The sequence below is a fragment of the Ornithorhynchus anatinus genome, chromosome 12, assembly GCF_004115215.2.
Source record: "Ornithorhynchus anatinus isolate Pmale09 chromosome 12, mOrnAna1.pri.v4, whole genome shotgun sequence".
In the NCBI taxonomy this organism is placed as follows: Eukaryota; Metazoa; Chordata; class Mammalia; order Monotremata; family Ornithorhynchidae; genus Ornithorhynchus; species Ornithorhynchus anatinus.
In genome coordinates, this window is record NC_041739.1 from 16,019,624 (window position 1) to 16,091,712 (window position 72,089).

A 72,089-nucleotide genomic window follows, 5' to 3' on the forward strand; every position below is an offset into this window, starting at 1 on the left:
CTACTGAATTTAAGAAAATATTTGAATGGGCCAAAGCTAAGCTTTTTAAAATCTCAGAACCACAGACAGATCTCTCCCAAAAAGATACTTCAATGAAGTATCAGCATTAAAAGTGGAGAATCCTTGGAATTCTTAACTAAGAGTAGTCAGCAATCTAATACACTGGGATTTAAGGGAGGTGTTTAAATAGCATTATCTATTTTGTTAGCTAAAACATCTGTATTCCACCTCAAATAAACTAAGAATTTAGAGAATCTGCGATGAAAGTTGCTCAGTTCCACAGCCACAAAGCAAAGTAAAACAGCTTACGTATTTACATTACCAACTAGTGGGTACTTCATTATTGCTTAGCATTGACTTTAGGCAACAGCTCTAAGTGGTAGCTTAGTGTCTAGGATCTAATGGCCCGGATTAAGCAGAATTAAGTGCTTTGTCCAGTCAAACCAGAAATCAGTGATCAGAGAGTCCTGTGGTTAATCAATTATTCATTCAATAGTATTTGCTGAATGCTTACTGTGTGCTGGGTACTGTATTAAGCATTCCGAAGAGCACAATAGAGAAGCATTATGGCCAAGTGGCAAGAGCATAAGCTTGGGAGTCAGAGGTCGTGGGTTCTAATCCCGCCTCCTTCTCTCGTCTACTGTGTGACCTTGAGCAAGTCACTTAACTTCTCTGGGCCTCAGTTACCTCATCTGTAAAATGGGGACAGAGACTCTGAGCCCCACATGGGACAACCTGATTACCTTGTATCTACCCCAGCACTTAGAACAGTGCTTGGCACATAGTAAGCATTTAACAAATACCATCATTATTATTATTATCATTATTACAAAGGAGCTTAAAATCTAGCGGAGACATTTACAGTCAGGAGGTTAACCTTAAATCTATACCACATCTTACCCTTATTTAGGAGGACTTTCTTCTTCTGAAGGATGGCTCTTGAATAACCCTCATAACCCATCAATCTACAGTGCTTACTCTGTGCAGAGCCCTGCACTAAGCACTTGGGAGAGTACAATAGAATTAGTAGACACAATCCCTTCAAGGATCTTAGAATTGAGCAGATTGCTCAACACGCTTCAATTGTTATCAGAGGCATTGCTCTGTATTCTTGTGCTCTATCACCTTGAAACGAGGGGAGTCCCCTTCAATACTAATTTGCTCTTTTCCTGTTTGGTGAGTCAAGGAGGCTCAAACAAGAGATTCTCTCACATCCTCTCTGCCAATGTACACCCATAGACAATTTACCTGTTGCTCCACAATCTCACCCATAAAATGAGAATCTGAATCCTTTTATGAATCGGCTTGAAGAAACAGAAAATGGAGAAGCACTGTGACCTAGTGTATAGAACTGGGATAGAACTGGGAGTCTGGGAGTCAGAAGGACCTGGGTTCTAATCACAGCTCTGCCACATGTCTGCCGTGTGACTGTGGGTATGTCATTTAACTTCTCTGAGCCTCAGCTGACTCATCTGTGAAATGGGAATTAAGACTGTGAATCTGATGTGGGCATAGACTGTGTCAAAACACGAATTTGCTTGCATCCACCCCAGAGCTTAATACAGTTCTTGGCACATAGTAAGCATTTAAATACCACAATTATTATTATCATTATTAAAAAGCATTTCTTAATGTGATCTTCCAGTTTCCTCACATCTGGATATATTTGCTTTAATTACTATGATTGAAGTACATGATGACAGGCAGATCCCCCTGATTGGGAAATAAAGCTCCTGAGAAGATGTAATAGCAGCAAAGATCGCTTGAACACTGTGGCCAAGTTCAAGTAGTTTTATCCTTGTTACAAGATGGAAAATGATGGCTGATGGGCACCCTACTAACAAAGCTTGTTACTCCAAGGAAAAAATATATGATTCTGTGATTCCCAAGTTAAAAGTGATAGTTGGAGTGACAATTTTACCTCCCCTTCTGGATAAAGAGCTTTGCTACAAAATGTAACAAGGAAAAGAAATAGAGGCAATTCTAAAAGGCTGAGGGAAAAAGTGTTATGCTTCCAGGTTTTCATTTCCACATATTTAGAACCAAAGTGACTTATCAATCTTCCAAACCACAAGAGCCAATCTAGCAAAGGTAAAGCTCTTATTTTTATGGCTAGGATGAGACATCTTAAGGAAAACAAAACTCCAGTACTTGCTGAGGTGAAAATTCATATTTCCTAGGCTTTTAAATCTAGTTATTTACAGAGAAGATATTGTGTTCATTTATTTTTCATAATGCATGAAAAATGTATACAACAGCATAAAAAACACATTTTCTTCTTTCATCTTAATTAGCCTCCTGATTGCCTACCCAGTGGAAGATTTTCTCCCTAGATGGGGCATGTTGAATTTTCTGCACACTAACAGGGTCTGCTTCCCAACCCATCCATGCTGTACTTAGAATTCAACAGTAAAAGAGGTCTATATCTCCTGTGGGGAGAACTAAGATCTGAGGGGAAAGTGGAGTACCCCCAATCAAGTTATGAAGGAAGATAAGGAGGTTCAATAAATTGATTGATTGATTGATTGATTGATTGATTGATAACCATGTCAGAAACCATAGGCTAACCCAGGCCTCTTTCTAAATTTCACTGCCAGAAGAAGTGGTCTGGGGGAATTAATATCTCGAGTTTTGTCTCCTTTTCCAGTTTTCCTTTATCTCCATCCTATCCTCAGCTTCCTCTTTGCCATTCACTTCCTCTTTCAGTTCTTATATTTTCCTATTTCTATTTCTGGTTCTCAAAAATAAGAAGAGGCAGGAAATGAGGAATAAAAATCAGGAAGCCATAGGTAACAGCTCTGCCCATTATCCCTTGGCCAGGAAGTTATTGATGTAAGCCCTATCTTAACATGAGTCACCGTGACTATTGACTCTACTGATTGGGAGAACTGATTCTATGTTCACTGATGGTATAGTGGTTACAACCACATGACACCTTATTTCCCAGATTCACTTGGTGGGTCTGAGATCAGGTACCAGACAAGCTAGTAATTAAATGAACAATGCCATTTCATAATGAGGTTTCATTAATAATAATAATAATAATAATGTTGGTATTTGTTAAGCACTTACTATGTGCAGAGCACTGTTCTAAGCACTGGGGTAAACACAGGGGAATCAGGGTGTCCCACGTGGGGCTCACAGTCTTAATCCCCATTTTACAGATGAGGTAACTGAGGCCCAGAGAAGTTAAGTGACTTGCCCACAGTCACACAGCTGACAAGTGGCAGAGCTGGGATTCGAACCCATGACCTCTGACTCCAAAGCCCGGGCTCTTTCCACTGAGCCACGCTGCTTCTCTTTAGCAGCCATGTTGGATCCACCAGGCCACCACGCATATAGAATGCCATTTCTTTCAAAGAGTTCATTGCATGTTGTAAGAGAAATGTTTCCTGGTCATTATTAGTTCTTTGCAGCCAGAATGCCTGCATATGCCAAGCAAACAGAAGACGACTTCACATAATGGCATAGTGTACATATCTGTAATTTATTCATTTATATTAACGTTTGTCTCCTCCAGACTGTGAGCTCCTCGTGGGTAGGAAACGTGCCTACCAACTCTGTTGCATTCTAGTCTACCAAGTGCTTAGTCAGTTCTCTGCACAGTAAGTGCTCAATAAATATCATTGATTAATTGACTGATTAATGGCAGAGCTGTTCAGAATAGAAGAAATGTTATTAAGGTACTTTCAGCAACCAGATTGCTAGAACTACCTTGCCAGTCCAAAGTAACTATGTTAAAGCTCTAAAAAACACTGGCATCTTGTGGCAATTTAAAGCTACAACACCACAAACCAACCACCTGCCAAGCAATTTAACTGTTAAGCTTTTTTCCACTGTCTGAATCTATCTCTGGAAAGTCTTTTAGTTTTTTTATTTTTGTTCCATTCCTTAATGACAAGGTCGACTAATTTAAAGATTGCATGACCTGTTTGGATCCTCAGTTATCCTTAATTGAAGAAAGAAATGCAGCAGAAAAGGGTGCTTCATCTGTTACAGTCGGTCTTCTCTGCTACATCCCAGACGGGAAGGAAAGGAAACAGCAAAACATTTCCTGTGTGATCCTGCCATTCGCATACCAGTAATTCTTCTTTATAGGTAACAGAAATGCTGTGCTTTCAGTATTGGGTAGTTTGGCTTTCTGTCAGAGACAAACAATCTATACCACCTCATTGATTCACCCAACCAATTAATCCATTGATTTTACCTCATCTATAAAAACAACCAAAAAGCCCATCATAATATTTTTAGTCTAGAGTGAAAACAAGCCATGAATAAAAATTGTTACCCTCTGATAAGTATCCCTTTTTTATTATAAAATGAATGAGACCTAGAGATTTTCACAGTCCCCAGATGGTGTTCCTGTCAGAATATCATATGTTGGAGTCAGTCAGTCGATATGTCTTTACGGAATGCTCACAGAGAGTGGGTCTGAAAACACAATGGAAAATTGTTGGAAGGGGAAATTCACCATCCCATTGTGAGGGTTTAAATTCTCTGGGCATTTGTCTCCAAATCCAAAGGTCAGCCTTTCTCCCAACTGCATTGGTTTGCTTTTATATTCCAGGCAGAAAGCCCTGAGTTTCCACCACTCCCACTGGGAAAGAAGGCAGGGTTGTCAGAGATTTCCATGAGATTTGTGATTTAAAGCAGCCAAAGATGAACACTGGGAGGAAGGAAATGGGACAACGATGTGGGTTTGAACCCATCTCGAAGGCATTACTAATACCTGTGATATTTGTTGAGTGATCCTCTATGAGCTAAGCACTGTATTAAGTGCTGGAGCAAATAGAAGATAACCAGTTGGGAAGAAAAAAATGAGCAGGAAGTTCAAGAAGTCAAGAAATGAGTTTGTTTTCCTTCTCTCTGCAGCAATTAACAGGGTTAGGTGGTGTATGTGCAATTTTATCTCTTATTCCTCAACCTTTCCTGACATTCTGGAATTATGCCCAAAGACACAGAAATTATGCTAGGAAATAAAGAAATAAAGACATCTTCACCCTGAAACACTTACATAACAGTAATAGCTCTTATTGTAAAATGAACCATCTCCACTGCTGAGGAACCATAGTTAAGACAAAGATCATTAAAAATATGGAACCTCAAATTGTGCAGTTTGATATTTCTCAGGCTAAAGCTGTATAGCCTGTTCACCTGGGTGTTTGTAAAGTTGTCAATTTATAAAGATGTCAATTTTGTGCTGGGAGGCAGTGTGGTATGTAACTGGGATCCAGGAGGTCTGGTACTGCTCTGCCACTAGCCTACTATGTGGACAAGTCACTTAATCTCTCTGTGCCTGTTTCCTCACCTGAAAAATGGGGATATTATACCAACTTCCCCGGGGAGAGTGAGACCTTCTTACTCTCTTAGATTGAGAGTCCCAGTGCCACAGGAACGAAGTCTGATGGATTGCAATTATACCTGTCCCAGTGATTAGCACTGCGTTTGGCATGAAAGAAGTACTTAATATATAATTGTTTATGGACTGTAGGAAAAATCCACACATTATCCAAATAGTAAAGAACATAGGTGGCTTGGAGTTTCCACCCTGGCAGCTGTACTTCTGTACAATAAACAAAATACTGCAATATGAGCATCCCTCTCTGAAATCAAGTGAGGTGAAATCCAGTTCCTGCAGATTCTTAATTCTTTTCCTTTCCATTCCCCAACTTTTCCTCTACCATCTGAGGAGCTACAGTTAATCTTCTTGTGTAAGACAATTCACCCAATAAAAAAGTTCTACTAGCAGTAAAAATAATGACCAGCACAGTTACATAGTATTCAGCAACATGGAAGTATCTAAACATTGAAAGCTTTAGCTCTTTTCTGTTCTGATTTCTTGGCAGAAAAGCATCTTATTCCATCTATTTCAGCTGAATGATTTCTCTGGGAAAATATGAAGTATATCCTCTCTGTGCTTCATTAAAAGAGTACTGAAGAAGTCCAACTGTGTGGATATTAGGAGCAGAGCCTGGGTCCGAATCATCTGGGACCTACCTGCACTTATCAGCTTTAAAACAGTAACAAAGTATGAAACCTCAGCAAGCCCTTTAGTACCTTGAATTACATTAGACCTAAGGTAAAGGATGCTATCACTTTCCCTATACCATAGAGAAGATAATAAGGATGGAGAAATGAAATAATCAGTCCCAGATCAGAATCTGAGAAGTTTCTTCTACCTTAATCTCATCTATCTCAGCACTGACTTCTCTCCCATGCCCTGCTAGGCCAGATATGGGTTAAGGCCTAGGCCTGCATGTGCAGAATGTTTCCTCCTTTCCTTCCCTAGCCCACAAGGAGGGATGCATTGATAAGCACTGGGTTCCCCTCTAAACTGTAAGGTCTTTGTGGGCAGGGAACATGCGTACTAACTCTGTTATACTGTACTCTTCTAAACCTTAAGTACAGTGTTCTCTGCAAACTGTAAGAGCTCAATAAGTACCACTGATCGATTGCTTGACCCCCAGAAGGAAAAAACTGAAATGTTGGCCAGGAGCCAAAGGTGAATTGATCATTGATCCACTTCCCTACTCCACCATGGCAGTCATACTAATAATAATAATAATGGCATTTAAGTGCTTACTATATGCCAAGCACTGTTCTTCGTACTAAGGGAGACACAAAGTAATCAGGTTATCTCACGTAGGGCTCACAGTTTTAATCCCCATTTTACAGATGAGTTAACTGAGGCACAGAAAAGTTAAGTGACCTGCCCAAGGTCACACAGCAGACAAATGGCCGAGTTGGGATTAAAACACAGCTCTCTGACCCCCAAGTCTGTGCTCTTTTCACTAAGCCACACTGTTTCCCAATCATGAATTTTGTCCCCTATTCTTTATCCCCTACCAGCCTTTGGAACTGGGTAAAGTTCTTGATGCAATAGCAGCAGCTATGGCTATAACTAGCAGAGTACTCAGGGGAGCCTGGTACATAAGACTCTAAGAGCATCAGCAAAAGGTAAGTGAAAACAGAGACCATATGCAAGCAACATCTCTAACTCACACTGATAAATTATCTGAAGCTTGGGTCTGGGACTACATCATCTGATGGAGCCCCTCCTGTGATTTACAAGGCTGGTGACATCTTGAAGGTCTTCTGTGAGAGCAAGAGGAGTACCACCATGAATAATTGGCACATGCTATCACTCCCACCACTGAAACCCTGTTAGTGCTTGTGTTAACCCCGCCCTTCCAGCTCCTCAGAGTTTCCACCTCTGCTAGCCAAAGACAAAGACTGTACTGCTTTCTGATGATGTGAATGTTGAGCCCTGGCACAAGTGGGTACTTGTTTATATTACTGAAATTCTTTTTCCCATATCTTTTAGCACGAGTGAATACCAACCCTGGTCTCTCCTGCATCTGGGTAGCCCTCTCCATCTCTCTTTCTCTCTTTGCCTCTTTTTCTGTCCCTTTTGGCTTCTGTGCAGCACCACTCAGCCTTTGTGAAAACCTCCTGTTCAATCATCAATAGCTCTGAAAACAAACCATATTCCACAGGCTTCCCTAGTTTAACTTATAACTGCGGTCTAAGATATATAAAAAATATATAAATAAAACTGCCTGATTTCTTGGTGATGTTTTAGCCCAATGTTATTTTTCTCACCCTCACCCAACCACAAAGATGTGGTCTCCTTGACCCTAACCTGAATGCTGGTTCTAACAGAGTCTGAAGGGAGGGAGTCTTCTGTGAACTGTAGCCACTATCCCCATACAGGTGAGCCTCTGCCATGTTGGCTCCATTTCCCAACTTCCCAGTCCCAAGTTTGGCAGCAGAGGTCTTCTCAAAAATTGCACAGTTCAGGCCTACCCAGCCTTCCCTGAGCCTCCAGCTTTACCAGACTGTCCCGAGTCATCAGCCTACTCCAACTTCATTAAGCCACCGGCCTACTCTTGTGGAAACATAGTGAAATGGATCCAGGAGGCATTGTTCAACTTGATTGTTTTTCCTCCCTGAAGGTTTAAGGTAGTAGACAAGGGCTTAATTTTGTAAGCCAAACATCATTTGCTACCCCACAGTGGAGGACACTTCAGCTCCACATCCCCTGAGGCACTATGCAGAGGCAACATTTGACCAGGAAGTCCGAATCATTAGCTGTAGTTGCGGCACTTGCTTTTAGATTAAAATCTCATAAAATGGATGCAAATCTATAAAATGGAAATCGAATTTAGATTATGAGAGGATGAGCTTAAAATTTCCTCTAAATACGACCTTTTATCAAGATTCAGTTCAGAGAAGGACTACTAAAAAGCTTAGTGGGTTGGAGCAATGAGGTTAAAGGATACACAGACAAGTTGAGTTATCTCTGGAAAATTGAAGGCTTAGAGGATATATGGTGGTGGGAGATATGAACAAGGGGAACAGAGCATTGTTATTCATCAATGCTAATATGAAGGAATCCATTGAAGCTTTTAGAGCTTGGTTCAAAATAAGCAAAAGCAAATACTTCTTCATAAACCGGGTTGCAAGCCTAGATAATTCATTTCCACAGGAAATTGTGCAGACAGCTAATACCAGTAAGATCAAGAAGATTCTTGATAAATTCATGGTTGACATCCATAATGGGTGATTAGAGGGAAAAGGTGAGGATATCAGCTGGTATATCCCTGTCAATGAAGATAAATGTCAGAGGATAACTTCCACTCTCTTTCTCCAATCATCCTTTGTGTGGGGGTGTGGAAGAAGGAATATTAAAGCTAAATTGTATACACAGTCCCTAGCAGTATGCAAAATTAGTGACCTTGCAATGGGAGAAAAAAGAAATGGGATGAGCCTAGAACAAAGAGCTAAACAACACTTAGAGGCTGCAAACTTTATAGTGAACAGCTACTTTCCATTTTAGAGGCTTATCAGCTGGCTAGAACAACAAATAACCAGCTGATTACCCTCCACTTCCCTACCTTTTCCTTAAGGAAAATAACCCTAAATGTGTTTACTAAGGATGATCTAACCTCATGAACTTTTATGACTTCTGATAAGAACATGTAGTCTTTACATAACTCAAGCTGGGGGGAAGGAAAGTAGCCACAGAGTTCAAATTCCCCAGCCAGGAAGACTAAGTCCCTAAAATTCAGGCCTCAGCAAATTCATTCAGAAGCTCAATACAACTGCACAATGCCTTCAATATCTGCAGCTCCATATATCGTTTTTCCTGTCATCTTCCAGCTAATTATTAACAATGATAACACTCTGAACTGTTTTCCAATTCATGTTTTAAAGATCTCTACCAGAGGGAGCTAAGTAGAATTGATTATTGCTACACAAATATGCACCAGATGATTATAGATCTTAATTTTGGCTTAGTCCACAAGATAACCAGGACAGAGAATGCACCAAGTCTTAATCTATTGATACAACATGAAGCAATGTATCTGTGAGAGCAGCTTCCTCAGGGGAATCTTAATGCAGATTTGTGTTGTACTCGATTCTAAATGCTAAAATGAAAAGGGTGCTTGATCAAGTTCCTCAAAGATTCAGCCACTAAGATGAGAGACACAGAGAAACCTCTAAAGAACTGCCTGATTCTAAAATCTCACAAAGCTCGACATTGTCACCAGGTTCTCTTCTCACTATATATCTCAGCTACTTATCTTGGACTGACAAATTGTGCCATTTGGATGGAGGCACTTCCATTTAATTAAAATTTCTTTTCATAAGTGAATTATTTTCCTTCTGAAACCCGAGAGCCTAATTTCAGCTTGTTAACCTCATTATGTTCATGAGATTTCTTTGGTGAAATCCTAAAGCTTCCTTCCTTAACAAAAAAGTAAAATTCCGAGCCTGACAAGCATATTGAAGACGCTTGCCTAATTAAATCTTCTATTTAAAATTAATAATACTGAGGAAAAGATAGGCTTCTGCAGGCAAGCATAAAGGGATCTCCCTGGGACCCAGTCTTCCTGATGTGCTCTAGCTAGTCCAATATTGCTTATTGGGAAAAGGTCAGGCTCGGCACTCCAGCCCCTTCACCAGAAGTCTCTGAAAATGCCACAGCCTCTGCCCACCCTAAGAGAAATCTTTCCAGCCTGTGGGAATCCAACATATATTAAAAATACAAACGAAGAAAATGAAAAAAAAATTGGTGAGAAAATGAGAATCGTTTTCTCAAGATATTTGAGCTGAGCGAGTAGTAACATGATTCCACAGCTTTGGAGTATCTGAGCCATTACCAAGTAAAATCAGACCTTTATCCAAGATGGTGGGGACCAAAACTAATCTCTCACTGAACTATGTATCCTCTAAATGCTGAGCAGACTTTGACTATCAGGGAAGCGTTGGAAGGCAAATCACAAGATGACGTTGGGCCTCCTATAAGGCAGGTGCCTATTGCAGCCGAACAGTGACTGCAATGACCTTGGCTTAGCATTCTACCCCTGCCATAATCAGCAGAGTTAAACAAGCACAGCACTTAAAACCAGAGTTGATGATTACAGGGAATTAACCAAGTACAAATTTTCTTTAAACAACAGATTTCAACAACAACAACAAACTCATGCCACACATACCCAAGGTTTACTTTGTTCACTGCTTGCTGTTGCTGTGAATCGGAAATGACTCTATGCCAATTCAAAAAAAAATCCAAGACAGTTAACTTAATATCCTTCATATCAAGCACTGTGGCCTAGAAGACAGAATTCAGGCCTGGAAGTCAGAAGGACCTGGGTTCTAATTCCAGCTTCTCCACTTCTCTGCTGTGTGATCTTGGGCAAGTCAGTTCACTTCTCTGGGCCTACATTACCTCATCTGTAAAAAGAGATTAAGACTGTGAGTCCCTTGTGGAACTGGGGCTGTGTCTGAACCAATTTGTTTGTATCCACCCCAGGACCTGGAACATAGCAAGTTCTTAACAAATACCACAATTATTATAATTATTATCATAACTTAAAAGATGTTCACTCTCCTCATCTTCAAAACCTCCAAAAGGCCTTTCTCAAATAAGCCCTCATTTCCCCTACTCCTTTTCCATTCTAGCTTGCTCTTGCACTTCACCCCACCTTCAGTGGGTAGGAATAAAGGAAGCAAGTCAAGGCAATGCAGAAGGGAGTGGAAGAAAAGGAAAAGAAGGCTTAGTCAGGGAAGGGCTCTTGGAAGTTTTTGAAGAAGGGAGAGTAGTTGTCTGTCGGATATGAAGAGAGAGGGTGTTCCAGGCCCGAAGTAGGATGTTGGAGAGAGACTGGTGATGAGATAGCTGAGATGGAGGTACAGTGAGTAGGTTGGCATTAGAGAAGTGAAGTGTGCAGGCTGGGTTGTAGTAGGAGAGTAGTGAGGTGATATAGAGGGGACTAGCTAATTGAATCCTTTAAAGCCAGTGGCAAGAAGTTTCTATTTGATGTGGAGGTGGATGGGCAAAAACTGGAGGTTCTTGAGGAGCGGGAAAACATGGACTGAATGTTTTTGTAGAAAAATGATACTGCGGCAGAGTGAAGTAAGGACTAGAGTGGGTGGTGACGAGGATGGGAGATCAGTAAGGAGGCTGGTAAAGTAATGAAGGTGAGATAGGGTATGGGCTTGGATTAACATGGAAACAGTTTGGATGGAGAGGAAAGGATGGATTTTAGTGGTTGTGGAGGTTGAACCTAAAGGATTTAGTGATAGATTGAATATATGGGTTGAATGAGAGAGAGGAGCCAAGGACTTGTGAGACAGGAAGGACAGTTACGCTGCCTATAGTGTTGAGAAAGTCAGGGGAAGGACAGGGCTTGGGTGGGAAAATAAGGAGTTTTGTTTTTGACATGTTAAGTTTGAGGTGATTGCAGGACATTCAATTAGGGATGTCTTGAAGGCAGGACGAAATGAGAGCATGCAGAGATGGAGAAAGATCAGGACTGGAGATGTAGATTCAGGAGCCATTCGCATAGAGATGGTAGTAGAAGCCATAATAATGTTGGTATTTGTTAAGCGCTTACTATGTGCCGAGCACTGTTCTAAGCGCTGGGGTAGACACAGGGGAAACAGGTTGTCCCACGTGGGGCTCACAGTCTTAATCCCCATTTTACAAATGAGGTAACTGAGGCACCGAGAAGTTAAGTGACTTGCCCAAAGTCACACAGCTGACAAGTGGCCGAGCCGGGATTTGAACCCATGACCTCTGACTCCAAAACCCGTGCTCTTTCCACTGATCCACGCCGCCATGTGAGTGAATGAGTTCTCCAAGGAAGTGGGTGTAGCTGAACTTTGAGGGACACCCACAGTTAGGAGGTGGGAGGCAGAGGAGGAGCCCACAGGAGAGATAAGAATAAAAAGATAAGAACAAATATACATAAGGCACAAAATACAAATACACAAAAGCAAAACAAAAGGCAGAAAGGTACTGCAGCTAGAGAAGCAGAAATTCAGGCTCCTCCCAGCTTAGAGTCGAGGCCCAACCACAGCCACAGTGACCAGCGGAAGCTTTGTGTAGCTTAGTGGAAAGAGCTTGGGCTTGGGAGTCAGAAATCATGGGTTCGAATCCCGGTTCTGCCACTTGTCAGCTGTGTGACTAGGCAAGTCACCTAACTTCTCTCTACCTCAGTTTCCTCATCTGTAAAATGGGGATTAAGACTGTGAGCCTCACATGGGACAACCTGATTACTCTGTACCTACTCCAGAGCATAGAAGTGTTCTGCATATAGTAAGCGCTTAACAAATACCAACATTATTATTATAGCCTTCTCAAAGTTTCTGGTTGCTTCTCTCATCCTGCCAGGGTTTTGCAAGGCAGGTTGAGATGGAAGTTCCAGGAGGAGCCTAGGAGAACAGGCAGGTGAAGGGAGGATGGAAAGATGACTGCGATCCACTGTCTTCTACATCACATAAAAGGCACTCATTTGAAACAAAAAAAATCTGCTAGGATGGCATCACAGAGGGTTTGTCCACACTGATTGACAGGTTATGTCATGCACACAGTATGCCAATCGGCTGTGGCCTGGCACCTCCAAAGTACAACAAAACCAGATTTCTTATTCAGATTCCCAGTGCAGACCAGCTCCACGTGAAGACTGACCTGCAACAGTAAAATGAGGTGAAGACATGTGATCTCTCCATTGATTTGGTGTGTATGACAACCCATCCTCTCTATTCATGGAGGGAGGATGAGGGCATGGGAACCAATTGGGAGGAGAGAGAGAAAAAACGAAGAAAGGGTCAGGCTCTCTGTGGGTTTAAACTCTTAAAACTCTAGAGCACAACCCAGATGTACAGCTGAAATATATCCTATCAGTAGATATTAAAAATAAAATGAAATGTCTTCCAGAAAATAGCATGATCTAGTGGGCTGAACAGGAGTTGGAGACAGGGTTTAGAGGTCTAATTCTGACATCTCATTACTTAAAGTGTAGATGTCCCCATTTTCTCTGGAAAATGAGCGTGACTGTCTTTGTACAGAAAATGAGCTTGAACAATCTGACCTATCTCTAATCTTCCTCTTGACATATATTAGAGACAATGACGGGTCAAATGGTTCAAACAAAAGGAAAGTTGTGTATTTTCAAAATTCTACTCTCAGCCCTGCCATAGAATACAGAATACTGGACCTCTGTATATCAAATGGAAAGAAATCATATTATTGAAGCCAAACTCTTGTGGGAAGATCAAGTCCTGTAGCATTTTCAGTTATTGAAAAAGCAGTGACTTTATGCATATTAATGAAATTGTGAGTGCCTCCGCTTCTGCTACAATTGTATCCACAGAGGGACAGTGGAGTAGTTTTGGGGGTTTTTTTCCTCCTGTTTAAGGCTGATCTTTCTTATTTTAGTCATTAGAAAGATCCTAATAGGAAGTTTAATGAATGACAAAAGGCTTTCCAAGCTTTAGTACATTTAGTTAATAACCCAATTGCTCAGAGCATTCATTTGTCTGAAGTGACCTGGATGCAGTGGAAGCTAACACATTTTTCATTTGACAATTATCAATCAGTGACTCTATTTTTATTCTATTTTCTCACTTTCTCTACACTCTTGCTTGCTACCACCTCTGTTCTACCTTGCTTTCTTTGTGACTTCCTTAATCACACTGGCCCTTCCAGCTTACCCCAAAATTCTCAGAGTAGCAAACATACCGCATTCTCATTAAATTAGTCATTTGTTCATCATATTCTAAGCATAAATGCCTTAATATTAGCCTTGAAGAAGTAGAAGCATTTGTTGTAGATGTGGCCAAGAAAGTATTTCAAGTATTGTCGCTTTGGATTATGAAGGAACAGTGTCTCATTTGGCCACTGAGGGACTGTAGGGCCTGTAGAGATTGGAAAACACTGCTCTAAACAGCATGACAACACAATTGCTGCTGTCAGATTCCTGGACTTCCTCTGTTTTCAGCATGGATAAATTTAAACCAAGTCATACAGATGGATAGTACTGGCAAAAAATATATTTTCACCTTCCTCTCACCAGTAATCAATTTGACCATGCAGTATTCTTACATCAGAAGGAGTCTGGGTTTTGTCTAAATAATAGAAAGGCAGTATTGTTTAGTGGGAGGAGCAAAGGAATCATAGTCAGGAGGCCTAGGTTCTAATCCTGGCTCCATCATTTGCCTACTATGTGATTCTGGGCAAGTTACTTATTTAATCTTGGCCTCAGTTTCTTCATCTGTGAGATGGGCATTAAAACCTGTTTCCCTCCTTCCTCAGACTGTGATCCAGTATGGTATAGAGACTGTTTATGATTGGATTATCTTGTATTTACTCAAGTGCTTGGCACAGAGGAAGGAATTAATACTTAATAATTAATGATTATTGTTATATAACCTGGAAATACTTTATATCTGACTTGAATATCTACAGGCACTATCCTTTATTATATGCATCTACATGTCTTTTCTTCAAAATCACTGAAGTAATATTGATTATAATGGCTAATATTTTAAATAACATAAAAAGTTAGGATGGAAAGAGTCAAATCTTTGTAGCAAGGAAGAAGACAGGAAAATATAATTGTGTTGGGAAGGGAAAAAAAATCAAACTAAGAAATATTGTTCTCCAGAAGAGGAAAAATATCCCCAGGACCCTAGAGAAAAGTCCTGAAGCAGACCTGTGATTTTTAATTTCCAAGCCACCGACAGCTCTTGGCAATGAGCAAAGACTCAAGGCACATTCTGATGGTTTGGAGGAAACTGACATTTTACATATCCTAGGGTTAACTAAGACGTAATTCAGGTGAACCTTATTCTTGTTTTTCTCTTATCATTTGCTTGATTTACATAATATTCCAAAAAGTGTGGAATTCTCAAATGTAAATAAATAGGAGCATCAAACCACCTCCAGCGGAGGATTTAAAAAAGTCAGAATCCACTCCTCTCTATTCTTCCCAGGACCAAATTCTTTGCCTGGTAGTATATTAATGAGCTCTCCCTGGGATCCTAATTTAAATAAATGTGTGTGCAGGTGTGTATTTCTACAAGGAGACTTCATATTTACATTTGTCTCCTGTGCAACTTGTTACCATCATGTATCTCCATATATTCATCTATAAATTGATACATACAAATGTATATATACATACAGATGAAGCAGTATGGCCTAGTGGATAGAGCATGGGCCTGGAGTCAAAGGACCTGGGTTTTAAGCCCAGCTCCGCCACCTGTCTGCTGTGTTACCTTGAGCAAGTCACAACTTCTCTGGGCCTCAGTTACCTCATCCGTAAAATGGGGATTAAGACAGCAAGCCCTATGTGGGAAAGAGACTGTGTTCAACCCAATTTATTTGTATTCGCCCCAGAACTTAATACAGTTCCTGGCACATCATAAGTGCTTAACAAATACCACAATTATCATTTTTATAATTATTATCATTATTGGTATGACTGAATAGACCATGACCACATCTATATTCATCTATTATTATCTGTCATTTGTGAAAATGATGCTACTACTGAAGGTGGGATTCTAGTCACGTGTGAATGAAAAGGCAGGGTGCTCGAACACACATTGCTTGCATTTGCAAATTGATCCTAGTGGGTTTAATGGGTTTATCCAATACAGGGTCTAGCTCTATTTTAAGCATGCCTGTTGTATACTGATCCACAAGAAGGCTTGACACTCCTTCCCCTGATTACTACTTCAGAGATAACCCATCTGAGAAGGTCAGTTGATAAAAATAATTCTTGCATGATGATTTGAAGGTCAACAGACTGTGCTCTACCAAACAAAGATGATCAGAGAATGATTCTCTTCCCCTCTTCAAAACCCTACTTAAAACTCACCTTCTCCAAGAGGCCTTCCCAGACTGAGCTCCCTTCTCCCTCTACTCCCTCTACCACCCCCACTTCACCTCTCCGCAGCTAAACCCTCTTTTCCCCCTTTCCCTCTGCTCCTCCACCTCTCCCTTCCCCTCCCCACAGCACTGTACTTGTCCGCTCAACTGTATATATTTCCATTACCCTATTTATTTTTTTAATGAATTGTACATCGCCTTGATTCTATTTAGTTGCCACTGTTTTTACGAGATGTTCTTCCCCTCGACTCTATTTATTGCCATTGTTCTTGTCTGTCCGTCTCCCCCGATTAGACTGTAAGCCCGTCAAACGGCAGGGACTGTCTCTATCTGTTGCCGACTTGTTCATCCCAAGCGCTTAGTACAGTGCTCTGCACATAGTAAGCGCTCAATAAATACTATTGAATGAATGAATGAATGAAAAGTAAAATGTCTAGAGCCACCAAAAAAAGTCATTTTTTTACCAAAAGTAACAAACATATATATATGCATATACGGACATCTTGAGTGCTAAACATACCTAGAGAGGAGAAAAATTGATGTTTTGCAACATAATCTTACCTCTGTTCTTAGAGAGGAGAAAATAGATGTTTTGTCCCATAATGTTTTTAATTGGTCTGTATAATCTCAACCTCTGTACTAAGCAGAAATAAGTCACCAGCTACAGGCTAAATTAGATAGCTTGTTTTGTTTATTATTATTTTTATAGTATTTATTAAGCATTTACTATGTGTCAAGTACTGTTCTAGGTACTGAGGTAGATACAAGTTAATCAGGTTGGAGACAGTTCCTGTCCCACATTAGGATCACAATATAAGCTAGACAATTATGAAACATATTCAAACTATTGTCCTGGTTAGTTGAAGATACATATTTAGTCATTCAGTCATAATAATTAAAAATGGTTTTATCCCCACCTTTCCCTCTAAAATTGAAATTAGACAAGTTATTGTTTACACAAATGGAAACTGGAATATAGAAGTTTGTCGGAGAAAGTAGGTCAAGCTGAAAATGCCTTTTTTCTGTGTCCCTGAATTCTGCATCTCATTAAATTGAGAGAATTCACCTGTCCGGTGTTAGCTCTAATTACAATTGATGACTAACAAATTATTATGTGCTACTACATCTTTGAAACATGGAAAGAGATGAAAAAGGATCAGTAACATTTAAAGAGAAATAAAAATAATAAGAACTGTGAAGGAAGAAAAGAAGAGAGAACAAGTGAAGGAAAGGGCCTAAAAAGCATACTGTTTGGAGAGTTTGGTTAAGATACACTTTATCACGTGGCAGGGATAAGGAATTTAGTTAATGAGTTTACTAACCACTTACTACTACTTTCCAGTAAAATATCTCTTTCACCTGACATGACCATGGTCTATGTTGCAACTTACTGCACTATATTGGAGTGCATTGAATTATTGTTCTATTCATGGTGAGTGTAGATCTGAAACTGTAAAAAAAAAAATTCCTTTCTATCTTTGAAATATATTATCAAAATGGGGTTTAATATTCATGGAATTAGGGGTAAAAATGAAGACCAATGGGTCCCCATAAAGATGAAGAAAAATTATAATTTTCAAATATCCAACTTTTTTTTGCCAAACTTATTTTTCACCCTCTTCCATGCCTAAAATTAGGAGGCATAGTCCCTGTAAAGAGTGACATTCAATTTTAAGAAGTAGCAGACCATTATATCTGGACACAGATGATGATTTCTTAAGAGCCAAACTGACAAGCCATGTCAGGGAAATGTGCTGCCTGAATAAGTCTGTTGGCTTCTAGAGAGAAGAGGCTCCCCTGTGACCTGGGACAGGTTAGCTTCTTAGAACAGGCCTGGTAAATTTCTATAATTTGCAGGATAAACAATAGGGATGTGGTGTACTAATCTATGACTCCCCTGGATAATGAATGACTTCTGGGCAACTTTTGTTTTTTTGGATTCATCCAGTTAAAACACTGGTTTACAATCCACTCTTCCCACCGCCCCCCCACCCCACCCGGCCTCCTCTGACTGGTTTTCCCAGGTAGGATTAAATCTAAGGGCAAATCAGCCTCACCAAGCCTAGGATGGATCTGACTGGTGGAGAAATCTGCCTGTTGAGTCCCCCTCCTATGTTAGAGTTTAATTCCTTGAGGTGGCAGGAGGATGAGGAATAGATGAGATGGAAGCTATGATTAAGGTGGATTGGATTTGAGGCAAATTCAAGCAGAGTCCTTAAAACTTGGACTGTGAGTCCTCTGAGAAACAGGTTCTGAGTCTAACTCTCAGCTGTGCACTCTTTCCCAGCAGTTAGTTCAGTTCTTTGCACACAGGAATTATTCAATAAATACTATTGTGGCGGATACTACTACTAAACAAAGGGAGAATCTATTAGTCACTACCTGGAGCTAAACTACCGGTTTCACAGCCGTATCCAGAAAAAAAGAGGTTTCCTTCTACCTTATAAACAAGGTACCTCATTAGCCTGGGTAGTTGAACTGAACTGCTAATGTATTTCAGTTTTGACAGCTTACAGAAAGCGAGGTAAAACTTACTAAAACCTGACCTTTGAAACATTATGCTTTAAAGGTCAGGAGTTTTCAAAATTTGTTTTAATCTATATATGTAGCTTAGTAACTATGGGAGTTATAAAGGAGATGTGGATCGAGACCTGCAGGCTGTGGGCTGAAAGGAATAGGTTTTCTTGACTGAAAATTAGTTCCTGACTTACTCAACCAAGTATAGAGAGAGTTATTCTTTTCCCCTTGCTTGGATAGGGATTAAATTTTCCCAATAAAAAGGTTGCATGGACAATTCTCACCACCTTCCGAGGATGAAAGAGACAAAATATGTAGCCGATTCTAGCATGGACATGAAATGCATGCTGGAAAGCCAGTAGGATAGGGTGAGTAGGAGGAGAGAAGACACTGCTGTGTGTACACACACTGGCATATGTGTGGACACAACCAGAAACATGAGATATGTTTCCTCATTGGTATAAACATATCCTAGCCAGTCTTGGACCATTCCCATGGGGAAAGGAGACCCTTCCTAACTGGGTCTTGAGAAGCCTCACAGACCAACAGTCCCAGAGTTTCCCGAGTTAATCAGAAACATACGAATTTCTATATTCTTCCAAGGTCCTCAGAAATAAGGCTAAGCAAATTTGCCCTCCACCCCCAGCCCAGACTGTAAGCTTGTTGTGGGCAGGAAATGTGTCTGTTATTTCTTCTCTCCAAAACACTTAGTATAGTACTCTACACAAAGTAAATGCTCAATAAATACAATCGACTGAGTGACTATGTGGCTAATGTCAGATCAGAATAGAGCATCCATTAGGTCAAGTTCCCATTCCTGAGGTAGACAAGTAGGCTCTGACCCAATTTGAGAGCTACAGAAGGCTAGATGAGTCAGGGTAAATGCACACCAGCCAAATGGCATAACACTTTTCAGGCTTTAGCCATAGTAAATGCCAGTGGACCATATAAGTCCCCTTCACCTTTCCTACCTATCATCTGCCTTCACCTCCTCTTACATTGTCATCCTTTGGTTTCATGCAATCATTTTCTCAGCTCAAAATACTAGCCTCTCCAATAAGATATACCCTTCAAACAATCCATGCAATTTTTTGACGGCTTACTAGGTGCAGAGCACTGAACCAAGTGATTGGGAGAATACAATGCAATAGAAAAGGTAAACACGGTACCTGTCCACAAAATGCTTAAATTTTGTGGGGGAGACAGACATTAAAATAAGTTACAGATGGATATAATAAGTGCTATGGGGTTGTTGGAATGGTGAATATCAAAGTGCTTAAGATGAATAGCCTAAGTTGAATAGGGGAAGTGAGGGTTTAGTCAGGGGAAACTTCTTGGAAGAGATGTGATTTTTGTAAGGCTTTGAAGATGGAGAGTGTGGTGGTCTACTGGATATGACGTGGGAGGAAGTTCCAGGATAGAGAGATGACATATGCACAGGATCAGTAGCAAGAAAGATGAAATTGAGGGACAGTGAATTGGTTGGCATTAAAGGAATTTAGTGTATAGTTTGGGCTGTGATAGGCAATCAGTGAGGCAACAAAGGAGCAGGGAGCTAATTAAGTTATTTAAAGCCAATGGTAAGGAGTTTCTGTTTGATGGGGATGAGGATTGGCAACCATTGGAAGTTTTTGAGGAGAGGGGAGATGTTGACATTTTTTAGAAAAATGATCTGGACACCTAAATGAAGTATGGACTGGAATGGTGAGAGACAGAAGGAAAGGAAGTCAGTAAAAAGGTTCATGCAGTATTCAAAGTAGTTTATGACAAGTGCTTGAATCATCATGGCAGTTTGGGGGGAAGGGGTGGATTCTAGTGATGTTAAAGTAGATCCAACAGGATTTTGAGAGACTGTATGGGTTGAATGAGAGAGATGAATCAAGGATAATGCCAAGTTATGGCCACAAGGAGGATGGTGGTATTGTCTACAGAGATGAGAAAACCATGGGGAGAACAGGGTTTGGCTTGGAAGATGAGGAGTTCTGAACATGTTAAGTTTGCGGTGTCAACAAGGACATCCAGGTAGAGACATGTCCTGAAGAGGAGAGAGGTAGGGGCTGGAGAGGTAGATTTGGGAATGGTAGTTAAAGCTGTGGGAGTGTATTAGTCTTCAAGGAAATGGGTGTAGATGGAGAATAGAGGGAAACCAAGAAATGAGCACTTGAAGTATGCCTATCTTTTCTGTATTTTCACATTTTCACAATTTCTAAAACCCAGATGCCATATGGGGTGTCGTGTTACAGCATCTTACCTCTGGTACCTACTCTGCTACATCCAAGCAATCTGGTTTTATTAAGTACTTACTGAAAGCAGAGCACTGTACTAAGTGCTTGGGAGAGTACAATATAACAGAGTTGATAGGCACATTCCCTGCTCAAAAAGAGCTTCCAGGCTACAATCGGAGGCTAATAAATTCTGAATATGAAGATATAAGTGTAGTGGAGCTAGCCTAATTGATTATGTGAAGAAAAGGAGAAATTCCATGTGCTTTCTTTTTTGTTCAAAAGTAATAAAATTCATTCCCCTAAAAGCAAGATTTTTTTTATCCACACTCCACTCTGTGTCTTTAATCTCTAAATTCCAATATAGATTTTATTTAGAAACAAACTTTTATTTTTCTAAAAAGGGTTGACTGTATCTACAGTGTTGACATACGTAATGAAATAATATAATAGTGTTCATACTAAAAGCAGACATTTTAAATTTCATCACAAACACACACACAATTCAACTTTCCCATTATCATCCTTGGCCAACAAGGTCAGTTAATATATTATAGAAAAATTCATAGAACCCTCTAGGATTCTAGGATAGAAAATATGCATTTTTACTCTTTCAATCACCCTACCTCCCTCCTCCAAAAGGTAGCCTTATAAAAGGGAATGACAATTTAAAAATTCAAAAAAAGAGTAAGTACACCATACTTCAAAGTTTTCATAACCTGATTATTTCTTTCTTGCAGAATGCATTCGGTCACAGATATATTGTTCTGTGCTTCATAGGCTTTGTTTTTCCCCTGCCCCCTCGGGATTTAAGTGTTGAATGGAGAAACAGTACAGCCTAGTGGATAGAGTATGGACCTAGGAGTCAGAAGGACCTGGATTCTAATCTCAGATCCACCACTTGCTGCTATGCACAAGTCAGTTCACTTCTCTGTTCATCAGTTACCTCATCTGCAAAATGGGGATTAAGACTGTGAGCCCCATCTGGGACTTGCACTATACTGAACCTCATTAGCTCGTAGCTACCCCTATACTTAGTACAGTGCCTGGCACAATGTAAGTGCTTAAATACTATAAAAAAATTCATCTTGTTGACCATTAAATCTCTTGGTGTGCTTAAGAATAGATTCATTTTAAAATACAGCTCCTCTTCAATCATTATCTCTTTATAGCTAAAAAGCATCCCATATGCCTCTCCAAACACCATTCATATTAGGCTGCAGAACCAAGAAATACAATACAGTGGATGGAGAAGTAGAAGAACCTTCTCAAATTTCACGAATTGGAGGGCTTATTTTTGTCTTTTAAGGAGAGAACTGCCTTCAGGTTGAAGAGGTTATTCTGATACTGAATCAATATATGTGCCCTTCTAGGCACTGCAGAATAGAATTGACACTATGAAATCACAAAACTTCATTTGCAATGCTTCCTCTTCCTTTCAGGAAATATAGATTGATGGCTAGTTTGTGTGTGGTAGAAACCTATTCCATCCATTTTAACAGTTCATATCGATTTAATTTATGTTTAATACATACATAGAATTGCTGTGTGTTTTCTATTCCATCCTCAAAATTTGAGCAAACAGAAACATTTCTTCTAAGTTCTGCATTTTGCATTTAAGTTAATAAGATTTAGAGAAAGTTGCAAGATAATCAGAGTTTTAATTAAAACCACTATTTTGATAGTGTCCAGTCCCATTAGACTTATCCCCTTAGTTTAGTTTAAATGCAGTATTAAAGACACAGTCTTTTGAATGAGAATGTGATGAAGTTCTGCAAAAGTGTTTTGTCAAGAGATGTGCCACAATAACATTCTTAACTTCTCACAAAAACATGAAAAATGCTCATCTTGAATATATAGCAAGAAAAAAAATACTGTGTTCAGATTTTACCAATTACATGCTAACATATTCATATGAATCTTGGAATATACAATGGCAGCTAGTATACCCAAAAAAATCAATTTCCCATAATATCATAATTTTATGCTGCATTCCAAATTTTCTCATTTATGGTTCTATATCTGTTTTAAAATTTTATGAGTGGCACAGGCCCCCCCAAAAAAAGTCTGAATGCAATACTGATAAAATCAGAATGAGAAGACATACTTTGCAGCCTATTCTACAGAGTCAGCATATTTTTAAATGTGACCTAGTGGAATCAACTTCAAACCTGTACAGTGCATACAAACACAAACAATGCCATCATACACAGAACATAATGTAATATTCACCCACTTATATCAAGCATGCCTAAAAGATTTAAAAGGATAAAGTTTGACTGGCCCTAACACATAAAAGCTGTGAATACCAGCAAGGAATGTAATGGAAAGTGAAGCAGATATAGCAACTCCAGAAGCTCCTGAAGGTACTGCTGTACGGATCTGAGATATTAAGCAGAAATAGTAAGCATTTAACACATACCATAATTATAAATTTTTATAATTATTCTCATAGCAAGAAGAATGTTACATCCAAAACCTAGAAGGTGACTGACTAACCATGTGCAAACTCTTCAGATCACTTTACCCATGAGAGAATTTTTCCTTTAAGGCCATTCCAAAAGCCAATTATTTAGTCATGTCTGCTTAGACTTTGATAAGAGCAGCACCCAGGACTTAATTTTGCAAGTCCTATGAATCTGCCTGTTTATGAAATTGAAAAGTATTGTGTAATTTTCTAGAATAGTCAACTCCCAGAAGACCTGTGTTAACACATGGCATGAAAAATAATTTGCTTATTCTAAGTAGGATGAATATTAACTTCATACTAGAATAAATCAAGTTTTATTCAATTATCCAAACTTGTATTTTCCAACTTTCTAAACTAGACTGGGTAAAAATAGCTGGTCATTTCAGATTGCTGGCTTTCCAAATTAAAATAGCGTGGCTCAGTGGAAAGAGCACAGGCTTGGAAGTCAGAGATCAGGGGTTCGAATCCCAGCTTTGCCACTTGTCAGCTGTGTGACTGTGGGCAAGTCACTTAACTTCTCTGTGCCTCAGTTGCCTCATCTGTAAAATGGAGATTAACTGTGAACCTCACGTGGGACAACCTGATTACTCTATATCTACCCCCAGTGCTTAGAACAGTGCTCTGCACAGAGTAAGCCCTAAAATACCAACATTATTATTAAAGTAGGTGAAGGAAAATATTGCTCCTGTATTTCTACATCTTTGTTTCTGCAGACGTGAAATATTAGTGAGATTAATGTCCACAGTTAAAATAATTATCAATTATAACAGGTAAAGTTGCTTTTATCTATTTAATCCCTCATTTGGAAATAGCTGGGGACTCATGTTACACAAGGCCTTGTGGCAGGAAGAAATGCCAGAGGGACTTGAATAAATCCTGAAATATTTCAAAACCAATTGTGCTTCTATGTCATGCCTTGTTCACCTCCCTTCCCTTCTGAGGAATCTTGAGGAAAATCTGGGAACTTCCCCTCCATAATAATAATATAGGTATTTGTTAAGCACTTACTATGTGCCGAGCACTGTACTAAGCGCCGGGGTAGACACAGGGGATCAGGTTGTCCCACGTGGGGCTCACAGTCTTAATCCCCATTTTACAGATGAGGGAACTGAGGCACAGAGAAGTTAAGTGACTTGCCCAAAGTCACACAGCTGACAAGTGGCTGAGGTGGGATTCGAACCCATGACCTCTGACTCCAAAGCCCGTGCTCTTTCCACTGAGCCACGCTGCTTCTCAATCCCTCAATCCCTCCATCCCTCCTTGGGGTGATGCTGAACCTCTTTCAGTTCATGCCTTGAGGAGCAGAGCAGAGGAACAAGCCCAGAAGCAGGGACAAGACTCAGCCTAGCCTTGGATGTGAGGTAGTCGAAGAGAGAACCATCACCACATGCCTACTGAGCTCTGTCTCACCTCAACATATGGGACTTTGTTACTGAGTGGGAGTCACTTGGTACCATAGCATTAATTCTGTAAATCACATGGCCCTGACAGAGTGCACTGTGTCCGCCCTGACAGACGAGTCCAAAATGATCTTAGCCCTTTATAAAAAGTAGTCAGATGGCCATCTTACTTCAGAAAAACCTCCAGAAAAGGATAAAAAAACAAGAGGAAATGAATTCAAAGTGACAGCTAGAGAGATTTACAGACCAGACCCAAAGTAAAAGGGAGAGGATCATCTTCTCTAATGGTGCAAATAGTTGATTGGTATTGTTCAGGCTCCCAGAGGAAAGCTGGTAGATTAATAATTTTCTATTTAAGTGAGTAAAAGCCCAGGTGGAATAATTTACCTGAACTACCATGTAGTGGAGGCTGTGTAGATCCTTACTTCAGGATCACTACTTGTTTCTAATATTACTCTAAAATAAGAATTCTAATGAATGCAAATTAATAATTCAGCTGTTTAAATTGGTAAAGATATTAGTGGAAATTTGGACGATTTATAGCAGCTCAAAAATAGTGACTATGTAGAATTATATATTCTAATTACAGTGAATTATTTGGATGACTAATATCACTATAAATACTAATATCAATGTGCAAATGAATCCAGAATTACTATTGATAATGATCGGGTCCATCTTTAGAGCTAAAACCCTAAGATCAATAATAATAATAACAATGGTATTTGTTAAGTGCTTACTATGTTCTAAGCACTGGGGGAGATACAAGGTAATCAAGTTGTCCCAAGTGGGGGTCACAGTCTTAATCTCCATTTTATAGATTAGGTAACTGAGGCACAGAGAAATTAAGTAACTTGCCCCAAGTCACACAGCTGAGAGAAGATGAGTGAGTCCTAGGTGCCAACATTGCATTTTTAACACAGAGCAACCTTGGCACAAAGCTTTGCAGAGCTGACAATATAATAATAATAATAATGATAATACTATTTGCTAAGTACTCAGTATGTGATAGGCATACTGGGATAGATACAAGAAAATCAGCTAGGGCACAGTCCTGTCCCCCATTGGGCTTTCAGTCTAAATCTAAGAAAAGGTATTGAATCCCCAATTTAAATATGGGGAAACTGAGGGCCAGAGACATTCAGGGACTCACTCATGGTCACACATCAGGTAAGTGGCAGAGGTGAGATGAGAACCCAGGTCATCTGATTCTCAGACCCCTGTTTTTGTCAGTGGGCCATGTTGTTCACTAGGCTCACCCTCCAGAGGCCCTCAAAGTCATAGCATTGAGTCAGGGATGCGAGTAGCCTCCAGCTCATCCCCAAAGACCAATGGATATTAAATAATTCTCTAGCTTGTCCCCTGAGGCCACTGGAAGGAAGGATTTATCTTACCTGTGCACACCCTTACCTGGTTTCAACTAGGGAAAAGTCCACATGGCTCCAAAGGGCAGTAGAGTGGGCTAATTCAGGCTCCCCACCAACCCAAATGCTGGGAGTCAAAGCCAATTGCATCACCCCCACAGGGCCAATTCCAGGCGGGTCACTGTCACCCCTGGAACAGAGTGGATTTAAATCTCAGTTATTCCTTACCTATTTATCGATTTGATGCCCAACAAATGAACTTCACAACAGCAGGAAGAAAACTCATAAAACATTTAAAAACAAGTATAGCGCATTCATAGTACTGCACATTTTTAATGGTTCAGAAAATAGCTACTCTAAGAACTGGATTTTTCTTATTTAAGCATGTTTTGATTTGGATGAAAAAGCATCAAGAGATAAAATACCTGCTTAAGCTCCAGGACATATGCTGAAGCTTGACAGAACATTACCATATGAATGGTTCAGGGGGAAAAACAGAAACTGTTTATTTTTTTAAAAATCAACCTGGTCTAGCACTATGTGATGCCTTAGAAATGCATAACTCCCTTTGAAATTTACTTCTTATGTTTCTATGGCTAGGTTGACAGAAAAGAAATACCAAGTTCAACACTCTCCACCTAACACTGGTCATAGTAGAAACAAAAGAGACTTGCTTTGAAGAGGTTCCTTATTTTTCTCACTTCTGAGAAAACCTAAAATGTCATTTGGGTTTAAAGACATGTAGGCACTGTGGCCAGAAAGAAATGGAGGCTCCCTAGTTTGGATGTGGGCCCCATCTTTCCACTGACTAAAAGAACTCAACATGAAGTTACCTAACAATAATAATAATGTTTGTATTTGTTAAGCACTCACTATGTGCAGAGCACTGTTCTAAGCACTGGGGTAGATACAGGGTAATCAGGTTGTCCCACGTGAGGCTCACAGTTAATCCCCATTTTTACAGATGAGGTAACTGAGGCACAGAGAAGTTAAGTGATTTGCCCACCATCACACAGCTGACAAGTGGCAGATCTGGGAGTCAAACCCATGACCCCTGACTCCGAAGCCCAGGCTCTTTCCACTGAGCCATGTTGCTTCCCCACTGAGCCACGCTGCTACCTATCCATTCCGCATTTTGAAAGGAAGCAAACTATACAGATTATTTCAGTGTCTGTCTCTTCTGCTAGACTATAAATACCTTAAGGGCAGGGATTGTGCCCGGTAAGCTCTCTACCAATTTCATTATATTGTACATTCCCAAGCACTTAGTACAGTGGTCTGCACCCAGTAAGCACTCAATAAATGTGATTGATTTAATTACCAGTACCAATTACCATTTATTACCAATAAATATTTTTTGATTGAGATTTCCCTGCCCTAATATGGGGGATTTCATTAGGTACCAGTGGTTAGTGAAACTGGAGCTAGTAAAACAAGAAGACCAATTTGATGAGATAAACCCACAGCTTAGGTCACATAGAAAAAATTGAGAAGTTTTTTGAAGGTCAAAAGTGATCCTTCTAAATCTACACCAAGTGTAGTAATAATAGAATAACAAAATAGGATTATCAATCCTTATTTACATTTGATACTCATTTGTCATACAAGTGTGAATCGCCTTAGAAAATGACAGTAATATTATCAAATTTGAGTTTACAATTAAATGAGTTAGCATTCTTACTCTCTGCTGACTCAGTTTTTGTTTTGATGCCATAATTAAGGGTAAAAAGCTAAAATTACAGTAAAATCAGAAGGCAATTGCAGAGCTCTAAGTGGGTTCTTCTCAGTCCAGATCTTATCAGTGCAATGCACTGATTGGATTTCATGAATCCAACTAATTGTCACAATTGGAGTGATACAGGTAGTACGCAAGACCTTGGGCGATTTGAAATGATAGCTGGCAGGGTGAATGGCTGCTTCAGAAAACCCCAGATTTTAAAAACTCTATATTAAGGTAGCCAGAATGCTACACCAAATATTGCTAAGGGTGGATACTCAAAAATGAGTTGGAAAAAGCATGATCAGTAAGGGAAAGCTATACATACATACACACAAACAAAAAAATTCGAAGATGATAATACTGTTATTGGGAATCTAGCCACTCGTGCTGAAAAGATCACTTGATCACTGTCACTCCCTTCCTTTAACAAAGCAGGTGGTACAAAGCGACAATTCTGCCTCCCCGACCAATCTATTCTGCCTAGGACTTGAAGCAAGCCTTGTTGGCAGGGAACGTCTACCTACTCTGTTTTACCCAAGGACTTAGTACAGTGCTCTGTGTACAGTCCTCACTCAATAAATATGATTGATTGATTGATTGGAACATTAGCCCCTCTCTCCCCTAGGTTAGGTGGGGAGCCCTAGTTTATCTGCCCACTTAGATTTAGAGGTGAGTGATTCCATGGCTCCCAGAAGAAAACTCTTACCTGCCACTTCTTGGGGATCGTGTCAAACATCTGAAGGGGTGCATATTACCAGTCACTATGAATTCAGGGGAATTAATATGGAAACACAGAAATTGGCTCTATTCCCTAAATAATACGTTTTGGTGTTGTCTTGCCTGTTGATTAAAAGGACACAGTTTCCCTATATAGCAGCATTAGGTCCATGAGAGAGGGGCAAATGATTTCCTCTTACATATAAAATCACAGATATGTTCCACGAAGGAATTTTGCCTTTAAGGAGAGATATCCTGCTATTTGAGAAATCTCTTTAAGATTGGTATCCATTAGGCCATCATAAAAGACTGCTCAAAGCTTTCCTAAGTCCTTTAAGAGAAGCAGAATGGCATAGTGGACAGAGCACAGGCCTGGGAGTCAGAAGATTATGGCTCTGCCACTTTTCTGCTATATGACTTTGAACAAGTCACTTAACTTCTCTGTGCCTCACTTACCTCATCTGTAAAATAAGGATTGACACTGTGAGCTCCACGTGAGACAGGGTCTATGTCCAACCCGATTTGATTATATCCACCCCTGTGCTTAGTACAGTGTCTGGCACAGAGTAAGAGCTTAATACCATTATTATTATATGAATTAATGTTAACTAATATTTATTAATGTATTTATTAATGTCTTTAGACCCTGTTGGGAGAACTAGGGATCCAGATGGACTCAAAGAGAAAAAAAGAAGAGGTAAAGTGAAAGAGAAAGAGTGGTTGATGGTAATAGATCTACATTCAACTCTCCTTTCCACCTCACCCCCCGACACACACACTTTCTCACAGTTATCTTCCCTCAGCAGCCTTGCCCTTAAGCAAGAGAAAGAGAGAGAAACACATATTAGCCCTCCATATTCCACCTCTGCTCAATTTAGTTCAATGCCTGATATATAATCAGCACTTAACAAATACCATAATTATTATTATCATTATTCTGGCTGTTGTGAACACGTCTGGGATCCCCTCCCCTGGTTTCTAACAGCATGAAGGGCAACTCCATGGAACACTAACCCTTCAGAGAGCAGATCTCAACCAGCAGCACAGATCTTTCACACTAGAGCTAGGTAGAAGTGAGGAAGAGATGGCTTCTTTCATCCCCTCTCTCTCTTTCTTTCTCTCTCTCCTCCTCTCTCCCCTTCTCCCTTGTTCCACTACCACAGGGTAGTCTAGTGGAAAGAACATTAGACAAGGAGACAGAAAACCTGGGTTCTAATTCCCATTTTTTACTTTCTTCTGTCTGACCTGGAGCAAGACACAACTACTCAGTGTCTAGTTTCCTTTATCTGCAAAATGGGAAGTAAATATGTTCTTTCTTCTTCAGACTGTGAGGATAATGTCTGCGTCCATCTTGATTATCTTGTATCTACCTCAAACTGTAGTAGGTTCTTAGCATGTAGTAAGCTTTCAACCAATACCATAATTATTTTTTGGCCACTACTGTAGACAAGATATTGTCTCAATAGCTCATTGTTCTGGGCCAGTTATAAATGAAGTTAACTGAAGTTAGGAACAGTTTTCTTTTAATTCATATTTAATGGTTTTAAATTCTTGAAGTTACCCATACATTTTGAGGAAAACATGTTAAAGAACTAATCTATCAATATTCAAATGAAAGCATTAACTTATCGACCAAAATGCTTTTTCCACAACTATAGTGACAGTATCTGTTTACCTTATGGAAAAGGCAGTGTGGTCTAGTGGATAAAGCATGGACCTGGGAATCACAAGGACCTAGAATGTAATCCCAGCTCCACCACTTGTCTGCAGTGTGACCCTGGGGAAATCACTCAAGTTGTCTATGCCTCAATTACCTCATCTGTAAAATGGGGATTAAGACTGTGAGTTACCATGTGGAACATGGACTTTATCCAACCTATCTTGTATTTACCCGAGTGCTTAGTACAGTGTCTGGCACTTGCAGGAACTTTACAAAAGCCATTTAAAAAAATAAATTAGAAAAAAAAAGAAAAAGTACCCTAGAAAGAATGCATCAAATATTAACCCAGCTCAAGAAATGGACATATAAATCTTTCACATTTAGCCTTTTCATTTAGCAACTCAACACGCTTCTTTCCTCTTCAGCCTTTATCATAATAAACAATACTGGAAGAGTCTCCTGACCAATTACAGCATACTTGACTGCAAACTCTTGTTCACTTCTGATGAGTGAGTCAGATAGCATAGCCTTATGTCCCCAGCATCATCTACACTTCTGAGGTGAATAATTGCTTTCTCTGCCACTTGAACTCTCTTCCTTACAGCATCTTAACTTACAAAGGGAAAAATGTTCCACTTTAGAGAAATTCAGGACCTAAAGGGAAATAGTTGCAGATATTTCTGAAAAAAACTTGATCAGCAGTTAGAAATTCATGCCTACCTGGGCAGATAGTAAACATGGAAATGTATGCTTTCTCTCAAGGTAAATATTGCTTCCTACAGTGTTCACTTCATCAAAGCTGATTAATATTACATGGCTGCCTAACATAGCATTAGATTTCAGTGTTCATAAACATCTGGAGGTTTGAAATTATTTTCCATTCAATCATTTTTCCATCCTCAGAGAAGAATTCTGAATTGTCTCTTTGAGGCTATTACCCTTTTATATCTGGGAAGGTTTCTGGCAGATTTAAACTCCCCAAAAAGCAGTCCTAGCTAACTAACAGCTTCACCCCACAGTTTGAACTGAAAGTCTAAACTTCAGGAAAACATGGTTTGTCTCCTGTAATTTGAATTAGCTGAGGTTTAAATTTCCTTCCACGTGATCATGATGTTGCCCTTGTAGTTCCTGGCTATCACTTGTTTAATCAATCAGTGGTATCTACTGAGCACTTACTACGTACATTTTAGAAGCAGCCCCCAAATCCCCCTGGCAGACTAGGCTAAAGCATCTTGGCCTAGTGGATAGACCATGGACCTGAGAGTCAGAAGGCCATCAGTTCTAATCCTGGCTCCATCACTTGTCTGCTGTTGACCATAGGCAAGTCACTTTGCTTCTCTGTGCCTCAGTTACCTCATCAATAAAATGGGGATTAAGACGGTGAGCTCCATGTGGAACAGGTACTGTGACTAACCCGATTTGCTTGTATCTACCCCAGCACTTAGTACAGTGGTACAGTGCCTGGCAGATAGTAAGCCCTTAACAAATACCATGATTATTATTATGTAGTTTTAATAGGGCTCTGAAATTTAAGAGAGTTGTTGGATACAAAAGGAGAGGGAGGGAGAGGGAGGGAGAGGGAGAAGGAGGGAGGATGTGGGCAAGGGACTGATGGCAAGAAAGTCAAGATTGAGGTTCAGTAAGTTGGCTGGTATTAGAGGAACTAAGTGTATGGCCTGGGTTGTGGAGGGCAAAAGGCCAGGTTAGGTAGGAGAGAGAGAGAATTGATTTGAGTGCCTTAAAGATGAAATTGAGGAGTTTCTACTTTATGGATGGGCAACCATTGGAGATTTTCAAGAGTGGGGAGGAATGTGGGGATCAATTTTTTTCCTAGAAAAATGATGTGGGCAGCAGTTAAGTACGGAGTGGAGTAAAGAGATCTTGGAGGTTTGGAGGTGAGCAAGGAGGCTGTAGCTGTAATCGAGACAGGCTATTACACTTTTGCTTGCCCCAGTATGGTAAGCATTTTGGGTGGAGAGGGAAGAGTGGATTCTGATGATATTGTGAAGAAAGAACCAGGAGGATTTTGCTACTGACACTGTGGGTTGGAGGAGATAGATGAGTCAAAGAGCACGGGCTTGGGAGTCAGAGGTCATGGGTTCGAATTCCGGCTCTGACACTTACTTGTAAGCTGTGTGACTGTGGGCAAGTCACTTAACTTCTTTGTGCCTCAGTTACCTCATCTATAAAATGGAGATTAAGACTGTGAGCCTCACATGGGACAACCTGATTACCCTGTATCTCCCCCAGCACTTAGAACAGTGCTCTGCACATAGTAAGCGCTTAACAAATACCAAGATCATTATTATTATTATTATTGTCAAGATTGCTGGCATTTTACAAGTGTCTAGTTTCTGTCCAGAAGTTGCCTTTTCCCTGGTAAGTCTGGGTTTTTCAAGAACATTTTTTCTGTTACAACCCTGACCTTCCGGCTTCCCAATGTCACTGTTTCAGGATCCTTTCTTCCCCATAGGGCCCTGGTCACCCAAGCAGAGGGGAACTAGAGAAGAATAGATGAGAGCCCAGAGAATAGAAAACAGGGAACCTGGATCACGGTGTTAGAAATTCAGCAAAATGGGCAAGCCCCCTTCCAGAGCTGGCTCCAAGAAGATGACTTAGTGGGGGCTCCCTGCCTGAGTTTGAGCACTTCCCTGTTTGGAAAGAAGGTGGAAAGGGATCTGTCGTGAGCAGTTCTCTCCTTAGTTCTGTTTCTTGAACTTGGGACAACTGTGGATCTGAAAAGAGGGAGCTGCTTAATGGACTGGAATTAGAGAACCCATTCAATTGCCAAAGCCCTCTCTTCCTCCATAATTATAGCCAATCATGGCTGGAAAATATTAACTTTGAAGGTATAAACATGAGCATTTGCACTTCAAAGATAATCAGATTTCGATCACATCTATCCCAGGGAAAATCTTCTCACTATTTAACTTGAAAATATATTTTCCTCCAGAATAACTTAATTTGCCAGATTGACTAATCATGAACCAATCAGACTGTATCAGAGAACCCAGAGTCTTTATTTACTACTACTGTGTCCTGCATTGTATGGTTTTCCAGTAAATACATTAATATCTTCAAGATTTATGGCAAACTAGTTTGCTCCGAATTTGTATTAAATTTTTATCATTTAGCATATGCTTTGTATTTAATTTTGCTTTTCTAAGAGCACCATAAGATGCCTGTTTCTGTTTTCCCAAGTGCTATAAAATGTTAATGAAGCAACACTACTCTGAGTGTGAAATGTATCTGTTCACTAATAGACTTGGTCTTCTATGATTCCAAATGAAACAAATATAAGCAGCTTCTAATTAGTGTTCTCCATCCTAAAAGCCATCTAGTTCTGTTTGTTCCATGCTGCTTTTATTTAGGTCCAAAAAATACTGTTTGTTTCATTTTTTTTCCAGCTGTGTTGCTTCACTCTTGTCTGAAACCCACATTTTCAGCTTTGCTTTTATAATGGTGTGTCTCAAAAGTGGCCTAATCTCACCAATAATAACCCCATCAGGAGCACAGGTGTTCAGCTGTCATTAATATGGGAAGAGCAGATTAATAATAAATACACTACACGGTTCAACACAAATAAGGAAGCCAATTAGAAAAAGCTTAGTTTATTTCTCCACTCAATCAAAACATTACCTTTTTTCCCCCAGGATTCAACCCAAAAATGTCCTCAGCTGTTGGTGGTGCTGTATTATGGTCAGTCTTTGGTCAGCCAAAGATCCTTCGAAAGGTAGGTCAGGGATTTGTAGGAAAGAAATAGAGAAAGCTAAACTTCCCAGGAAGCAAAGGAACTTGTCTACTGACCTCTGTGCACCATATTAGGGTGTGGACCTGATCAGAATCAAGTGATACAAGTAGTAATACTATGTATTAAGCACTTAATATGTGCAGAGCACTTTACCAAGAGCTGGAAAAAAATTAGACACCTGAGCTGGCTTTAATAAAATTAAGGATTACTGCTTTCTCTCTGATGCTGGGAAAGGGACGAGCCTCTTCTGAGATGGCTCCACATGGTAAACCTCACATTCCCACCCATGAAGCCCTGAGGGTGAAGGGGGAAATGTCCTAGTGGTAGAATTCATCCTAGCATAACTGTTCCCCTCACTCAGAGAATGTTTCCAGTCTTCCTCGATTTAGAGAAAGGCTCTGTGACTCCCAAGCATGCTAATCTGAAAGAAGGGAGCCCCAGAATTGTTTGCAGGGATAAGTGTTCCAGCCTAGACCAGAAGTTGACATGCCTTAGTGGAAGCCTCTCACCACTCTTCTACCACTTCTGTCTCTCCCCATACAATTTGGATCTTTGGGTTTTCAAAAATGGATCAAATGCCTACAAAAGATGAATAACAAAATCCCACTTGATCCTGTCAAAGCCCTTGGGGAATTTGGATAAATTCCTGCCTAAAAGTCATTTTTTGTAAAGGAAATCCACTTCAGCAATTAAGATGACACTGTCTGCATTCTCTACCTCTGGCTTTCGTTCAAACCCTCCTAAATACTTGAGGATTCCCCGAAAAGCCTGATTCTCCTCTACAGGGATAGGAATGCCAATCTTTGTCTCCTTCTAGGTTAAATTTATTGGAGCCTACCACTACCTCAAAGAGAAGAAAACTGGCCATACGGTGTTTCATTGGATGGGCAATAACCCTAGCCATAGCAGTTGTTTCCAGTCATTGGTCCTCCACACACAAACCTTCCTGTGCACTTTTCAGTGTTCTACCTCTGTACCTACTCACTTGCTGCACTTTATGACCCAACAGAAACCTTAGCAGCAGGATAGAAGGGTGCAAGTGTCACTGCATAATCCACGATTCCATCGCACGGATTTTTGAGTCTAAAATTCCAGGGCCGAGGCTCATCCACTGTTCTGAATGCAAGAGCCTACCACCCTCATTTGCATTGCCTATATTCCATGAGTATTACTGGACTATGTGGAGTCCACAGTGTTTGCTTTCATTGTGTATGCCCAGGAATTTTCTTAATGTAACAGGCAAAGCAAAATTGGAAAGTTAAGAGTTTGGGGGTACCCTGGGAATCTGAGCTCCCTTACCCAGCTTCCAGAGGTACCAGGAAGCAATGTGACCTAATGGAAAGATTACAGGTTGGAGTCAGGAGATCTGAATTCTAAGTCTAAGCACTTCCACCTACCTGTTGCATGACCTGACAAAGCCACTTGACATTTCTGTGCCTCAGTTTCCACATCTGGGGATTTAATGGGTTAAACACCTGTTCTCCCTCTCTTTAGCTTATGAGCCACATAAGCAACAGGGACTGTTTCAACCTGATTACTTTATATCTAACAATGTTTTGTACCATGCTTGACACATAAACGTTTAATGAATATCACAATTACTATTATTGCATGCTGTTTTAACTGAAAGCTTACTGCTTTTTGGGAAACATACCTATGGAAGGACAAAAATAGAGGTGGGTTCTAGCCCCAGAGCCTCAATCTTAAGAATTTAGAAGAGGATAAACAGGCATTTCTTAGCCAAATAGAAGTGTCATTACCTTCCTTGGAGATGCTATATGTCACCATCCTGCAAGTATGGATTTCTCACTAACAATTGTTTCCGTGGTTCTCCCATACCTATATTCTTAGCTTCTTTGCAGCAAGAGTACAAATATGGAGCAAGTTTTTAAATGGAACATATAAGCCTTTTAATTTTGATAGGGATTACAGTCCTCTAGACTGTAAGCTCCTTGGGGGCAGAGAATATATTGTACTCCATCAAGCGCTTAGTACAGTGCTGAGCACACAGGACTCAATAAGCAGGATCACTTGACTGGATTACTTGAGTATATTAACCCAGTTCCTTAAAGCCCAAACTGTTTCTAATTCAGAGAACAGAATTTGCAGAAGAGGTGCATAGCCATAGAAGGAGGGAGGATTAGGGTTACAGCTATAAAATTGTACATGAGGCAGGATGAATGGGAGGGGAGATTGATTAAATCTGTAGGAGGTGGCACTCAGAAGCATATGATAAAGTAGTAGAAGCTGGACATTAAACGTATCTCTCAGTGGACCAAGAAATTCCCTTCACACACATAAAGAGATCAGATTCTCTATTAATTTCATTTTCTAATTTTACCCTTCAGGATTTTTTATTCAGATTCTCCATGATAAATTTGCTTCCAGCCATCAGTTTCCTACATCAAGATGATTACACACATAACTAAATAAATATAGGCTTGCTACCTGGTGCTTTGGGGATAGTCTCCTTTGATTATCCTGCATAATTCCATTAAAGGAAGTTATGTGAGGGGAGTGAGAAGAATAAATCCCTTAGCACCTTTCAATCCTAGCAGATCAATAGCTTGCAATAGTTATCAGAGTTCAACACAATTTTATGCAAAAACAATTTAACCTCTCCCTCTAAAAAGTTTCCCAAACTACTGGCCCTAATATTGACTCTCATAAATCCTAAATTAAACATTTCAGGGAAGATGAACTAAGATCATTTTGGTCGATACATGACCAGATCTGTCATTCTACTTTGTCAAACGTAGTAAAGATCTATAGGTCAGGAATGGGAATGGTTGTTTCATATTTTCTGGGGCAGTGAAACATCTTAACTAAATCTTACACTTACTCATTTCTAAATCCCAGGCTATATCTCTTGATCCCATGTTTCAATTTAAAATAAAATGCTTTTTTGGCTTGCTGTATGGCTTTAAGACTTGACTCAGAGTTTATGACAGGTTTATAGCTTCTGTTTGCTGACCCCTTCAGCCACCATGGTATGTATGTTGATTTCCTCCTGGCTGTAGGATGAGGGGAGGGAAAAAGAAGGATTCAGTGGGATAAAATGATATCACATCTGTATTTCAGGCAAAAACATTCCTTCTAAATTTCAGGTAATCAGGTGGATATGTGCTAGGGATAAAGAAAATCTGGAGCTACTTGCTCTCAGAGTATTTCTAGAAGACAGACCCATACTATATCTGTTTTTTAAGAGAAACCAGGACACCTGTGGAGAACATTTAGATGGAATCGCATGGGGGTGATATGACTACTAGCCCTCTAGCTCTTCAGATTCATCTACTATCACTCAAATTTTACTTAGTGTCTGCCTGGGGCAGATTACTGTAGTAAGACCTTGGGAGGGGTGAATAGAGGTAGAAGACATGATCAAGTTAAAGTCTAGTTTCACCCACCAAGGGAGTTAGCATGTCAAGGTTGAGTGCATAGGAGGCAAATGTTTTTATATGGAAATATTTGATTGTAAATGATTTTTCTTCCATACTGTTTACCTAGGAGATGCTTTATTTTGCTTTTAAATCTTCATTCTTCAAGAAACCAAAAAATATTTCAACTCTCAGTGCAGTTAATGGGCTTCACTTGGTAATGTCTATGAAGGAGGTTAGGGCACCCGTCTGCTACCAAGATCTTATTGACAAAGCCCTGTCACAGGCAATGCTGTTTTCTGCATGAGCCAAGGAGAAAGAATGTGGATGTCTAAGTACAACACATTATCTGAAGATACAGCAATATCTGTCAGCAGTACCCACCGTGTCTGAGCAGAAACACCCAGAAACACAAATTTAGCCAGGGCTGGGCTTAAGATTAGAAATTGTGTCCTACACTGATATAATAATAATAATGTTGGTATTTGTTAAGCGCTTACTATGTGCAGAGCACTGTTCTAAGCGCTGGGGTAGACACAGGGGAATCAGGTTGTCCCACATGGGGCTCACAGTCTTAGTCCCCCTTTTACAGATGAGGTAACTGAGGCACAGAGAAGTTAAGTGACTTGCCCACAGTCACACAGCTGACAAGTGGCAGAGCTGGGATTCGAACTCATGACCTCTGACTCCAAAGCCCATGCTCTTTCCACTGAGCCACGCTGCTTCTCAATTATTGTAGGTAGATTGCAGAAAAGACTCTTTCCATGAAAGTCGCACCCACAGAAGGAATGTTCTTCATGTTCTTCAAATAGGAAGAGTGTGTGTGTTTGTGTGTGTGTGTGTGTGTGTGTGTGTGTGTGTGTGTGTGTGTTTGGGGAAAGAAGAGTGGGGTAAGAGTGTATGAATATTTTAACAGCCCATGTATATAGATATGCTATATGGATAGGGCTATTAAAACACCCACTGTCTACACAACTCGGGTGGCTTTGATCTGACAAACTTCTTCAGATGCGATAGAAATCTAAGTTTGGAAACCAAGATGCAAAAGGGTAGAAATAATCTGAACATTAAAGGTATCCATCAGAGTATTTCCTGCCAAAGCCCTATCTTCCTAAATTGTTGATATTCAAGGCACTGCGAAGCAAGGATACTGGAAGCTCTTTATATCCCAGATTCAAAGAGGAGGGGCAAAGATAATTGCTTTCCCCTCTGATACCACGCCTCATTTGAGCTAATCCCAAATGAGAAAGCAGTGAGGAGCTGCAGTAGCAGGACCCAAACTGAACATCAAGTTCATCAGGCAGAGCTTTGGATGGAGAAGTCCAGAAGGGGGAAGCTGGAGGCTGTTCTGGAATGTGGAGGTGGAAGACATCTGGCATGGAGGCTGGGCAGGGTGTATTCCCTGCTTGCATTCTCCCTCTCTCTTTTTACATTACTTTGTCCCTGCTGCTGATTCTAGCTCTTCTGCAAGCCATTCTAGCAAAATCAATGAAATGGAAAAAACCACAGACAGAGACAGGGACAGGGTCCGACTTCTGCCAAGGAGAGGTGTTGTCCTTGGCATCCCACCTCTCTCTCTTATCTCTCTCTGCACCTCTTCCCCCGATTATTAGCTGGGATCCTGGAGACACCTCTGGCCCCAAGCTTTTGGCAACAGTCCCCTCTCCTTCCCCATGCGGGGGGCATCGTTTCCTTTGCCAGCCTAGGTTGCTTGGCAGCGGGAGCAGAGGCAGGAGCCAGGCAGCGGCCGTCTCCTTTCCCTTCCCTCTCCCTCCACCCCCCTTGGGGCTATTTTTTCCTCCTCCTCCTCCTCCTCTATTTTTCTCCCCACCCGGACTTGTCCGTATTTGGAGGTCCCGGAAGGCGACCGTCCCTTCTCCTAGAGAAGGGGAGGAGGGGGAGGCCGGGAGTGGCCGGACACGGATTTTCCCTGCAGAGAAATCGGGAGTGCGGCCCATCGGACCAGCTCTTTAGCAGCCTTATGGCCACCGACCGCCGACTTTAGCGGCTTTTTGGCCGCGGACGGCCGACTCATCCACGCCGAGACCACCCCCCCTCTCCCGGGAAGCTGAGCCTTGTCATCGCCCGGACCCTTGGAGCCATTACCACGTGGGCCCGGGATCTCTGCTCCCCTGGGGGTAAGTCTCAGACCGCCGGGCCCCCTCTTCCCAGCCGAATCGACCACCACATGGACTCGGGAGCTCTCCTCCCAGGCGGTGGTTCCTTGGGCTGCCTGCCCCCCGTTTCCAGCCTAGCTCTTTAGCAGCCTTTTGGCCACCGACCGCCGACTTTAGCGGCTTTTTGGCCGCCGACCGCCGACTCATCCACGCCGAGACCACCCCCCCTCTCCCGGGAAGCTGAGCCTTGTCATCGCCCGGACCCTTGGAGCCATTACCTCGTGGGCTCGGGATCTCTGCTCCCCTGAGGCGCAGCCTCGGCCCACCCGGCCCCTGCCCCGATTCCCGACAAGCCCCCCTTCGCCCCCCTTCGCCTACCGCTCGCTGACTCATCTGCGCTTCCTCCGCCTCCACCGGGGAGCTGAGCCTCGGACCGTCCGGACCCGCGCCCGCCTCAGCCTTTCACAACCTGGATCTCCGCACCCCCGCTCGGGAACTCCGACACTACGGATCTTCGCCCCCACAGACCCCCAGCCACCAGCTTCCAGTCCACCCGCCCCCCCCCCCCGCTCGGGCCCGGGGACATTGCGCTCCCCTTCTCGATCCTGGGGACATTGTGCTCCCCTTCTCGGCCCCAAGGACATTGTGTCCTCGGGGGACATTGTGTCCCCCTGCTCGGGCCCGGGGACATTGTGCTCCCCAACCGCTCCCCCACTCCGCCCGAGGCGGCCATTTTAGGAAGCCCCCACTATGCCTGAGGCGGCCATTTTGGGAAGGCCTCACTCCCTCTTCCCTCTTGAGGTGATTCATCTCTCCCGCCCTCGCCCCGGGCGACGACGTCCTTGTTCTCACCATGTTACCTTACCTTAGCCGCCGCCTACGGCCGCCACCCACCCCGGACAACCTCAGGGCCCCCCCGCCGCCACAGGGTTATTTGGTCATGAGCTCTGGGACTCTCTCGGCCGCTGGCCGCTCGACTTTGAGTCTGATCGGGTAGGGTCGGCTCGTCCCCCGACCCTGGTCATCGCCTGCTTATTAACACTATTGTAGTGTGCCTTACTGTAGCATGTTGCTATATTAGCGATCTCGCTTTTTATTGTTTATTGTCGTCAGATTTTGAATTTGATCAGGTCGCCCCTTAATCGAGTCTACCCCCGACCCTGGTCATCACCCCTTTTATTAACACGACGATATTGTATCATACTGTATCATGTTGCTATATTAGCACCACTGTATTGTATCATATTGTATCATGTTGCTATATTACCGATTTCGTTTATTACTGTTTATTGTTGTCAGTGCTGCCACCCACCTCTCTGGCCTCGCCATGTCCCTCCTCCCCCCCTCCCCCCCCTTCCTATCCTCCCCTTCCCCTTCCCCTCTCTCGCTCAGCTCTTTCCCGCTCTCTCCTCTGTCTCCTCCCCCCCTCCTCTCTCCCGCCCTAGAACCCCACTTTACCAGCGCTAACCCTCTTCCCCCTCCCCCTACTCTTCCCCCCACCAAACCCCCTCTTCACCCCCTCCCCCCTTCTCTCTTCCCCACCCATGCCCCATCCCAGTCCTCTTGTCCCACCGCCACCCCTCATCCCCCTCTCCTCGTCCAGGGCCCCGCCACCTCCTTCCCATCCAAACCCTCCCCTCCCCCCGCCCTTCCCCCCCCCCCCTTGCACCCACAGCTACTTTCAAGTGTGGCCTCTGGAACCCCCGCTCTGTTACAGGCAAGCTACCTTTCATCCATGACCTTTTCCTCTCCCGCTCTCTCCTCCTCCTCGCCCTTTCGGAAACGTGGCTCTCTCCCGAAGACACGGTCTCTGCCGCCGGTCTCTCCGACGGAGGCCTCTCCTCCCACTCCCCCAGACTCACCGGTAAGGGAGGAGGCGTCGGCTTCCTCCTCTCGCCCCGATGCCGCTTCCGCACTATCCCTCCTCCCCCCTCCCTCTCCTTCCCCTCCTTCGAAGCCCATATCATTCTCCTCTACCACCCACTCCAGTTACTTGTCGCCGTCATCTACCGCCCTCCCGGTCCCACCTCCGACTTCTTCAACCACCTTGACCCCTTTCTCACCTTCCTTCTCTCCTTCTCTCTGCCCACTCTGATCCTTGGAGACTTCAACATCCATACGGATGTACCCGACGACTCCTCTGCCGCCCGCCTGCTATCCCTCCTCGACTCTGCCGACCTCCTCCTCCACCATACCGCGCCCACTCACCGACTCGGTCACACCCTCGATCTTGTCATCTCCTACCGCTGCACTATCTCCTCACTCACCAACTCTGAAATCCCTCTCTCGGACCATAACCTTCTCACCTGCCTCATCTCTCACACTCCCTCCCCCTGCAAATCTTCGCTACTGCCCCACAGAGACCTCCGCTCTCTCGATCCCATCCGTCTTTCCAATAGCATCTCGCCTCACCTTGCCGCCCTGTCCTCTCTTCCCACTCTCGACGATCGGGTCTCCGCTCTCAACTCCACCCTCTCTACTCATCTCGACTCTCTCGCCCCCCTTTCCCTCCGCCGCTCTCGCGCCACTAACCCACAGCCCTGGATCACCTCCTCCGTCCGCCTCCTACGCTCCTATGCTCGAGCTGCTGAGCGCTGCTGGCGAAAGTCCAAGCACCAAGCCGACCTCACACACTTCAAATTTATCCTTTCCTGCCTTAACTCTGCCCTCTCCTCCGCCAGGCAAAGCTTCTTCTCCTCCCTCATCGACACCCATGCCCGTCACCCCCGCCGATTGTTCCGGACCTTTAACTCTCTCCTTAGGCCCCCTGTTCCTCCCCCTCCCCCATCTCTCACCTCTAATGATCTGGCCACCTATTTCCTCACGAAAATCAACACGATCAGGTCTGAGCTCCCCAAAGTCACCCCTCCGCCTCTCCCCTCCCCCCCAACAACCCCCTCCCCTACTTTCCCATCCTTCCCTGCAGTATCCTCAGAGGAGATCTCCTCCCTCCTCGCAAGTGCCACCCCCTCCACCTGCGCCTCGGACCCCATTCCCTCTCACCTTCTTAAAACCATCGCCCCTGCCCTCCTCCCTTCCTTAACTTCTATTTTTAACCACTCAATCTCCAAGGGCTCCTTCCCCTCTGCCTTCAAACACGCCCACGTCTCCCCCATCCTAAAAAAACCCGCTCTTGACCCCACTTCCCCCTCCAGTTATCGTCCTATCTCCCTACTACCCTTCCTTTCCAAAATCTTAGAACGAGTCGTCTACAATCGATGCCTAGAATTCCTTAACTCCCATTCTCTCCTAGACCCCCTCCGATCTGGCTTCCGTCCCCTCCACTCTACCGAGACTGCTCTCTCTAAGGTCACCCATGACCTCCTTCTTGCCAAATCCAATGGCTCCTACTCCATTCTGATCCTCCTTGACCTCTCTGCTGCCTTTGACACTGTCGACCATCCCCTCCTCCTCCATACCTTATCTCACCTTGGCTTCACGGACTCTGTCCTCTCCTGGTTCTCCTCTTACCTCTCTGGCCGATCATTCTCGGTCTCCTACGCTGGAGCCTCCTCCCCCTCCCATCCTTTAACTGTTGGAGTTCCTCAAGGGTCAGTTCTTGGCCCTCTTCTGTTCTCCATTTACACTCACTCCCTCGGTGAACTCATCCGCTCTCACGGCTTTGACTACCATCTCTACGCAGATGACACGCAGATCTACATCTCCGCCCCTGTCCTCTCCCCCTCCCTTCAGGCTCGCATCTCCTCCTGCCTCCGGGACGTCTCCACCTGGATGTCGGCCCGCCACCTAAAACTCAACATGAGCAAGACTGAGCTCCTCATCTTCCCTCCCAAGCCCGGTCCGCTCCCAGACTTCTCCATCACCGTGGATGGCACGACCATCCTTCCCGTCCCGCAGGCCCGCAATCTCGGTGTCATCCTTGACTCGTCCCTCTCGTTCACCCCACACATCCTATCCGTTACCAAGACCTGCCGGTTTCACCTCTACAATATCGCCAAGATCCGCCCTTTCCTCTCCACCCAAACGGCTACCTTACTATTACGGGCTCTCGTTATATCCCGGCTAGACTATTGTGTCAGCCTTCTCTCTGACCTCCCTTCCTCCTCTCTCGCCCCGCTCCGGTCTATTCTTCACTCCGCTGCCCGGCTCATCTTCCTGCAGAAACGATCTGGGCATGTCACTCCCCTTCTTAAACAACTCCAGTGGTTGCCTATCGACCTCCGCTCCAAACAAAAACTCCTCACTCTAGGCTTCAAGGCTCTCCATCACCTTGCCCCTTCCTACCTCTCCTCCCTTCTCTCTTTCTACCGCCCACCCCGCACGCTCCGCTCCTCTGCCGCCCACCTCCTCGCCGTCCCTCGGTCTCGCCTATCCCGCCGTCGACCCCTGGGTCACGTCCTCCCGCGGTCCTGGAACGCCCTCCCTCCTCACCTCCGCCAAACTGATTCTCTTTCCCTCTTCAAAACCTTACTTAAAAATCACCTCCTCCAAGAGGCCTTCCCAGACTGAGCTCCTCTTCCCCCTCTACTCCCTCTGCCATCCCCCCTTTACCTCTCCGCAGCTAAAGCCTCATTTTCCCCTTTTCCCTCTGCTCCTCCACCTCTCCCTTCCCATCCCCACAGCACTGTACCCGTCCGCTCAACTGTATATATTTTCGTTACCCTATTTATTTTGTTAATGAATTGTACATCGCCTTGATTCTATTTAGTTGCCATTGTTTTTACGAGATGTTCTTCCCCTTGACGCTGTTTAGTGCCATTGTTCTTGTCTGTCCGTCTCCCCCGATTAGACTGTAAGCCCGTCAAACGGCAGGGACTGTCTCTATCTGTTGCCGACCTGTTCATCCCAAGCGCTTAGTACAGTGCTCTGCACATAGTAAGCGCTCAATAAATACTATTGAATGAATGAATGGGATAAAGAGAGAACGAGGTAAGGGATGGATGTCAGGGAAGGGGGAAATGATGGAGTAGAAAGAGATACAAAAGAGAGAGTATATTTGCCATCCCAGTTACAGAAAGAAAGCTGATGCTATTGAAAGGAAGAGAGCCCAAAATAAGCAGAGAGGGAGGGAGGGAGGAAGAGAGAGAGAGAGAATCAGATGCATTTTATTTGGAAGGGCTAGCCTTTATAGTGGGTATCTTTTCTAGCTGTGGAGGATTCAGGGAGGCAGCCCAGCCACCCAAGTCTTATTCAGTTGATGTTCAGTAATCAGTCCATCCATGGATTCAACCTGTCACCCAATATTGAAAGTTCTATCTTCACGACATCACTAAAATTTATCTTTTCCTCTCCATCCAAACCTCTACCACGTTGAGCCAAGTACTTATACTCTTCTGCCTTGACTCCTGCATCCGCTTCCTGACTTCCATGTGTCCTGTCTTTCCCCAGTCCAGTCCATACTTCACTCTGCTGTCCAGATCATTTTTCTCAAAAAAGAAAAAAGTTCAGTCCATATTTCCCCACTCAAGAACTTCTGGTAGTTGCCTAAAGACCTCAATATCAAACAGAAGCTCCTTTCCATAAGCTTTAAAGAATCCTTTGGCCCCTCCTATCTTACCTCCCTGATTTCCTACTACAACCCAGCACGCTCACTTCACTCTTCCATTGCCAACTTACTCACTGTACCTCAATATGGTATATCTTGCCACGAACCCCTCACCCACATTCTGCCTCTGTACTATAACTCCCTCCCCCTTCATCAGCAACAATCGCTCTCCCCATATTCAATGCCTTATTGAGGTCATAGCTCATCCCCCAGAGAGAATACCAAAATCATGGTACGGTTTCAGGACTTATTTCCAAGGGTTTCATATCAGTTTGTCATATGAAACTGATATGATTACTTTCATATCATGAACTGATTAGGTCATGGGTTCTTATCCTGGCTCTGCCACTTGCCTGCTGTATGGCCTTGGACAAGTCACTTCACTTCTCTGTTCTTCAGTTACCTCATCTGTAAAATGGGGATTAAGACTGGCAACCCAATGTGGGACAGGGACTGTGTCTACCCAATGTGCTTGTATTCCTCCCGCCCCTGCAGTTAGTACACTGCCTGACATATGGTAAGCGCTTAACAAATACTATAATTATTACGTTTCTTTCTTTCACTGAGGTAAACATGAAATACACAACTTAGACTATGAACCCCAAATGAGACAGAGACTGTGTACAATCTGATTAACTTGCATCTTCCCTAATAATAATAATTATAATTATGGTATTTATTAAGTGCTTACTATGTGCCAGACACTGTATTAAGCACTGGAGTGGGTACAAGTAAATTGGGCTGGACACCGTCCTTGTCCCACCTAGGGCTCACAGTCTCAATCCCCACTTTACAGAAGAGGTAACTGAGGCCCATAGAATTGAAGTGACTAGCCCAAGGTCACCCAGAAAACAACTGGTAGAGCCGGGATGAGAACCTTTGACCTTCTGCCTCCCAGACCCATGCTTTATCCATTACAACATGTTCTCCCTAGTACTTAGAACATGGTTTGACATACTGTAAGCACTTAAATATAATAATAATAGCAGAAATAATAATAATAATAACATAGGCAAGAGTAGAGTTTTGGTTCCACTGATGTTAATTGGAATTTTCTTCCCTATACCAATTATCTTTTTTTTTTGCTTGTTTTTTCCACAGCCCTTCGCTCTTTCTGTTCAGGGATGAGAGCCTATATGGTGCTCCAAACTACCATAAAAACACTTATTTTCTTTCTTATATCTAGCCTGAGAAATATTTTGACTTCCTGATCATACAGATAAGCTTTTCAGTTTGAACTTTTATGGGCTAATCTTCGTAGTTTGATTATTTGCTCCACAATCTCACCAATCTCCAAAGGAGAGAAGCTAAAGCTGTGAGCACCATCCAACCTGCTCCAAATCAAAAGAAGTCTGATAAGAAAACCATAAAGTGAAGGAACCAGTTTGGCATCAAAATGTCCAGAAGGCTCCTCTTTCACATGACAGAACTCCTTGGGGCTTGGTTTTGGAATCCCAAAGTGCTTGGACAGACAAATCAAGCTTGTTCTAAGATTAAATAGATGGCTTGGATGGATCAGGTTGCTTCAACAAGTAAAATCTGAAAGATTTGCTCCTCATTTTAGCTGCTCTATTTTTCCTTCAGTGTGGAAAAAAATCTATCTGACACACTTTCCAGGATTTTTGCAATTCAATTGTTTTTTTAGGCAGAGAGAAAAATACCTTTCCTTTTGCCCTTCTAATATACTTCATGATTTCCATCAGCCTAGGAACCCTTAAAATATATTGCAGTTTGAATTACCACAGTCCACCTGAAAGAATGTGCAATCTGTTGAATGAATTCATTTCACAAGGAAAAAGCAACCTGCTTTATACTAAAATACCTTCTGTCATCAAACCATTAGGAGAAGATGCCTTAGTGCACATAGTGAGAATACTAAATCAAGAGAAATGTGGGTGTGAATGAGATGATAGAAGAAAATATTCCTAAGTGGGTTGTGTACCATCCAGTTTTAGTCAATATTTTAGCACAATGTATATAGAGGTTGATCTATGAGAATCAGATTATATGAGTAACACATCAAAAACCTGAAAATATTCTTCTGCATTTTTACAAAAAACTACATTATGTCCTAGGAATTGCCTAGTTAAAAATGTAAGAATATAGGTTAAAAAATATCAAAACTCCATCAGCAAAAGGAATATAAAAGCACTAGCAGAGCATGGTCTAGCTACTCCAGAAGGTTATTAGTATTCTTCTACGATTTAGATCTCTTCCTGACAGAAGGTGATCAGAGAAAAATCAAGGATGGACATAGGTAATCAAATTCTTAAGTTTACAGCTTCAAGAGAGGCTCAAGTTGTGTGAAATAGAGCTAAAGAAGAATATTTTTCAAAAGCACCCCCTGAAAGCACAGTGTGAAAATATAAAAAGGTAAGCCCATCCATACATACTTATACACACCCATATAATCACAGGCAAAAATCCCTTAGGGTCTATGATTTTCCATTGGTATTTCAGAAAAACGCATCTCTTTGCTGCTGCTTCACCACTGTCAATATCTCAATTTCTTGTGCCCAAAGTTTTGAAATAATTGTTAAGCATTGTCATTCTTCCAAAGGTATCTCCCTAAAGTAGGCATAAGGCAAATAACCATATTAATGATTTAATAGGAATACAATGCATGAATTTTTTTTTCTTAAAAGTGGTCCTGGGACTGTTGTCTTTTGTACACAAGTCAAGTAGTGAAACTCTGGGGTGGGGAGGGAACAATAAAGGAAAATAGAGAGGAGAAAAAAGAGGAAAATACATAATGTTGGTCCCAAAGGTGAGAGCTGCAGATGGTTGATGGTCTATTGGGAGATGGCAGGAAAAGGGTGGCTCTTCATAAGACTTCCCCCCCGTTCATTCATTCAATTGTATTTATTGAGTGCTTACTGTGTGCAGAGCACTGTACTGACCCAACACCTTCTAGTTTTCTGTTTATTGTTTCCAGGCTACTTATGTTTACCTGTTCATTTGCTAAATGTATGAGACAAATCATAGTTTCCAACCTGAATTTTTAATTGAAATTTTTCCTTTTTTCCATTTCAATCATTCTTCAAGGATGAGATTATGTAATGTTATTCTTAAAATGCAAAGAGGACTTTAAAAGTTCTGACTGGGTCAAAAGAAATACTGAGGTAGTGAGGTGCTGGTTGTTTATTATCTTTTTCCTCCTGTTTCAGAATTAGATGTAACATTTTTTTTTTTGTCTGTGGCACCATTAAGATGCGAAGAGGATCAAAAGATATCCATTTCCACAGGATTATGAGAAAATAAACAAGTGCGTCCCCTCACATTTTTTTTGTGACCGCTACCATAGCACAATGGATGTAGAATCTTCTTTTCAGATACAGTAGTCAATCATATTTATTCTGCACTTAGTGTGTGCAGAACCTTGTACTAAGCACTTGGGAGAGTACAATATAACAGATACATTTCCCACCTACAGTGAGTTTACAGTCTAGAGGGAGAGACAGATATTAATATAAATATATTACAGATATCTACAAAAGTACTGTGAGGCTATAGCCACATAATATATGCCACTGATGCTCTAGACTGTAAGCTCATTTTGGGCAAGGAGCATGTCTGCTGTTTCTATTGTACTGTACTCTCCCAAGTGCTTAGTACAGTGCTATGCGCATAGTAAATACTCAATAAATTAAGACTGATGTACATGTGACAATCTGATTAATAATTATGGCCAATGCCTCTAAAGTGAAATCTATTGGCATTTTTTGATCCAATTTTTTATTAGACTCAGTATGATGGAAGCAGGGTAATTCTTTTTCGTGTCTGTCTCCCCATCTAGATAGTAAACTCCTTGTGGGCAGAGAACATGTCTACTAATTCTGTTGCATTATACTCACCCAAATAATTAGCACAGTGTTCTGCATACTGTCAGTGCACAATAAACAATAATTTTGCTGCCATCAGTTCTTTCATAACGTGTTCTCACTACCTGCTTTGGCTAGAATATCTGAGGAAATCAGGGAATGTTCATCCAAGGATGCAAGTTTGTTTGGATAAAACACACCATGATGTCAGAATACAGTCAGTCATCTTTGTTGAGCATCCTATTACGTACTAAGGGGCTACTGTACTAAGCACTTCTAAGAATACAATAGAATTAGTAGATATAATCCCCGTTTTCAGGAATCTTACCATCTAGGTCAGTAGAAATGTTTCGTGCTCAGGTGTTAGTGCCATATACGTAGCAGTGGAACGAGTACATGCTATAGCATTAATTTTCCTTAACTCCTGCAGTCCCTTGCTTTATAGCAAAACTGGCTGTCTGAAAGTTTTATAGCCACTGCCTGCCCAATGTATTGGTTACATGACTCGCCCCTCCATCGAGCTGTATGATTTCTTTGCTCATAAAGTACCACTGCCTATCTGTTGCTTGTCCATTTGGTATGTTTCCCCTATTACCAAGCATTCCTCAGTTATACCACAAATACTAAGGTTATGAATTTTAATAAAACAAAATGTCAATTATTATGAAGTTCAAATAATAATAATAATGATGATGGTATTTGTTAAGCGCTTGCTTTGTGACAACCACTGTTCTAAACACTAGGTAATCAGGTTGTCCCACGTGGGGCTCACAGTCTTCATCCCCATTTTACAGATGAGGTAACTGAGGCATGCAGAAGTTAAGTGACTTGCCCAAAGTCACACAGCTGACAAGTGTCGGAGCCGGGCTTAGAATCCACAACCTTTGACTCCTAAGCCCGAGCTCTATCCACTAAGCCATGCTGCTTCTCAAATATTCATAAAACCTCCTTGCAAATGTTCCAGTACCACTAGAGGAAGTGCCGAGTAACTGATTCACATGGCAAAAATGTCTGTTCCCAAACATTTTCCAGAGTGCAGGGTTCATCCTCGTGAACTCAACGCACAGAGCTTTGGCTTCAAGACTCTAAAAATCAAGCCCTGAGCAGTTCTTTGTTCTAAACAATTGTCTGTCACCTCCATCAGCTCTGTCACTATCCAACATCAGGCTCTGGAGAATGTGGGAGAAGTCATTACTGAATGATGGAGAAGTCTGAGGGTTGGATCTCAGCTGGGACTCAATGTGAGAGTCCCATCTTTGCTGCTCTGTTTGGTTTTGTGCATCACTAATACAAAGAGAACCAAAAAGGGGAAAAGGTAAGGAATAATCTGCACGTGCTTTGCAGTATAGCTTTTGATTAAAACCACTTCCCCACTGTGTTTTTTGAGATTTATTAAATACATTAAAACAACAGACCACAGTCAGTAATGATGATAATTTAATCACAAGCAGGAGACTGGAAATTATCTTCCACTTTCCTCATTAAAATTTGATAAGACTGTGGCAATTTAGGTTCATCTTTCTGACTTCACAGATCCTGTGCATATGTCATGAAAGAGATAAGTTTATTAAATAGTGCTAAAATCCAGATCCACCATTTCACTAATTACTTGATTTACATTCAAGTTATGCATAATGAAAGGAGCAAATGAAATCATTACCCCACATCTTGCCCTTCTCCTATTTAAAAAGGAAATGATGACACTGACTTAAAGGAGCTATTGTGAAGAACAATAACAGAAGCAAGGTGGTACAATAATAATAATGATAATACATTCTAAATAGAGAGATTGCATTTAATATAGTTCCTCTGTGCTACCTAACTCAGGTTACATCTACCCCTTATAAGTTTTGTGTGCACATAAAAAGTGGAGATGCCATTCTAAATTTTGTTTAAGGATGTCTATGTTTCCCTCCCCATAAGCTATAAAATAGTAAAGAGAAACAGAAAATGACATCTACCATCTTTTTAAATGGGTGTAGACACTGAGCAAAGGCAAACCAATCAGGATTAGATATTGCTTCCATCCAAATAATTATTACAAATAGATATGTTGCTTAGACACTTCAGGAAGCCCTTCAAAGTAGCTTTGGAAACAGCAAAAGGAAAACTAAGACGACTGTAGTCACAGTGGGATATTATTCTCTGTAGGCTATCTTGAATTTTGAGACACTATTCTACCTAAGAACTTAAAGTCCTTTCATCCTTGTGATATGTTCAGCCCTAAGAAGTACAGACCACCAGCCCCCGCCCCCAGGAAGATTTTAAAATAATAAAATCTTTTCATTTTGACAACCATCAACCTTCAAGAAAAAGGGATGATCAAGCCAAAGAAAACTGAGTAATCCTACTCTAGTGTGAAAGTCTTTGACTCAAAATGGTGACTAGGAAGATGGAAATTTAGAGATAATTTTGCTTTAAAAGGTTTAGGAGATGAGGTGAGACAACTAACCCATGGTGGATCAAAAATTTGTCCCTAATAGACCCTCCTGCTCTAGTTAACCTCACACAGGGGGCCAAAAGAAAATTGATCTGGAAGGAATGGACATCGGGAAAAGGGAAACTGAAATACTTAAAGATAAGGTTTGTAAGCAGGAATGCCTGGATTTTGTGTAAAGGATGAAAAAGGAAAGGGAATTCAGTAGAGGAAAACTGGGTTTCTCTCCACGGCTACAGCAGAGCCCTAACCACCCCTGGGCCCGGCCCCAAAGGCTCAGGACCCAAAGCAGCTGAGGGGAAGGGGGCAGCCATGCTGGGGATACTGGGCAAAGCGTCTCTTCAGTTTCCAAAACAGGCAGTTGCTACCGATGGCTTCGAAACCATAGTGCCTCCGAACTCCGGCTCAGGCCGTTTTCTAAGAACAACGTCCACTGATCAATGCCAATCTTCTGCATCAAGCACAGTAGGCAACCACCAGTAGGAGACGCCTCACAACTGATCCCAAGGAAAGTGAGGAGCCTAGAGAACAATGTTTTCTTCTATTTTCTGAACTTTTTTTTAAAATATACTATCAAATCTACAGTATTATTGAGTGCTCATTATGTCCAGAGCACTATATTAAGTGCTTGGGAGAGTCCAATATAACAGAGTTGGTAGACACGTTACCTGCCCACACTGAGTTTACAGTCTAGAAGGTCAGATAAAAGTCAGACGTTTGTATCAGAAAATCAAATCCATCGACTTTAAAGCAATCAGCTCTCCTACCTTACCTCACTGATCTCTTATTACAACCCACCCAACATACTTCACTCCTCCAATCAATGACATTTATTGAATGCTTACTTCATGCAGAGCACCTTACTACATCCTTAATGCCAACCTCCTCCCCGTACCATGATCTCCTCTGTCTGTACTCTGTCTTAACACCGATTCCTTGGCCACATGCACCATCTGGCCTAGAACTCCATACCCCTTCATTTCTGATATAACACCACTCTCCTGACCTTCAAAACTCTCCTAAAATCACATCTCCAAGAGACTTTCCAAGCCTAATCCCTCCAACTCCCCTACTCGCCCTCATTTGGATCTGTACCCCTTACGCACTTGATGTTCATTCCACTCCCCAGCATTTATGTACATATCTTTACCATCTGTCATTTCCTTTATCTGGAAAATATTTTAAAGTAAATCCCCCCCCAAAATGTAAAATCATTGCATGGCACTCTTCCAAGCACTTAATGTAATGTTCTACACACAGTAAGCACTCAATGAGTACTTTTGATTTAAACCTTGGAGTAGTTGGTATGCCAAGAGTCGATCAATTTATTGAGTGTACACTATGTGCAGAGCACTATACTAAGCCCTTGGAAGAGTCAACAGAATTAGCAGTGTCCTCCTTACAATGAGATTATGGTCTAGAGGGGTGGAGGTCAGGAAAGTGGGTGAAAGGGAAAGAGAAAGAACTGAGAAGCAGTATGACCTATTGGAAAGAGTACAGGGCTGGGAACCAGAGGACCTGGGTTCTAATCTGCCACTTGTCTGCTGGGTGACCTTAGAAAAGTCCCTTAACTTCTCTGTGCTTCATTTACCTTATCTGTAAAATGGGGATTAAATCCTACTCCTGCCTATTTAGACTCTGAGTGCTATATAGGACAGGGTTAGCTAATGATTATCTTGTATCTCTCCCAGTGCTTAGTACAGTGCTTGGCAAATAATACTTAATAAGGATTACCATCATTATTTTTATCATCAATAGCTTTTCAAAGTTCCCAGGTCAGCGAATGAGATCACCCCTGCTCCAGCGTTTTCCTGACTGGCAGTGTGCACAGCAACCAGGGCCTGGACCGGGAGCCGTTCACAGCCACTGCAAAGTGTGACGGGTAGAGAGTCTCCTTCCCCGGCCACACTGCCTGGCCTGTTTTAGCCACTGCTGCTGCTGCTAGCTACAGTGGAAAGAGCACAGTCTTGGGAGCCAGAGGTCATGGGTTCTAATCCCGGTTCCACCACTTGTCAGCTGTGTGACTTTGAGCAAGTCACTTCACTTCTCTGTGCCTCAGTGACCTCATCTGTAACATGGGGATTAAGACTGTGAGCCCCACAGGGGACAATCTGATTACCTTGTACTATGTTGGCACATAGTAAGTGCTAAACAAATACCATCATTATTATTATTATGATGGGATGAGGCAGAGGGCATCTTGAACTCAGCCTGCCCATCCAGTGTGACATGAACCTCCAACTTGCCTCCACCTCAACTCCTTTCTAGCTCAGAGCAATGGGTTGGTCCAGTAAATATCTGGTCCAGCTTCCTACATTGACTTTTGTTGTGAAGGCTAAGATAACAGCAATGCCCTCACTGTCCTGATTCAACAGAGGAGCTCCTTCGATCAAGAGCCACCCATGATTCTAAGAAGAACCAGATGTGAATCCCAAGGCTTTCGGCTTTGACCCAGCATTATCCTATCAGAATTCTAGCTTCCAATGTCAGGCTTGTAAATATTCTCAAAACTAATTATACAAGAATGTCAAAGTTCCTTATCAATTCTCGGACTTTTCTTTGGAGTTCAACATGGGCAGTTCTCAAATGCATTGGAGTCTACTCACTGATCTATCCAGAAAATAAGGGACTCTAAAGCAAAGCATACTTTTCACTCTGCTGAACGTGAATCACTCGTGCCCCTGTACTAAATACTTGAATTGCTAAAAACTGTTTGTAAAAACTATTACAGGTTGCCTCGGGCATGATTAAATCAATTTGCCTTTCACAGGCACCTCAATCTCAGGAGGATGAGATGGTTTCCCTGAATGATTTATTTGGCAAATTGCAATACAAATGTTTAAAAAGAACTAGGCTATGGATTAGAACAGCTTATGTTTATTCAAATACAAGTTTTTAAAAAGAACCAGAATGTAAAGTTAATGGAGATATAGGCGGAGGCTGCTGATAATGATCTATGCTTTAAAAACCCATGTGGACATTATTATTATATTATTGTAAAGTGGTGAAATTCATTAAACCCTTTCTCTGTGCCAATGACTGTATTAAATGTTAGGGTAGATACCAGACAATCAAGTAAAAGACAGTCCCTGTCTCACAGGGGGCTCACACTCTAAGTAGGAGGGAGAACAGCCACAGTGTAGGTGTTCAATAGCTCTTTCTACACCTTAAGCTACCAACTCTATTCCACTGTGCTTCCCCAAGTACTTACTTCCAAGCTCTGCTTACAGTAAACACTCAAATACCATTGCTTGACTGAGCCATTCATACCAAAGATACTTCTTTTTCATATGGAAATATTTAAGGATTCATCCCAAATGTGTCTGTTTATTGTTGTACTTTCCCATGTGTTTAATAATAATAATAATCATGGTATTTGTTAAGTGCTTACTATGAGCAGACCACTGTTCTAAACGCTTGGGTAGATTCAGGGTAATCAGATTGTCCCATGTGGGGCTCATATTTTTTTTAATCCCCATTTTACAGATGAGGTAACTAAGGCACAGAGAAGTTATGACTTGCCCAAGGTCACACAGCAGACAAGTGGCAGAGCCAGGATTAGAATCCACAACCTCTGACTCCCAAGCCCAATCTCTTTCCACTAAGCCGCACTGCTTCTCAGTGCTTGGCATACAACAAGTGCTCAATACAGCTGACTGAGAATGCATACAATGGTAAACATTTTAAGCCCAGAGTCCCCATTCTACTTAAATCGGCTGAAATGGGCCAGTGAAGCAAGTTGAGGAAATGGAATGCAAGAACCTGGATAAATGAGTGACAGGGCACTTTTATAGGAGTGAACTCCAAGCCAGGACTAAAAATCTGCTTTGACTTCAGGAAGTGAAAGAGCTCTAGCCTAACACTGTACTTACTGTTTTTCACTCAGCTAGAGAGTCAGAAACAACTGCTATTGCAAACAATTCAGCAAATCATGAATTTGCATGAAATCTGCTTTGCCTAAATCAATCATGTTTATTAAGTGCTTCCTCTGTGCACTGTACTTGGGACAGTATGGTACAACAGAGTTGGTAGACACATTCCCTTATAGTGCTTTCTTTGGACATTAATAATTGTGGTATTTACGTGTTTACTCTGTGCCTAGTAATGTACTAAGTGCTTGGGTAGACAATAAAATCAGGTCCCACATCAGTCTCACAGTCTAAGTAAGATGGAGAACAGGTATTGAATCTCCATTTTGCAGATGAGGGAACAGAAGCAGAGATAAATTAAAGTGAGGTTGCCTAAATTCACATAGCAGGCAAGTGGCGGAGCTGGGATAAGACTCCCAGGTCCATGTTCTTTCCACTAGGCCATGTTGTTCTAAATTACAAGAAAAGACTGTGTCAGTAGAAGGGTCATTTCTTCTGCTTTCAGTGATGGCCTTGATGTCACCCAATTTGGAATATTGTTAACTGACCATATTATTAGACAGGACTTTTTCCAATGTCAGGCCACAGATCTGACCGACCAGCTGATCATCCGGGGAGTTTGTAATGCCCAGGCAGTGATGCCTCCACATGTAAAAATATACTTGGAGCTCATCTTGACAAAATCAACACTCTCTTCTGCCTCCCAAATGATATTAATGGTAATAGTACTTTTTTTAGCACTTACTATGTGCCAAGCACTGTTCTAAGTGCTGGGGTAGATGCAAATTAATCAGGATGGACACAGTGCCTGTCCCACATGGGGCTGGCATTCTTAATCCCTATTTTACATATAAAGTAACTGAGGTCCAGAGAAGTGCTGTGACTTGCCCAAGATCACATAGACAAGTAAAGGAACCAGGATTAGAACCCAGATCCTTCTGATTCCTAGGCCTATGTACTATCCACTACACCAAAAGGAAGACATCATGGATGTCCCCAGATCCAATTGGGGGCACCTCTCATAGATTATATTGGCAAATCAGCAAATTTAAGAGACTGAACTCTGGGCGGTACTTGTTATATGGAGGAAAGAGTAGTTGGGAAACTGTGAAAACTGAATTTAAGCAAGCATGGAAAAAACCCAATGTTAAAGAGGCATCATACCCAAAAAGCCCATGAGGATTTGAAAGAATCCAAGAATACTTGCATTAGAAAAAAACTTTATAAATATAGAAGTGTTAACATCCAGAATATAATGATGTAGCATATTAATTGGTCTCTCCAGGACTGCTGGAGTGGTGTATAACACCCAGAAGTAGGGAAGGGAGTGAGATGTTACTGAATTCACTCATTATATTATATTATGTTATATTATATTACACCACTCTGCAAGTGGTTCTAGTTAATTTTTTGGGAAATAGCTGTAAAATCTATTATTATTTCTTTTAAGCATATTGTAATAACTGAAATTGGAATGGTGCATTATTCCAAGATAAGTAATTTTACAACCGCACACTGGGCAGATTCATCATGTTTTAGCCAGACTCCATTTTCTACATGATTGCTAGAGCAAAATCCTTCTATCAATTGGCTCTATATTTATTTTCCTTTTATTTCTTTTTTTATTTCTTTTATTGGAAAAATTTAACCTCTTTAGCTTTTATCTGGGTTAATTGGCAGTAATATGGTCCACCAAAAAGAAAGCTAAGAAATTCAAATATATATATATATATATATATACACACACACACACAGAATTAATCTTTATGGAAAAGTTACCTATGGGGGGGCATGCAAAATTCATTCATGTAAAACGTTCTAGAGAGTGTTTATTCTCATATGTACATACTCCATTGTACTCTCCCAAGTGCTTAGGACAGTGGAGTTAGCACTCAATAAATACCATGGATTGATTGTTTTTTCACCTCTTTCTAATGTCAAATTAAAATCACATATATTATCCAGATAAACAATATAGCTCAGTGGATTACTCCTAGGTCAGCTTCTAACCTGCCTCAGTATAGAATAACTTGCTATCTGCTCAAACTACTATAAAACAGTAATATTTCAGCTTCTGCCAAGGGATGCCACATTACCAGGGGAGACATCTCAGTGCATCCAGATCTGATGGCAGCCCCCTCTGCCATTAAAAAATGGGGGCTTTCCCAGAGGAAAGCAGCACAGGGGTCACACAGGCTTAGTGGAAAGACCCCAGATCTGAAAGTCAGAAGGACCTAGATTCTAATCCTGGTTCTGCTGCTTGTCTGCCTTCTTATGGGGGAAGTCACTTAACCTCTCTGTGCCTCAGTTTTCTCATCTGTAAAATGGGGATTAAGATTATGAACCCCTTGTGAGACATGGATTGTACCCATCCTGCATCTACCCCAGAACTTGGTATAGTGGCTGGCACACAGTAAGTGCTTATCAAATACCATTAAAAAAAAGTGTTTGCAAAGGTGATACTTGTCAGAACATTTGTTTGTTATTGATTTAATAATAATAATAATAATGTTGGTATTTATTAAGCGCTTACTATGTGTAGAGCACTGTTCTAAGCGCTGGTGTAGATACAGAGTAATCAGGTGGTCCCACGTGAGGCTCACAGTCTTAATCACCATGTTACAGATGAGGTAACTGAGGCACAGAAAAGTTGTGACTTGCCCACAGTCACACAGCCGACAAGTGGTAGAGCTGGGATTCGAACCCATGATCTCTGACTCCCAAGCCCATGCTCTTTCCACTGAGCCACGCTGCTTCCTGCTCCATCAGGGTGATATGAAAGTAAATATAAACTACTGTATTCAATTTTGAATATGATTTTACTTATCACTTGCTCTAGTCATGTTATGTATTGTTCCTGGACAGTGATGAGCTCTTCTCAGAAAAGGGGTTCCAAAACTCTCTCTTCCAAAACAGAAGGGACTTCACAAAATGTGAACTCTGTGACCATAATTTGGTGGCTGGGGCCAGGCAATTTAGGAAGGAGTAAAGAGAATTATAGATTATAGAATTATAGTACAAAGATATAACTGAGCATTTGGACTGCCATACCCTTAGAGAAACAGCATGGCTCAGTGGAAAGAGCCCAGGCTTGGGAGTCTGAGGTCACGGATTCGAAACGCAGCTCTACCACTTGTCAGATGTGTGAATGTGGGCAAGTCACTTAACTTTTCTGTGTCTCAGTTACCTCATCTGTAAAATGGGGATTAAGACTGTGAGCCCCATGTGGGACAACCTGATTCTCTTGTGTCTACCCCAGCGCTTAGAACAGTGCTCCGTACATAGTAAGCACTTAACAAATACCAACATTATTATTATTATTATTACTTAGCTCTTTCATAATGTTTTAGGGCAATTCCCAATAGTCTTAAATGAAGCAGAAAGAAAAAAAATGCAAATGGTGAGAGGTAATTGTTACTTTGAGGCTTCTTACTTGGGATCCAAGTAAAGAAGGAGAGGAAGTGGCAAATTATGTTGTGAATATCATGTGCTTTCTATAAACTACAAGGCTCCACAACATGTGGGTTAAAGCACATAGTGGGAACTTACCAGAAAAAAAAATGCTTCAACCACAAACTTCATCTAACCCAAGAGAAATTTGTGCTGCTTTAACAAGAATTTAATTATCAGGTGCACATATGGTAGTGGCATGAAATATTTGGCAGAAACTGTGTGTTTGACTACAGCTTATAAATCTCATGGCAAATTAACTTGGATTTGCTTTCAGAAATAATTTTGAGGGTATTTAGTGCTTAAGAAAGGTCTCACAGTGATGGCAATGATGACTGGCATCAGTAATAATCTTTGATAATTCACAGACCAGCCACAGCTTGGGCAGAAATAGACGTTTTATCCCTTCTCCCTATCAAAATGACCAAAAAAAAGTCTTTCTCCCTGCCTGTTTTGTCCTTCATCTGTCTTCTAGAATGTTGAAGGGACCCTCAGTTAGAATCCCAGACAACATTAGAACAAGCAACTGTCCAACAAACCTATCCCCAGTGAACCAATTATATGGATTTCTCTCTCCATCACCAGAATTCCAAACTCATGATGACCAATCTATTCATTCTCCTAGGACATAGGACTTCACCCTGAAGTCAACAGCCTGCTCAAAGAGCTTGAACCTTGACTTCCAATACTGAGCTGGCAGATTTACTTCTTCTCTGAAATGAATTTGATCTCTGGATTCTCTCAGCAAGTGAACACTATATCCAGGAAAACAATGACATGTAGGTAATCTTTTTTCAGCCCCCTTGTGTAACAGCACATATATCCATTTCATTTGAACAGATCTTAGTTCTGTCCATTCTCTTCTTTCTAGGTGTAAAGATTCCAGTCCACTGTGGGCTGCCTTACTTTGTTTCCTGTTGGAAAATAATTCCAAAAAAAGGCAACTCAGGGAGGTTTGTTGTTTTTTTCCCATTCTTCTACCAAATGACTTCCTATCCTGTAACCAGAAATTCAATGTGAAGATAGCACCTAAAGAAACTAATTACCACTGAAGTAGATTTGTGATTTCCATTCTTTTCTCCAGTGAGGCCAACTGCTGAAAGGATCAGTGGCATGTCCAAGCCATATAGAGGCTGCTGTTGGCTCAAGTGGCCCTGTGATAGACCTGGATCTCTTTGCCTCTGGGGCTGGGCTAGTTCTAAAACATGCTGTATATTACTTGCCCTTGATAAAAAAAATTAAAGACTGGAGGGCTAAAAACTGGAAACCACTTAAGCAAACATCTTTAGCAGGGGCCTGCTGAAAGAATTTTGTGTGGGAGCAACAGATATGAAAATGCCATAGAACTCTGTGGGCTCTGACCTGTAAAACTGGGATAGGTTTCAGGGTAACCTAGACAAGTTGAAGAACTTGTTCAGCAAAGGCAAGTCAATAGAGAGAAATCTAAGGTAGAATATTTAAAAATAAGAAAGAATATAGATCCAACTATGAAGAAAGATGGCTATGTTTAGTAAAAAAAGACCTCATCTTGCATCTCAAATCCTCTTCTCTTCCTAACCTTTCCACTTCTGTTGACACCACCACCATCTCCCTCATCTCTCAAACTCACAAATTTGGTGTTATCCCAGACTTTTCCCTCTCTTGCAGTTCCCATATTCAGTCCCCAAATCCTGCTGGTTTTCAGATGGCAAACTCCTTGAGGGCAGGGGTCATGTTTGGAAATCCTATTGTATTGTGCTCTCCAAAGTACCTAATACAGTGTTCTAAAGATGGTAAGTACTAAATACCATTGGTTAATTTCCTTACAGTGCAGTAAGCACTCGATAAATACAACTGATTAGTTCTCTGTGCCTATGTTCCCTGATCTGAAAAATTGGGATCCAATATCTGTTCTCCATCTTAATTAGACTGTGAGCCCTTTGTGGAAACCAATATCAGTGTTTAGGACAGTGCTTTCCAGAATCCTCCCTGTTCTTTGCATCCAAACTGTCAAGATACTGATCCAAACGTATGTTACCTCCTGATTCAAGTAATGCAAGAGTTCTTCTTGCCTCCCTGCCTCCAGTTTTTCCCCATTTTACTCTGCTGCACACATCATTTTTCTAGAGCATAATTCTGCTCACAAATCCCCAGTCCTCTAAAACCCAAAAGTTTGCCTATTCCTCTCTGTATCAAGCAGAAACTCCTGACTACTGACATCAAGGCTCTCGATAAGCTCTGTTGCCCCTGCTTATTCTCCCTCCTCTCCCACTTGACCCCATTGTGCATCTCTCCTTTCAAGCCAAACTATGTTGCCTCTTCTTGGTTAATTAATGTTAATGTTGGTATTTGTTAAGCGCTTACTATGTGCCAAGCACTGTTCTAAGCGCTGGGGTAGACATAGGGGAATCAGGTCGTCCCACGTGGGGCTCACAGTCTTAATCCCCATTTTACAGATGAGGGAACTGAGGCACAGAGAAGTTGTGACTTGCCCACAGTCACACAGCCGACAAGTGGCAGAGCTGGGATTCGAACTCATGAGCCCTGACTCCAAAGCCCGTGCTCTTTCCACTGAGCCACGCTGCTTCTAAGCCACTGAGCCACGCTGAGCTGCTGCTTCTTGGTTCTCTTGCCACAAACCCCAGGCTCACACCCTCTCCCTTGCCTCTCTCTCTGCAGCTGATTGACCATTACTCTCCTTATCTTCTAAGCCCTTCTGAAATCCTATCTCCTGTAGGAGGCCTTTCCTGACTAATTTCTCATATCCCCATCCTATTTCTCCCCCTACTGCTATTTCAACAATTTCTGGTCACCTAATTCACTGGAGTCCTCACTCCTTAATCAACCAATCAATCATATTGAGTACTTGGGAAAGTACAACAGAATTAGCAGACATCTTCCCTGCCCAAAATGAGCTTATAGACTTGAGGGGGGAGACCTTTGGGTACTCATCCTTCCTCCCACATATTACTTTCACTCATATCTTTAAACTCTGTTGCTTCCTAGTACTTGCAATTTATGTTAGGGTCAGTCCTCCCCCACTAGACTGTAAAATCCCTGAGGGCAGGGCTTGCATCTACTCTATTGTATTGTCCCAAGTTTTTACTTCAGTCAGAAGCAGAAAGTACTCAACAAATATAATTGATTGAGCCATAAGATGAAGGCTCAGCAAAAGGATACTGCTAGTTTAGTGTCCAATTCTGCACCATATACTGCAATGTTTAAACTGTTAATAGAAAGTAAACCCTTTTTTCCTATCACTTAAATTGAATTCTTACAGAATCCTTCATTAAGGAAAACATGGGTTTTAGTGCTCACTGTGTGCAACTTCTTCCAATACCGTGGCATGCTATCAAAAGGCAGTTCAATATTGTCCGACAAACCTTCCCAATTTCCTCCTCAATGTTCTAGCCAAAGTGAGACAAGAAAAAGTGTGATGCCAGAACTGAATTTATGTGCTCAGATTTGATCTTCACATTTTAAAAAGGTGGAGAAATCAAGAATATTTTTTGAGCACTTAGTGGGCAGAGCCCTGCACTAAGCATTTAGGATAACATAATCCCTACTCTCAAGGAGTTTACAAGGAGTTGAAACAGACACTAAAGCAACATGGCCTAGTGGTAAGAGCATGAGCTGGGAATCATAGGACCTGGGTTTTAATTCCACTCTGCACTTGCCTTTATGACCTGGGGAAAGCTCACTGTGGGCAGGTTATGTGTATACCAATTCTCTTATATGTACTCTTCCAAGTGCTTAGTACAATGCTCTGCACAGAGTAAGCACTCGATAAATGTAATTGATTACTTCTCTGTGCTTCAGTTGCCTGATCTGCAAAACAGGGATCCAGTATCTGTTCTCCAACCTAGACTGTGAGCCCCATGTGGGATCTGAGTGGGGCAGTACTTTGCACATATTAAGTGCTTAAGAAAAACCACAATTATTGTTGAAATAAGTTATAGGAAGAGGAAGTAACAGAGTTTTAAGATATGGGAGGGTGGGGTGTGTCAAAGTGGTTGGGAGTATAGATGCAAATGAATAAGTGATGTAGAAGGGTGTGACAACAGGGTGGGTGGATGAGAAGTTAGGCAGGGAAGACTTCCTGGAAGATATGTAATTTTAATGGGATTTGGAAGATAAGGAAAGTAGAAAATGGATCCTGTGAGATAAAAATTTAAGGAAAAAGTTTAATACATGATCTTCCGAACTGTGAACCCCAGCACAAATGAGGCGGGGGAAGAAAGGGAATTGGGACACAGTTTTCTATGGTTTAAATAAAGATCACTATACCTCTCAGAATATTCCCAGAAAATTCTCACCCTGGAGAAAATTCAGGGGAATCCCAGTAAATAACTAACACATTATAAATCTCCATCATAGTTAAACTGTCCTCCTAAACTCCCTGCCACTTTGGAATGCAATGGTTCCTGCAGCCCAGACAAGGAAGTCACAGACCTGTACTTAAATTTTAGGAGGGAAGGTTGAGATTGGAAGGCTGAGATTCATCAAGACTGTAAGCTCCTTGGGGGAGGAGCACCTCTGCTATATTGTAATAATGTTGGTTGGTATTTGTTAAGCGCTTACTATGCGCAGAGCACTGTTCTAAGCACCGGGGTAGTCACAGGGTAATCAGATTGTCCCATACGAGGCTCACAGTCTTCATCCCCATTTTACAGATGAGGTAACTGAGGCATGGAGAAGTTAAATGACTTGCTCACAGTCACACAGCTGACAAGTGGCGGAGCCTGGATTTGAACCCATAACCTCTGACTCCCAAGCCCGGGCTCTTTCCACTGAGGCACGCTGCTTCTCATTTGTACTCTCACAAATGCTTAGTACAGTGTTTAGTGCAAAATAAGCACTCAATAAATGTGATCGTTTGGACGGCACAAGTATATTAAAAACCTTTTCAGAGAACACCAACCAATTGCTCTTCACCACAGTCTTGAACAAAGGAGAGAGGAGTTAACTTTCAGTAAGAGAGCCTGTTTTACCATCAGAGTAATTAAACACTGGAACAGGTTATTAAGGGAGGTGGTGAAATCTCCATTCAAAGATATTTGGATATCTTTTACAAGGGGATCAGCAATTATCTCCCCTGTGTTGTTTAGGCACCCAGTTGCCTGGAGGCAGGTTACTGAACTAAGTTTCTGTTTCTATGATAAGTCCCATTTTCTTCTCTAAATAACTACTAAGCACTCTATCACAAAGTGAACCTGTTTTCAAATACAAAGGAAAAACATTGGTAGAATTTTATTTTCCTGACCTGATGAGCAAAAACAACTTATTTAACTATCTCAATTAACTTATTGCTTTACATAACATCACACACATACACAGTTCTGCAAACATCCACATAGCACTTTCCTAAAATTAATACAATGTAATCTAGGTCTCTCCTTGCTGTGATTAAATTATAGCATTACTTCTTGATGCTACCTTTGAGATAACCTTAAAAATACATCAAAAAATAATCTCCTATACATATATTTCCAAGACATTTACAAGGTATTTGAAAATTAGCTTATCGATTTAATTCATGCACCTTTATGATCATCTTGGTTCACTGTCAGCACTGAAATTTTGGAGCATGGATTAGTCTTCCTTGGGGAAAATAAAGCGGAAAGTCAGAAAAGGAGTGTGAAACAGGCAAGTGACATTTTGCATAAAGGTAAAGTTTACATTTTTTAAATATTTGGAATCCTAGAACAATAAATAGTAATATCCTACATCATAAATGCTTTTTCTGTTTACTGGGTGGCTGGGATGTTTTTTCCCTCTACATGTGCTATCATCATTCAATCAGAAATCGCAGTGCACCATTCTCTCCCATTTAATGTCTAAACAGATTCCTTATTGTTTTATAGTGCATAATCAGTTCATAAATGTCACCGCATCGAAGCTGCTCAAGTAAAGGAACTATGATGAAAATTAGTACATGGGAGTTGTTTCATAGTTCACACCAAGAAACTGCAATCTCTAACTTTGTGATGTTCCCTACTAGGCTAAAAAATGAAACCCCTGCTGGGAAGAATGGAAAAAGCCATATTCAATTTCTAATTACGGTAGTCAAGCCAATGAGATAATCATAGGTGATGGAAAAAAGTAACATCGGCTACTGATTCAACTTATGTGCCATCTGCTGCTTCTCCCTCCCCAGAGTTTTCTACCTTATATTTCCAAATTTCTGCAATGATCTCCCCAACATTCCCCTTTTCTCCACCTTTTATTTGCCTAAAGGAACATAAGCATTTGCACTAATCAATCTTATCCTTTCTCAGCAGAAAACGACTGTTTAAACAAGCTCTGCTCTCAAATCATACATGTGCTCAACAATTGCTTTGCTTTTTGATAAATGTGTTGTTTGTTGGAGCCTTTGTCAGACATTTTATTTATATCTTCCAGGGTCATCAATTCTAATCTAGTTCTTATAGTAAATTTAGAAGATCACTCCTGACATTTTCTTAAACGTAGGGCACTGCTGTGTGGAAGTACTTTGCCTGTGTCTTTTGAGCCAGAAAGAATGAGTCAGAGAGTCTTTCTTTTCCAGATAGAAAGAGCAGACATTTTGAAGATCCTGAACCTACTTTCCCTCTTCAGCCCCCAGAGATCCTCAGTAACTTGTCTTGTATTTCTGATTTGGGAATTACAGTTTTTGGTGCAATCCACAGGGATACTAGTGCTTGCATGTATCAATAAGCTGGCATTTAGACTTACGATTATTAAAAGAATAGATCATTCTTGAGATGGGTAATCTATCTTTGTCCAAGTATTATTCCTGCAGTATCCATGTCACCTCCCTAACCCAATCTGTCTTGCAATGAAAAAGCAGTTTTTACACAAGTTTGAACCCCTTCCTACATGAGACATAGAACCAATTAATAAAAGTCATCTGCCAGGCTCTGATGCTGCAGAATATTTCAAAGGAAGCCAGGCTTCTTCTGTTATATGATTTTTCTCTTCTTGTGCTGACCATTTCTCCCACTTCATTCCACCTCACCAATCAGAATTACATAATTACCTGTAAGAATACATGTAAGAATCCATAATTGTCACACAGACTGAAATTGAGAGGTAAGGAAACAGAATCAATCAATGGTATTTACTGAGGGCTTAAACAGCCCTAAATGCTTGCCTGCTGTGTTACCTTGGACAAGTCACTTTATTTCTCTGTGCCTCAGTTACTTCATCTGTAAAATTGGGATTAAGACTATGTGCCTGTGGGAAATGGACTATTTCCAACCTGATTAATCAGTCAATTTATTGAGTGCTTACTATGTGCAGAGCACTGTACAAAGCACTTGGGAGAGTACAATATAACAATATAACAGACACATTCCCTACCCACAATGAGTTTACAGTCTAGAGGGGGAGACAGACATTAATACAAATATAATTACAGATATGTACATAAGTACTGTATCTACTAAACATGTATGGACTCCAGTGCTTAGGAAAAGTGACTAGCACTTAGTAAATATCATAAAAAAACCAATGAGCTCACACCTTTCCCCTGCCAGGTTTTCCTTCCCCTCCTTCAGCTTCAAACAACAAATCCCTCCTTTCCTTATCTGTCCTTCCAAAAGTCACTTCCTCCATGAGATCCTGCCTCCATCTTCCTGTACATTCTATTTCTTCAGTGATCTCAGCACTCTAAAATGTATTTGTTTATTCACTGATATCTATTAATCTTTTACCTCCTTTTGTACAGTCATTCATTTTTGTCTACTGTCGTTCTCTCATTCCCATATTTTGGAAGCTCCTTAGGAAAAGAGGAAAATTTATCTCGACTCTCTACATTCCCCAAGTGCCAGTTACTATGTCTCATTTGTGACATCCCACATACTATAGGGGCTCAGTATAAGCAGCATGGCTAAGTGCATACAGCACGAGCCTGGGAGTCAGAAGGACCTGGGTTTGAATCCCAGCTACACCACATGTTTGCTGAGTGATCTTGGGCAAGTCACTTATCTTCCTGGGCCTCAGTTACCTCATTTTAAAAGGGGCATTAAGAGAGCGTGAGTCCCATGAGGGACAGGGACTTTATCCCATCTGATTAATTTGTATCTATCTCTCTTTTTAAGTGCTTAACAAGTACAATAATTATTAATACTGCCCTTTACAGTCAATTTTTGAGTAGTAAAAATCCCCCATATCTACCAGTTTATGAATAGGCTTAGAACACTGCACCTCTTGGTTTGGAGACTAATAAAAATACATTTTCTAGGACTCTATACATATATATATATATTTCCTATCCTTTTCACCTTCACCCAGACACACTCTCCTTGATGATGATCCTCTGCAGTAAGTGCTTATATCTGTGTCCCCTTCTAGACTGTGGGCAGGGAACATGTCTACCAACTCCTATTATTTGACATTATTCTAAAGTATTTCTCTAGTTTACAGTCTGATGATTCAGTGTTTATTAAACACCTATGGTGGGTAAAGCATCATAGAATGATAGTCACTGTAATAGGAATAAAAGACTGGATATCTATCCTTAAGAAGCTTACAATCTAAAGGAGACACAGACTATTATGAATACAGACAGTAGATATAGAAGGAAAAAGAGAATGAAAAGGTGGATAGGTGAATAAATGAAGGTTGAAAGAATAGATTCAGATACCCCAAACTACTACAGGTAGCTGTGAGTGCATTAATGTTGAAATGCTTGCTGAGCGGACATGACCTGGGAGAAAAAAAATTGCACTGAAGCTTTTGCTCAAAAATAAATCATGTTTATTGCATGCCTATAGTGAGCACAGCACCATTCTAAGCCCTGACGGAGTGGTAATGATCCGTGTCCTGAAGGAGCCGGTAAGATTCACCCCATTCCTGATTATTGATCATCTGGTCAGCCTACCCATGACCATGTCTTTCCAGCAATCAATCAGTGGTATTTGTTGTTGAGTGCTTACAGAATGCAGAACACTGTACTAAACCCTTGGGAAAGTGAAGTACAGAGTTGATAGACATAACCCCTACCCTCAAGGCACTTACAATCCAGAGAGAGAGACACATATTACAATAAAATATGGATGTGCACATACGTACTGGAGTGCTGAGGGTGGGGTGAATAGAACGAGTTGTCTACAATCGATGCTTAGAATTCCTTAACTCCCATTCTCTCCTAGACCCCCTCCAATCTGGCTTCCGTCCCCTCCACTCTACCGAGACTGCTCTCTCTAAGGTCACCCGTGACCTCCTTCTTGCCAAATCCAATGGCTCCTACTCCATTCTGATCCTCCTTGACCTCTCTGCTGCCTTTGACACTGTCGACCATCCCCTCCTCCTCCATACCTTATCTCACCTTGGCTTCACGGACTCTGTCCTCTCCTGGTTCTCCTCTTACCTCTCTGGCCGGTCATTCTCGGTCTCCTTCGCTGGAGCCTCCTCCCCCTCCCATCCTTTAACTGTTGGAGTTCCTCAAGGGTCAGGTTTTGGCCCTCTTCTGTTCTCCATTTACACTCACTCCCTCAGTGAACTCATTTGCTCTCACGGCTTTGACTACCATCTCTACGCAGATGACACGCAGATCTACATCTCCGCTCCTGTCCTCTCCCCCTCCCTTCAGGCTCGCATCTCCTCCTGCCTCCAGGACGTCTCCATCTGGATGTCGGCCCGCCACCTAAAACTCAACATGAGCAAGACTGAGCTCCTCATCTTCCCTCCCAAACCCGGTCCTCTCCCAGACTTCTCTATCACCGTGGATTGCACGACCATCCTTCCCGTCTCTCAGACCCGCAATCTCGGTGTCATCCTTGACTCGTCTCTCTCGTTCACCCCACACATCCTATCCGTTACCAAGACCTGCCGGTTTCACCTCTACAGTATCACCAAGATCCGCCCTTTCCTCTCCACCCAAACAGCTACCTTACTGCTACAGGCTCTCGTTATATCCCGGCTAGACTACTGTGTCAGCCTTCTCTCTGACCTCCCTTCCTCCTCTCTCGCCCCGCTCCAGTCTATTCTTCACTCCGCTGCCCGGCTCATCTTCCTGCAGAAACGGTCTGGGCATGTCACTCCCCTTCTTAAACAACTCCAGTGGTTGCCTATTGACCTCCGCTCCAAACAAAAACTCCTCACTCTAGGCTTCAAGGCTCTCCATCACCTTGCCCCTTCCTACCTCTCCTCCCTTCTCTCTTTCTACCACCCACCCCACACGCTCCGCTCCTCTGCCGCCCACCTCCTCTCTGTCCCTCGGTCCCGCCTATCCCGCCGTCGACCCCTGGGCCACGTCCTCCCGCAGTCCTGGAACGCCCTCCCTTCTCACCTCCGCCAAACTGATTCTCTTTCCCTCTTCAAAACCTTACTTAAAAATCACCTCCTCCAAGAGGCCTTCCCAGACTGAGCTCCTCTTCTCCCTCTACTCCCTCTGCCACCCCCCTTTACCTCTCCACAGCTAAACCCTCTTTTTCCCCTTTTCCCTCTGCTCCTCCACCTCTCCCTTCCCATCCCCACAGCACTGTACTCGTCTGCTCAACTGTATATATTTCCATTACCCTATTTATTTTGTTAATGAATTATACATCGTCTTGATTCTATTTAGTTGCTATTGTTTTTACGAGATGTTCTTCCCCTTGACTCTATTTATTGCCATTGTTCTTGTCTGTCCATCTCCCCCGATTAGACTGTAAGCCCGTCAAATGGCAGGGACTGTCTCTATCTGTTGCCGACTTGTTCATCCCAAGTGCTTAGTACAGTGCTCTGCACATAGTAAGCACTCAATAAATACTATTGAATATCAAGTACTTAGAGGGTACAGATGAAAATGCATAGGTGATGCAGAGGGGAGGAGGTAAAGGAGAAACGAGAACTTCACTGGGGAAGACCTCTTGGAGATGTGATTTTAATAAAGCTTTGAAGTTGGGGACAGTGCTGTTTTTTTGTATATGAAGAGGGAGGGGGTTCGAGGCCAGAAGAAGGATGTAAATGAGGATAGACAAGATCAAGGTACTATGAGTAGGTTGAAGTTAAAGGAGCAAACTGTGTGGGCTGGTTCATAGTAGGAAATCAGGGAGGTAAGGTAGGAGGAGGCAAGGTGATTGGGTGCTTTAAAGATGATGGTAAAGAGTTTCTGTTTGATGTGGAGGAGGTTCATTCATTTTATTCAATGGTATTTATTGAGCACTTACTGTGTGGATAGTATGTGCACTGTACTAAGCACTCGTGGCTCAGTGGAAAGATCCCGGGCTTGGGAGTCAGAGGTAATGGGTTCTAATCCCGGCTCCACCACTTGTCAGCTGTGTGACTTTGGGCAAGTCATTTAACTTCTCTGAGCCTCAGTTACCTCATCTGTAAAATGGGAATGAAGACTGTGAGCCCCACGAGGGACAACCTGACCGCCTTGTTTCCCCCAGTGCACATAGTAAGCGCTTAACAAATACCATCATTATTATTGTTATTATTACTTGGAAAGTACAATTCAGCAACAAATAGATACAATCCCTTACAACATTGGGCTCACAGTCTAGAAGGGTGAGCCACTGGAGTTTCTTGAGAAGTGAGGAGACAGAGACTGAACTTTTTTTTTTAATTGATCCAGGCAGCAGAGTGAAGTAAGGACTGCAGAGGGACAGGAGGCAGGGAGGTCAGCAAAGAAACTAATGCAGTAGTCAAGGCAGGAGAGAATAAGTGCTCTGGATCAAGGTAGTAGCTATTTGGATGGAGGAAAAAGAAAGATGGATTTTAACAATGTTGGGAAGGTAGAACTGACTGCATTTGGTGACAAATTGAATACTGAAGTTGAGTCAAGGATAACGCCACAGTTACAGGCTTGTGAGATAGAGAGGATAGTGGTGTTGTCTATAGTGTTGGGAAGATAGGGTTTGGGTAGGAAGATGAGTTCTGTATTGGACAAGTTAATTTTGAGTTATGAGTGGGACACCCAAGTAGATATGTTCAGGAGGCAGAAGGAAATGGGAGACTGAAGAGAGGGAGAGAGCAGAACTGGAGAGGTAAATTTGGGAATCATTTGTGTAAAAAGGTAGTTGAAGCCAAGGGAGCAAATAAGTTCTCCAAGCAAGTGAATCTAGATGGAGAATAGAAGGGGACATACAGAATGGAGCCTTCAGGGATCACACTGTCCAAGGGTGGAATGGAGAGGAGTAGCCTATGAAAGACACTAAGAGTGAGTGGTCAAAGAGATAGGATGAAAACTAGGACAGGACAGTGCCAGTGAGGTCAAGGTTAGATAATGTTCCAAGGAGAAGAAGGTGGTCCACAGTGTTGAAGACTACTGAGAGGTTGAGGAGGATTAGGATGGAGTAGAGGCCATTTGATTTGGCAAGATGGAGGTCATTGGTGACCTCACAAAGGGTAGTGTCCATGGGGAGAAACAGATGAAAGCCAGATTGGGGAGGGTCAAGGAGGGAATAGAGGAGAGGAAGTGGGTGTAGGCAACTCACTTGAGGAGTTTGGAGAGGAATATTAGGAGGGTGATGGATAGATGACTGGAGATAGCCATGGGGTTAAGGGGAGGTTTCTAAGGAAGGCAAAATGGTGTTTTGTCCTCACAGAACCACCACCCCACCAACCTTTCCTCCTCATGCCTTCCTCATATTGCCCCTCTCTCAACCCATGCAAACCAGATTAACAACTCCAACCTCTATCACAATAATAATAATAGTAATAATAGTCATAGTAGTATTTGTTAAGGTGCTTACTGTGTGACTGACACTATACTAAGCACTGAAGTAAATACAAGATAATTTGGTCAGACACAGCCCCTGTCCATTGTGGAGCTCATAGTCTAAGTAGGAGGGAAGTGAGGTAAATATTTTGCATATAAGGTAACTGAGGCACAGAGAAGGTAAGTGACTTGCCTGAAGTCATACAGCAGGCAAGTGGCAGAACAGGATGAGAAACCAGGTCCTTTAACTACCAGTCTTGTCTTCATTTCACTAGACCACTCTGCTTCTCTAATGACCATTCTGCTGATCAGCAGGTAACATTCAGCAGATCACAGCTCCTCAAGCACTGAATTGTCATGACTGCCTCTCAGAACCCAGTTGTCAATAACCAGACCTCACTTCTTTCTTTTGGGAGGTACAGTCTTTGGTCATTTGGCCTCCGGCATCTCCCATCTGTCATTTCTCTATCTTCAAGCCATTGAAAATCACGCTAACGCTTAGTCCCATAAATCTATATTTTGCCTTCCGGATGATGTATCGTTTGTGTGACAAGTATGACGACTCTCAGCCAGGATGTTATAACACCCTGTGAATCATAACTCTACAAATGTGCTGCAGATTTTATGTAATAAGAAAAAAAAGAAGAAGAAAAAGCCCTTCTAAAGAAAGTGAGTGTTAAGAGTAAGAGAACAAAATAAATGTCACAATGGCTCAAATCAACAGTCCATCCAGTCCAGTACTCTCCACCTGACATTGGGGAAAAAATAATGTTGATCACTTTCCTTGCAGACAACCTGATAGGGAGTACTTTCTAATATCTCTAACTTTTTTTTTTCCAAATACCTTACTACGTACCCATCATCCATGAATTTATTTAATCCTTCCAGCATTTTA